General features: G+C 41.6%; 7 gene segments (V, D, J or C); all 7 read right to left on the minus strand.

Annotated features, from left to right (window-relative positions):
• Window positions 1-2,606: 2,606 nt before the first annotated feature.
• Window positions 2,607-3,176, minus strand: LOC132656362 (T cell receptor alpha variable 22-like). The segment is given in 2 exon segments: window positions 2,607-2,953; window positions 3,125-3,176. Coding segments are annotated over 2 exon segments (399 nt in total).
• Window positions 3,177-12,831: 9,655 nt separating this feature from the next.
• On the minus strand, window positions 12,832-13,603 carry LOC132656363 (T-cell receptor alpha chain V region PHDS58-like). The segment is given in 2 exon segments: window positions 12,832-13,268; window positions 13,364-13,603. Coding segments are annotated over 2 exon segments (483 nt in total).
• Window positions 13,604-17,906: 4,303 nt separating this feature from the next.
• LOC132656619 (T-cell receptor alpha chain V region CTL-F3-like) lies at window positions 17,907-18,409 on the minus strand. The segment is given in 2 exon segments: window positions 17,907-18,244; window positions 18,358-18,409. Coding segments are annotated over 2 exon segments (390 nt in total).
• Window positions 18,410-20,564: 2,155 nt separating this feature from the next.
• On the minus strand, window positions 20,565-21,783 carry LOC132656617 (T cell receptor alpha variable 13-1-like). The segment is given in 1 exon segment: window positions 20,565-21,783. A coding segment is annotated over 1 exon segment (414 nt).
• Window positions 21,784-27,774: 5,991 nt separating this feature from the next.
• Window positions 27,775-30,657, minus strand: LOC132656364 (T-cell receptor alpha chain V region 2B4-like). The segment is given in 3 exon segments: window positions 27,775-27,866; window positions 30,124-30,408; window positions 30,609-30,657. Coding segments are annotated over 3 exon segments (426 nt in total).
• Window positions 30,658-36,360: 5,703 nt separating this feature from the next.
• Window positions 36,361-36,998, minus strand: LOC132656365 (T cell receptor alpha variable 10-like). The segment is given in 2 exon segments: window positions 36,361-36,740; window positions 36,947-36,998. Coding segments are annotated over 2 exon segments (432 nt in total).
• Window positions 36,999-42,115: 5,117 nt separating this feature from the next.
• Window positions 42,116-42,884, minus strand: LOC132656366 (T cell receptor alpha variable 9-2-like). The segment is given in 2 exon segments: window positions 42,116-42,633; window positions 42,805-42,884. Coding segments are annotated over 2 exon segments (576 nt in total).
• Window positions 42,885-72,089: the final 29,205 nt, after the last annotated feature.

Consider the following 72,089-nt stretch of genomic DNA (forward strand, 5'->3'; position numbering starts at 1 on the left):
GGCATGCATGCAGAAAGGGGGGGAGGGTGGGATTGGGAGGGGAGGAGGGATGGGCTTATGGGGGGATACAAAAGGAGTAAATGTAATTAATAAAAGTTAAATAAAAAATTAAAAAAAAATAGAACATGAATTAAAACAAAACCCCAGTTTTCTTTTTAAAGATGGCTGTCAAGATGATTCTTTAGGTAAAGGCATTTGCCACTAAGCCTGACAACATGAGTTTCAGCTGCAGGTTTGAAGGACAGAACTGATTCCACAAGTTGCTTTTCGACTGCCACAGAAAGTGTAGCTTGCATGCATGTAAAAACACACAAATAGCCAATAAATTCACTAAAAGTTATTAAAACTCTTTTCAAAAAAAAAAAAAAGAAGAAGAAGTAGGCCTGGCTTTGGAAGAAATTGAAAAAGCTGGAGAAGGGCAAGCAAAATGTGAAAATCAACTAAGAACAAAAGTAAAGAAACTGGAAGATGAACTGGCAATGGTTCAGCAGTCTGTAGGTGGACAGGATACTCATTATATGGGACAAAATTCACCAGCTTGAAAACCAATTGGAACAAAAAATCATAAAGAATTAGAGAATGTGGATGGCATTTGGATAAAGAGAAGAAAGTTAATAAAAAAAATTGGCTCTTTGAATGAGGAGGCAGAACACTAAAACAGCAAATTAAGAAGAGAATGAACAGCTTTGTCAGGATATTACTGATAGCCAGAAACAAATAGATTCACAAAAGTAACCACTTTGATTACGATGAGGAAACAGTGGCAACTGATCACATCTGTCTTAAAAGAACTGTGAACTTGTTCAATATCTGGATGAAATTCAGACTTTAACATAAGCTAATAAAAACACTGAAGTTTAGAATCAAAAAATGAGGGAAAAAATCTCCAGAAGAGTCTTACAGGAAATGGAGCAGAAGCCTGATGACTGTAACAAGATGAAGTGTATTGTCCATCACACAGATACTATTGTGGACCAGACCTAAAGAGAATGAGCATTGTCACCCTCAAGTGTGACAGCTCACAGACCTTGTGAGGGCATGGGGTGAAGATGATCCAGCCATGATGCCTGTCAGTGCAAATGGAAAAGAATGCAAGGTGCTTTCCTCAATCGATACAACTTTTATCCTTTTGCATTTTGAGTTAACTTTAATTGTGATTTTGATTTTAAGGATTTATATCAAACAATATTGTTGATACTGCTTTTTTGTTTATTGTCTGTTTTAGCTAGAAAACTTCTAAAATTGCTTGCTAACTGTAGTCCTCAAGCTCATTTGTTTTTTTAAACAAGTGCATTCAAGTCCAGATTAATCAGGATTGGGGTTAGAAGAAAGATCTATCAGTATTGGTTACAAAGCCTTTTCGGAGTAACCTCTGTCTGTATCTAATTGCCATGTTCCATTCTCACCTAATTCCATAGCCCCACCCTACTGAGAAGCTAGAATTAGGATGGTTGCCATTTGTGAACCCTCTGAGATGAATTAATTCTTCCTGTAAATGCTCTCACTTGAGTGACACCACTTCTAGACATGCTGAAGTAAATCTTCCTGGCAATTGGGAAATATTATCTGGGAAGCTGGGCAATCTATGCTGTAAGCAAGCGTAGGTGCAAAGGGGATGAATCACAAGATGGTCAGTTAATTTTGTGAAGCTTAGAAAGAAAATGTTTTAGCCTGTCCAGTGGCTGCTGTAACCACTCAGCTGCTGTATCAAAATGTCAATGGACAGACATTACATGGATGAATGACGTGGCTACTTTCTAGTTCTATGCAGAAACAAGTGACAGGCCACAGTTTTGCAGCTGCGGAATATAATCTGTCCACTCTTGGAGAAAAAGAGTTGTTTGGTTCACATTTAAATATAAATAATATAAATGTAAACATATATAAAATGAGTTAGTCCCCTATTGTATGGTAGTTAGGAAGTTTTCAGTTTTGTGGGATTTTTTTTTCTTTTTGAAAACAGTGTTTTAATGAGAAATTTTGTCTGTATACCTTGCAGATATATAAATATATCAGAAGAAACAACTGCTGTAATATTGTTTGACAGACTACAAAACTATCTATTCAGTCATTTATCTTTTGGCTTTTATAATTTTTGATGTGAAATATTGGTTTCACATTTCATAATTAAATGTATAACACTTTTAAAAATATCAAGATATTGTTGAAATGATGTTTGGATTTAATAATGAGATTTGTTTGTCTTGAGTTTCTTCAACTTAATTTATTAGGTTTTCCAAATTTATCCTTTCTTTAACTTCATATTTAGCCAATTAGCTAAAAGTGTGGTCAGGTGCTCTCTGAACAAAGGATGAAAACAGTTGCTCTCAGTTTCCGATTTTGAGAAATGGCCCAAACAATTCTGGATTGTGTAAGAGGGGTTTTATTTTATGGCATTAGCATAAGCATTTGATAAATTAAATGTGTATTTTAATATTGTGATCTGATGTTTCTTAGCATTTAACATTCTAGAAGTCAGTGTCAGGTCAGTCTGAATTTAAGTGTGAACTTCTTGAGGTATTTTTATGTCTCCTCACACTTCCTTTGTAATTGGTGGAGATCTGATAAAGCCACAGCTGTGCAAAGCCTCCTGCAGTCTCCTTGTGTCAGGGGCTGGAGCTGCACACCCCGCTGCAGTTTGGGGCCAGGCTGCAAGCTTGCTGGGAGCACTGTGCCTCAGCAGCACAGAGGTAGGTGCCTGAGTCCTCCAGTTGGGTGTCCCTGATGTGCAGGGCGCTGTAGCTCTCCTTAGAATGAAATGTTGACTTTAACCTCCCATTCTCCTTTGTTCCTGCAGCCACGTAAAGCAGACTGATGAGGCTGCCCTGGGGATTCTGTCTGAACCACTGCATGCCCCTCATGGTGGTGGAAAAGTTGCATCTCAGAGCAGAACTGGTTCCCTCCTGGAGACTCAGGACTGAAGGACTCTGCTCCACCTCAGCTCCTCTCACACCTGCTTGGAAATAGAAAAACAAATGAGAATCAGACAAAGGTTTTCACCCACACCTGTCAGATATCCCAGGAGACTCCCATGAGGATGAATGCACAGGAGCTGTGTGTTGGCTTTCTCCCACTCCACCATTTCTGGAGAATGCCTAAAGCAACTTAGCTGAGCCCAACTCACAGCAAATCTGCACCCACAGAATCCCCAGCACAGCTCCCAGGTTCCTCTCCATGGCCCCTGTCCAGTTGCTGGGATTCTTCTCTCCAGATCTGATGGGGTCGAGTCTTATGCACAGACACACTATGCTTACAGAGGATAGGTTCTCAGAATCATTGAGCTTCCTCCTTCATCTGAACAGGAAACCCCGCCCACCTCTGTGTCATGATATTGCACTCCAACCACCTCCATGTCCTGATTGCGAACTGTACTTGCTTTAGGACTGTGCAGGAAATACCAGTCACAGTAGGGTCCAGGACACTGTATTTTCTTTGTAGCCCATCACGTAAGGGAGTCTGGGGAAATGTGTGAAGAAGTGGGGGTGGGGTGCATGAATGCAGAATGAGGGTGGAAAACTAGTGACTCCCATAGGTTAGGCAGAGCCTTGCAGAACCTTTGCACGGCTTTTTGTTGTTCTTTAAATAGATCTATAGACAATTGGGATCCACTGACCAGGTTCTAGATATTTGTGCTTTTCCATAAGAACAACTGGGAGCTAAAGATCCACATGAACTCCACACCATCACTCCTGCTCTTTGCGTTGCGGATGTTATGTCCTGATGTCCTCTCAGCTCTTCAACCTCTAGACAACTTAAGAAAAGCCGATTTCCAGGACACCTGCAGGGCCGCCTAGTGTACTGACACCACAGACAACAAGAGTGACTTCAGGCCATCTCCACAAACCTCATTAAACCAGCCTTATTCACTCCATCAGTTCTAGTGATCAGTTCCTACAAATTACAAAGAAATGCAGATGGTCAGAAAACATTAGTGCCTAGATAGAGTTCTTAGAAGAAAAATAAAATGGCTGAAAAAAACTCAAAATTGTTATTAATCATCACAAGAAAATTAGACAAGTTACAGATTTTTTTCTCACCTGTGTCTAAAACTCAATAAAACAACTGACCACAAATGCTGTGCGTGTGTGTGTGTGTGTGTGTGTGTGTGTGTGTGTAACCTGCATTCACTATAGGGAGGAATGAAGAATGGCATCGCAAACTTTTCAGGTAGATGGGTGGAACTGGAAAAGACTGCTTTGAATGAGTTGACTGAGAGACAGAAAGACAGATGGCACATGTTCTGCTGCTGGACTCCTAATTCCAACGGAAAGTGTAGAGCCTCCTAAATAAAAATCATCAGATGGACATGAATAACCTGGAGTAACCACACCTTTCTGTAGGTGTGTTACACCTTTCTAGAGGACAGAAAGGTACAAAAGGGAACATGAGGTTGGGGAGAAGCACTAAAGAAGGAAATAGCAAAGGAAGCATAATTTAATATAAAAAATAGGAAAAATGAAGGGAGGGTAGTTGGGATGGGAAAAGAGCTCAACACAGAAGGAAGGAGAGGGGGGAGGGTGAAATAAAGTGACCATGGCTAAAAAAGTTATAAGGAATCATATTAGTATCTATTTACCTAAAATAGTGTAGAATACATAAGAATAAAAATATGTATATACATATACACACATAGTTTAAATTAAACTATTTGGGCTGACAATGCTTCCCCAAGAGCTGCACACAGCTAACAAAATCCTCAATACCAGTCATGGAAATCCCTCATTTAAGCTGTTAGTGGGGAAATTTAAAAAAGACTCCTAAAATATTATAGACTCTTATCTTTAAATATTGTTCTTCACCACAAGTTCTCAGTGAGTACCTATTGCTGATGACACAATGCATTTTGACCAAATGATACAGAGGAAGCCAGCTTGACCTGAATTGAAGTCTTCTCCTTGATGAAAGGAGACAAGCAGACAATTATCCTTCCCTGCTATGATGCCTATAAACTACAGTGGCCAATATTGTACTAAAATTTAAGGTTGCAATAGTGGTACTCATATTTTGGTGGCAACCAATAGCTCTCAAATTGGACACAAGAAATAACTCAACAAGAGGAAAATCTTGCCTGGTTCTGGAAACCTAGCCAAAGTATGCAGGACTAGTGAGTTTATAGATCTTTGAGGTGAACCTATAACTACTGTCTTACACAGCACAATCCCTAATTACATTCTAAATATCAATCATTGTTCCCAGGGATAAGTATATTTTTCTGTCCTCATCAAACACTTTCTTCTTTTCAAAAGACAGAGAACCATTCAGAAAACTACAACTAATCAAAATGCAGAGAACAAGTGATCATGCAGTGTTCTGCCTGAACTGATCCATGCGCCTACAGCTCAGGGAGCACTGGGGAAGAGGGCACAGAAAATGTCTAAGCTCCAGAGGAACAGGAAGGTTTCTGTGAGATTGCATCTCTTAAACATGGCACAGAATACATACCTAAGAATTCTCAAGGTCATGGTTGCTTAAACAAGACCTGAACATTTATGCACCAGTAGAATACTATCCTGGAAAAAGGAAATCTGATAGAGCTTCAAATCTAGACAGAGAAGTACAGGCACCTGAGAAATACCAACAAGAGAAGCAGTCTTACCAAAGGAACAGCACTCCAATCTGATATTGAACACCATGGGGCAAGTCCTGAAATCATGCACATACAAGGTACACCATATGGTCTGAGCAGGTTGTATCTATGTAACAACAATTAAAGCAAAAGCAGGCAGAGGCAATGAATTTTGGTGAGAAATGTTTGCTATGTAGAAGAGGATGAGATAAGAAAATGAAAATGGGTAAATTAAGTAATTATATTTTAATTAAAACTATTTTTAAGAAAGAGCAGTAAATGGTACAAGACACAAGTTTCCAATCTGTAGAAGACATAAATACACATATATACAATATAATCAAAGAATAATACCTTGTGAGCTGGATGGTCTCGGGAAAGTAAAAGACTGACACATGGGGACTTTGGATAAAACTTCATAAAGAAGGTAGAGATGGGTCTGGAGGTAGAAGGAGAGAATAAATATCTCTCGCCTGCAAATCTCATGTGTCACCTGAGTTTACATAGGGTATGGGGAGACATATAGGGACACCATTTATATTATTTTATTTAAAAGTTGCATATTTTCTTTTATCCCCTTTTCATTATGAAAAGTGAAAAGATGGGGAACACTTCATTGCCTGTTCAAACTTATTAGTCTTAATCATTGGATAAATTCATGAACATATGAATTATTTGAAAATTAATGGAACATAATATTCAGGGTAAAAATCCCATATGCCTGAACATCCTGATTCATTCTGGGGATTCCATCACTCATCATCCTAAACTCCTCCTTCAGCTGCCATATTGGAGCTGATCCTGCATAGTGTTTTGTTGAAGAATCATAATCATATATTAAATATGTGGAGCAACAGGAAATATACAGCATTTCATGTCTTGTTTTCTGTTTGAAACAAAATGTCATGTATTGTGAACACCTTTTTGTAATTTTCTTTACAATCTCAAAATATTAACTGGGGGTGGTGAAATGTGCCTGGGATCCCAGCAACTAGGAGGTCGAGGATAGAGCATAGGAAGCTCAGCATTATTCTCTGCTAAGTGGTGTCTTTGTCTGAAGTCAGCCTGAACCCCATGAAACTCCACAACAAACAGTCCAACAAACAAAGAAAGCTGTCTTAGCAGCAGCAGCAGCCTCTACTGATGTCCTGCACTGTATTATGAACACATCTCAGGTTATACATCCCGTCCTCAGATAATTTAAGGTTTAGAGAAACATCTTATTTATGTATAACAACATATGCGCATTTGTAGTTTCAATTGTGGTCCTCACAGTAAGAATTGAAATACAGCTCTGTATTCTGAATGTTGTTATGTTCTGTATGTTGTTAAGGAGGGCAATGAAAGGCTTTACCAAAACAACAGATGCCAACAGAAGTAAGAAAAACTTCAAGATTACCGAACGTTAATATATTAAAATCAGGACAAGGCTGGGATATAGAGGTAATAAAATGTAACTGATAAAAAAAAATAAAATAAAAAAAGAAAAAAATATTTTACTAAAAACAAAACAAAAAATGTATAATTGTAAAATTTAAAAGTTAGAAAATTATATATATATATGTATAAATTACATATATATGTATACAGACATATGCACATAATCTTCTGGAAGAACAAAACTTTAATCCTTGGTACATAATTGGAAAAATCTAAAGGAAAGGCAAGAATGCTGAAGACAGCATAGTGTAGGGTGTGTCCTGCTGCCCTTGTGTAAGGATTGAAGCCTCCTCTCTCACCCAGGAACCATCACACCTACATAGCCTTCTCTAAAGCATGGCTATTCTGCCCCCAGTGGAGAGAGGAGTGTGTGAGGAGAGTGGCAAGCTTGTCAGGTGACTCAGCTCAGGTGACACAGAAACAGAGAGAGGGTACAAGTGAAGGGTGACTTAACATTTAGACGGAAAGGGGAATGGGAAATGGGCAGAAGGAAAACAGCAAGAATAAATGAACAGAAAAGAATGAAGCTAAAACAGAGTACTGAGATTGTGAAGTACAACATAGACAGTTCTGGATAACACCCTTTCAGCTTCAGTTACTGTCACTGGTCCCTTTGCTTCCATTCCTTCATAATGAGCTGGTTTTATGAATGGTTTATTATTTTTTCCAGTTCTTCTGGAAACATGAAAGTGATGGCAGGGAAAGGCGATAATCTAACTTACATGTGATCCTCACTGTACTCACTTTTGACAGGAACACACACTCACACTTACACACATACATGCACACTAATACACACATAAGCACACTTGTACATACACTCGTACATACACGTATTAGAATCACATACAAAAGGCAACTGTTCTGCTGAACCATCATTTTAAATTTTGCAACACACTACTTTAGAAAATATAAAAATAAACAACCCATGAGATAGTAGTGCCCTACACTGTAATCCCTGCACCTGGGAGGCAGGGACAGGCAAATCTCTAACTTTGAGGCTAGCCTAGTCTAGCAGAACAGCCAGAGATACACAGAGAAACCCTGTATCAAAACACAAACAAGCAAGAAAACAAACAAAAAAGGAAGGAAGGGAGGGGAGAGAAGAGAAGGAAAGGAAAGAAAGAAAGAAAGAAAGAAAGAAAGAAAGAAAGAAAGAAAGAGAAAGAAAGGAAGGAAGGAAGAAAGAGAGAGAGAAAGGAAGGAAGGAAGAAAGAAAGAAAAAGTAACCACCATACTATTGAACATATATAATAGAATTCTTTTTTGGTGTGTGTGTGTGTGTGTGTGTGTGTGTGTGTGTGTGTGTGTGTGCATGTGCACAGCAGAAATCCATAGAATACTGGATTATGGAGATCTCAAAATCTTTATACAACTAGCATTAATCTTCTTAAAAGGATGTTAAGCACTGAACTGTGTCTATATAAAATACATATGCTGGGGCCCTAAAAGGGCTTTGGGGTGACAATACTAGAAGATCGGACATGAAAAGGTAACTAAGGCAAAATAAATCAACACAGAGAGGCAGATCATAAGACAGATGATGAGCACAGACCCTCTTATCCTCTGAAAAGGACCATGAGAGGATTCACTAATGGCCACAAAGAGAGTGCTCTGGAAAAGCAGATCCTGCTCTCATCTCCATCTTGGACTTCTACCTCTAAAGCTAAAAACAAACAAACAAACAAACAAAACATTTGTGTTGCTTCAACCACAATATGTACTGTGTTGTGAAATCACAAAATGAACATGAGAATCCATTTTTAAATGTTATGAAGCACAGCCAAAAAATTTGAAGGCATAACTGTACAGACAAAAAATACTCAACATTGTATTATTCTCTCTTTATACTTTGTTTTAGAGCACCTGTCTCCCAAGTTAAGTTTCCTGGTTCTTGCTCAATCCTCATGAAACTTGTACCTAGAGATCTGATGATCCTAACAGTTTTGTTAAAGTGCTGGGAAGAATGGAGTCTGCTTTTCATGTATTTGGCACCCAATACGAATGACAAATGAGTGAAGTCTCCCTGTACTTTCTTAGCAAAGCCTTAGAATTTTTTCAGATTCAGGGCATGTACCACTGCATCTTAAGTTTGCTTGGAACACTGACAGAGAAGGGGAGAATTGCATGGCATGGGCCTTCAGAGTTGCAGAAAATATTTTAAAAACTCTTGTGGCATGTGTACACCAACCACTAAAAAACAGTGTACCCGTCATGTATGTGTACACTTGAGTTAAATAATTTCAGCTCATGGTTTCCGCCTTCCACCTTCCCGATGGTGAGTGCTCTCTGTCACAAACAACTCCACATTTGGCTAAGGCTGAGGATCTGGCTTGCTTCCATGTATGTGGACCTATCTGCATTGCCCACATGGCACGCTGGGGTTGGCTACCCAGAGGCTATTTAAGCTGTGGGCTGGCTTTCCCCAGGGTCCGATGATTGTTCAAGGTTCCTGAATAAACTGCATTGAAAAAAAAAAAAAGAAAAAAAAAAGCAAAAGAACAGCAACATTTCTGCAGATGTGATTTAGGGAAAGGTCAGGCTCCAGCCCAAGGGAGCAATCAAACTTGGCAGTGTGGTTTTAGAGAAAAGAGGTTGTGGCATCCTCCTCTGTAAATAAAGAAAGGCCAGGCATGTAGCATTAGAGTCTCCGTACGGAGGTCATGTGTGGTCATCCAGTGAAGCTTGAAAGTGAAGCCTGTATTGTCTTTGAGTCCCCAAGATGCTGAGGACACCTCCACAGAAGAGCTGCACATGGGTGCAAAGCCTGCTCAAGGGAGCAAAGTGTATTGCAAGTCACCAAAACTGGATAGGTGGAGTCATCTAAGCCCTTTGACATCAGAGATGGAGTCATAGGATTTGGAGTTTGCCATCTTGGATTTTTGGTCTTGCTTTGGTCCAGTGTTTATTTGTTATGCCCCACTCCTACCTTTTGGAATGGTAATATATATTTTTCATTAAATTTTTTTTATATATTAAAAAAATAATAATTTCAGCTCAGAAGTGCAATGCTGCATATGTGCTACTGAAATTGCCCTCAGTTGACAGAGTAAGCTAAGCTTGTCAGGAATGCACCCTCCTGGGGTTGCCAGCTGCCATTTTATGCAAAGGCCATGACAGAAAAAACTGGCGTTCCATTGCCAACAATATGCCCAATCCCTAAGTCTCACCAGTTTTCATGGGGAATTTCACATAACAGGTTTCACTAGCAAGAGCAGGGGCATGTTTCATGGTATCACCAAACAGGAAAAAAGCCTTTAATGAAAGCTCTTTGGTTGTTGATTTGACTAAAGTATTTTAGACACACACCTTTCCAAAATAAACATTGTAAAAAAAAATCTATATTCACCTGTATCTTGACCCACTAAGAACCAAATATTTAATTTCTAAAAATTCATTGTCTACTCGTTGTGAGACACAGTAGAACTGAGTGTGCTAGTTTGTATATCAGGTACTGTCTGGTAATAACAGTACTGCATTGTGGTTCCCATAAGAACATGAGTATATCTCAATGTCATGTGTAGTAAAGAGAATGAGAAACAGCAGTGTGTAACTCCACAGACTTGAAGTTCTCACCAGGCCTAGTGTGAGTGACAACAATGGCTAACCCACTGCCTGATGAAGGTGAGTTGACTGGAAAGAAGTCCATGAAAATTCCTATGCTGACCTTGGTATTGTGTCTTAGGAGTGTTTACAAATAAGCCTGCCTTCTCGTCTCATTATAAAGAAAATTAAAACTAAGAGATTAACACAGTAATACGTAAGATAGACCACTTGGTGTTAGAATCTCCAGGTAACATCTATCTGTGTCCATGTTATAATATTTATGTATGCGTGTGTATGTGAGTGTGTGCATGGGGACAAGTAGAAGCACATGTGTACATATGTATTTGCATGTGTATGTGTTCATGAAGAGACATGAGATAACTGTGGGTGTTGTTTCTCAGGTTCTGGGGATCTTTAGTGTGTGTGTGTGTGTGTGTGCGTGTGTGCAAGTGTGTGTTTGGGTATACATATGTGCACATGTATGTGGAGGTCAGAGGACCATCTTGGTTGTCATTTTTCAGAAGCTATCTGTCTTGTTTATTGGATACAAGGTCTCTCATTGACCCTGGGCACTTCCAGGTAGCCTAGGCTGCTTGGGAACCAGGCTTCAGGAACACATTTACCCTCACCTCCCCAGCACAGCTGCCATGCCCTCATGTGAGTGCTGGAAATTGTACTCAGGGCTCATGGTTCTGTGACACCTACAGAGCTATATTTTCTGGTCAAGCAGCAGCTAGAAAATTCTCTCTTTCTTTTCCTCTTCATCCTGAGTATTGTCATCCTCCTTTGCTGTATGCACAAAAGTATAAAATCTTCTTTTACAGTTCTGCAAAACAGAAGGTGATGAACTAAAATTCCATACTGGAGCTGGTGATTTTCATTGTCCACTGGGATTCTTGACTGTATTTCAGCAGGATGTGATTATGATATGATAAAATAGTAATTGATAGTAAACATTGATGTTCCTGCATTAAAATCATTTGTGCCAGAGAGAAATCAACGAGCAGTAATAAAAGATGCAGAAGGAATCACATCACAAATTCTCAAGCATATCTGAAGAATTTGAAGATGGAAAAGAAAAACATAGCACTTGTATGGCTTTGAAGAATTCTTTGAAAAAAAAAATAAACAGTGAGTTCCAATTCCTTATTCTCCTGTTTTATTTTTAATGGTTGCTAAAACTGACATATTTGTGACAGATTTCTAGGCTTTCCTGATTGTGGTGAATTCCTATAGCAACTAAATAAGCTTCAAGTTCTTTCCAAAATGAAGTATTTAATATTATGACCACTTCTGATCAGTACATTTAGCACCAAAAGAAAATTTATAGGAAAATCAGCATGAAAGACTGAGTAGACAAGGAAAACTTCAGGACAAACCTTGAAGCATGCACGTTTCACATTTTGTGTAGATGACACATAAAATGACAAATGGAAGTCCAGCTTTTGGTATTTCCCCATGGGAAGAATCATAGCTGCTGTCCAAGCAATGTCCACTCAGGAGATGATTTCCACAGATGATAACATAGTCTCCTTCATTCTACAAAATTATAATTGAGCATTAGATAATTTTGAAAATACTCAAAGAGCTTCTAAGACAAGTCAGGAGTCAATATTTTAGCTGGAAATGGATTGTGCAAAGGAGCTGGGCCTGCATAACTTGCCTTGTCTTGTCTTGTCTTATCTTCCTTCTTTTCTTGCTACCAATTTGAAAGATGTGGGGCACATGGACCATGCCACCAGGAGAACTGGCATGGAACTGGTAAGGGGGAGCAAGTTCAAATCCAAGAAATCTCAAAATTGAGATTAAAAATCTCATCTTGAGACTAGCAGGAATGGAATCAGATCCTTCCCTGTTACCATGCCCACCTCTGATCACGTAGCATGGAGACACCCCCACGGTGGTCAGGTAGTCACATATCTGGCACCTAGATGAAAACAGAGCACTGCCAACACCTTAGCCAAAACCAATTAAATGCATTCACCCCCAAAACTTCTCAGTGCCCGAGGTCCACTCTTGTTCACTGTGGAATAAAGATGCATACACATAAGTTGTTACACACACACACACACACACACACACACACATACATATGCATGAACACACGGGGACTTGAGCTGTTTTATCAATAAAGGCGAGCATAAGCTGTTTCACTAAATATCATCTAAGAGTAACTGATTTATCCTAGGAGAAAGTCTTCCCCTCTAGGCACTCCCAGCTGGAATGGAATCCTGCAGAGCCCACACTTTCCAGATTTAACACTCTCCTTCCTGGCTCGGCTACCAGTGGTGTCCAGGCATCCCAGAAAGAAGCAGAGCCACAGAAAGAGATGCTTCAAAGACCATGAAGGGAGATAGTGAGAATGAGTACCCACTGCCATGGGTGTTTGTGTTCAGCTCCCCCTGCAGCCCCAGACACTGTGTGCTCAGAGCACAGAAGTACACAGCTGAATCGCTCCAGTGCACACGGGCTTTCCTCAGGATGAAAGAAGAGTCGCTCTTGCTAAACTCAGCCTCAAAGCCATTCATGCCATGGACCACTGGGTCTCCTGAGTAGTAGCTGAGAAGCAGTTGCAGCCCCTGCCGTGGGTACTGGACATACCAGAACAGGCTAGGTGGCACAGAAGAGGAATAGTTGCATCTTATCTGCAGAGAGGCATCTTCAGAGACAGTGACTTGAGCATCAGGCTGAGTCACTGACTGAGCACTGGTGTCTCCTGGAAGGGAATAGTATGTCAGTAATTACAGGGCAGACTTCATTGAGGACAGTCAGAATCCTAGGATGCAGAGACCACAAGGCAGCTGTACTCACTCAGAATAAAGTGTACTGCCAGCAATGGGAGGATGGCCAGGCGCATGGCTGAGCCTTGTGAAGACTGCAGCTCTGATTTGGAACAGGATTGCAGGAATGTGGCTGAAGAAAGCAAGAGCTTGAAAATAGGTGTGGAGAAGGGTCAACTGGAGAAGTTCCTGATCAGATAAAAACAGTGAAGCTGCTAACACAAGCCTGGAAGCTTTAGAGTGTCTGAGCCTTGTCTCTTGCCTTTGCTATAAACTCAGGCAGCAGCAAAGAAAGGATGAGATGCCAGTAGGTGGTGAAGACCTTCAAAGGAAGAAAGAACACTAGAAGGTACTTCAGCGCCCTCTGGAGGAGAAACGAGGAACCAAATGTCCCAAGGGTCCACAGTTGGCCACCTGTTGTGTTCTTATTTCACAGACAAGCAAAACCATCAAAATGCAATTGCTTCTTTTTCTAATCTATTATGAGATATTAGTTATAGAACTCCCTGGAAATAGATGGCTTGTTAATATTCCTTGTGAAACCAGGTCATGAAATGATCCCCAGACTTCAGATGCAATTGTCTCAGGCTGGGTGTGAATGGCCACCACAACCATGGTGATGATGCCTGATGGTACAGACATCGCCATTGATGGATGTTCTGCAGCAATGAGGCAACAGGAAAACACATGATGTTAGACTACCTCTGCTCTCTATGAGAAGTTTTGACTCCAGATGGGAAAGCTTTACTAAAGAAACTAAAACCTGGAGACTTCCATGGCTGGTGACATTATTGTCCTCCAGTAAAAAAAACCTGAGATGAAAAACTTTTTCTGGGCCAATGGAATGCAATGACTAAATCAGAATGCACATTTTCTTTGACTCTAGGAAGAAATCAGTTCTTCTCTTGGGTCTTCTCTCATCTGTTCCTTCCCCAGGGATTGTCTTTCCTGGAGATGGTTTATGTTCACTGTCAAGTTTTTAGTTTATGAATGAGCCTGTGGAGGGTGAGTGTATGTGTGTGCATGTTCCTGTTTCTCTCAATTTCCCCCATAATTTAAAGGACAGCAGTATAAAGGAGAATAAACTCAAATCCACAAGTGTTAGAAGAATGAAGATCATCTCAGAACCCAGATTTACCAGTACTTCCAGAAGAAGGGAGGAGGTAGAGTCATACTGAAGTTTGATTGAAGCAAGCACATCCAAAACCAAGACCAGCAATTCACGTTCTTATTTAAGAACATTAGTGGCGGATGACAAGATGACAGCGCCAGGAGAACATTGTGTCTGAGGAATAGGACAACATTTCCCGTACAGCGACCAATGAGCTGAACTCTGGGCCCTAAAATAACAGCAATCGTGTTTCCCAGGTGAGAGGAAACTCTCAAGGCAGGGGAATCACTCAGATCCACTCTCAGGTCCCCCAGCCAGAACCTGGAAGAGATCCCGGGTCACGCAGGCACTAGGTCACCAGACCAGAGCCACAAGCCTGCCTGTCCTGATCACCTTCCCAGGCTGAACAGTGAACACAAAAACACCAGAGCCTGGAAGTCCCTGTCGCAGGAGAACTCCACAGGGAAGGAAGGAAATGATACTGACTTGGATCACCCAGTCTTTCCCTGGAAAAAGTCTTGTAGACCTGCAAGTACTAGCCACCATCGCTGAATTGGGCTCCACCCTCAGACACAGACAGTCACTGTGCACCAGCTATCTGGCACAGACCGAGCTGTGTGCCCCAAGGCAAAAAAAAGACTGGGAGTCCCTGTCTCGAGAGAACTCCACAGGGAAGGAAGGAAATGGTACTGACTTGGGTCACCCAGTCTTTCCCTGGAAAAAGTCTCCCAGACTGGCGGGTACTTCTCCTTCACTCTCCCCTTACCCTCTCTCCTCTCCACTCTCTCTCCCCAATCCCTTCTTTTCTCCACCCTCTTCTCTCTCTCATGTGATCTGTCAAAATGTGGTCATTGAGAATCTGAACAGGTACCATTTAGTAAGGCATTTTTATGCCAAAAACATAACACAAAAGACAGAATCTTCTTCAAACATTTAAGAGTGCAAGTGTGGTAGTAGCAAACAATGAGAGCAGAAAAGAAGGTTGGAATCAGTTGGAGAAGAGAGATACAGATTCCCTCCAAATATGTTCTGAAAATAAACCAATATGGCCTTGAGTTAGGAAACCAAGAAGCAAATAATCAAAACGTAAACCAGCATTAACTAAGGTGGTAAAATCTCAATGGTAACACCTATGTGTTCAATGAAGAGTCATGGGTCTCATGAATAAGTCCAACTCAGTCATTCATCCTAGCCAGATCCAAAATATATTTATGACACCTTTATCATCACCAGGCCAATAGAAACTGTAACTGATAAGTATGTGGTAAAAAACAGTCTTCAAAATGTTTTACTTTTTGGATACAATGAAAAACTGAAGACTATGTCATGTGATCATACCACTGGGCTCTGCTTAGACCATGAGTCTACTTGGGCAAGGAACTCTGTTGCATAACTGGGAAAGAGACCTCTCTATCTAGACCAGTTGTCCATCACTGTAGAAACCTATATATGCTTCAAAATAAAATTTCTTTAATGAGAGGGAAGAACTACACTTATCTCCGTGCGCAATTATATAGATTCAGAATACAGTTTGAAGCTACACTGATTTAGGAAAGTGGCCATCATAGGTTCTCCTCTAGTGTTTATGGCCTCTCCGTCCCGGGGTAGTTGACTGGATTTACAGTATTGGGGCAGAAACACTTCCTATGGAGCAGCCCTTAAGTCCAGTAGACATACGTTAGTTTCTCCCAAGATGAAAATGCTGCTATTCCACCCTTGTGGATATCTTCATGTTGGTCACTGTTTTGGTTCAAAGGTCTGCATTTTGGTAGAATTATTTATTGCTTTTCTTCTTTGGAATCTTACATAACACATTTAGATATTATGAGAATTTATCCTTAGTGAGGAGTCTTCAGGTCAGTTCTAGCTAAATTCCTCCAAGTCCTATGTCTGAAGTGTGTGGTGTCCTAAGCAAAATGTCTTATCTTCAAGTTCTATGAGGCAATCAAGGACAATAGTGATGAACTATTTCATTTGGAAGAAACCCTTGAAGCCCCTGACCAACACCTTGAAGGTGGATTTTTCATGCCTGGCACTGGGATTTTTTAGATTTAGTATTTGTTCTAAGTTTGACAAACTCTCATCTGAGATGTTCTATTTTCTGCCATTAGAAGTAGTTTTAGTTTTAGGGGATTAGAAATTGAATTTGGCATTCTATTGTGCTCCCTAATCAGTAAGATAGCATGTACTTCTTTGCTGTTCTTTCTGTAGAGAAACATGTATCTTTTATGAGAGACATTATGGTTTACATTTTAGATATTCCTTTCTTTACAGAAAGATAAATACGAGCACTAGAGTATTTTAATTTAAACTGGTATTTTGTTGACATAATTGAAATGAATAAAATCTTTGGCTTTCTTTTCCAGTTTTAGAATAGTTATCAGAGAACCTGATTCCAATGAGTGAGTACACCACATCACGGGAATCTAATGTACCTGCAAAGGCAGACAAGAGTAGACATAAGGGGAAGAGATTTCTCGACACAGTTTTTTATAACCCTACTGCCTCCTATATAATGTGTATGACAGAGAAGTACCTGTCTCTCAGAGACTCTTCTTAAGAGCTCCAACAGCTGTGTTTCATGAGCAGCTTCACTAAGTAAAGGTTGTCACGGAGTGTGATGGCTTGAATGAGAATGACCCCCAGAGGCTCAACATCTGAATGTCTGGTCCCCAGTTGATGGACTGTTTAGGAAGTTTCAGGAGGTGTGGCCTTGCCAGAAGAGGAATATCACTAGTGCTACTCTTTGTAATCTCAAAGTCAAAGCCAGGCTAAGTCAGTCTCCCTTTCTCCTCCTTTCTCTCTCTTTCTCTCTCTCTCCCTCCCTCACTTCCTCTCTTCTTTTCCCTCTCTCCACCACCTTCCTTCCCTCCCTCATGCTTGTGATCAGATGTAAAAGCTCAGCTACTGCTCCAGGACCATGCCTGCCTGCCTGCCTGATATTGTACTGGCCAACATGATAGTCACCTTCTAAAACTGTGACATAGTTCCCAAGTAAATGCTTTTAAATTGTCTTGGTCATGGTGTCTCTTCTCAGCAAATAGGCTAGTAACTGAGATGAGGAGTTGAGCTGAACTCTGTAACTTGGACAAAAGAGAGGAAGGATGTAAATAACTTGTGGAGTGAGACTGAAGCAGATTTTTAAAGACTACAGTCTAGGTTTCTCATTTACATCATAAATTTGTGGGATAATAACAGAAGATTGCTGGAGAATACTTCAGGACTTTTCTTGAGATGTTTGCTTTTAAGACTTCCAGTTAGGGAGAGAACTTTATTTCAAGGGATCATATCCTGGGTTGTCTTTAGCACTGTCTTCCATCATGTCAGTCAGAATATCCACAGATTCCTAGGTTTCTAGATATTTGACCTGAGACTTGTTGCTGTTTTTCAGGAAGCTGGTGAGCAGCACTTGGAGAAAGCACACAGCCTCCCTCACAGGGCTGCTCCCCTAGGCCTCCTGCACCTATGGTTTGTGTGCAGCTTCCCCTGCAGTCTCCCTCACTGTGTCCCTCACAGCACAGTAGTACAGGGCAGAGTCTGACAGCTGCACTGAGGACGTCTGCAGGTGGAAGGAGCTGCTGCTCTTATGGAGAGTGGCGTGGAACCCTCGGTGCTCTGTCCTCTTGTTGCCTGTGGAGCTCTTCAGAAGCAGCTGAGGGGCTTTGTTGAGATATTGCACATACCAGAAGAGGAAAGGATCTGTGTAAGGAGTCTGATAGGTGCAGTTCAGCATCACAGGCATCCCCTCTGTGACAGTGACCAAGCCTTCTGTCTGTGTCACTGAGTCTCCATTGCTCCTTCCTAAAAAGGAAACAAACAAGGAGGAATTGCTGTTCTACATGAGGAGAAGGATAAAGACTGCCATAGTTGTAAGACAAAGACATCATTAACACTCAGGGTAAAATGTAACTTACTGAGCATGAAGAGGAGCACAAGAACTGAGCAGGTGACAGGAAGCATGTTCATAGAAGAAATGACACTTGGTCCTTGAGTGCACCAATCTCACAGGTCAAGTCTTCAGCAGGACCTCATCCAACCCCTCACTCATGGGCAAGGACCTCTGTCAGCACAGTGAGTCTGTCATGTTAAGCCACCTGAAGGAGATGCTAACTGCATCTGTAAAGGCAGCGCCCTCTGCTGATTTCCCTTGAAACCTCACCCTAAGGAGGCAGGCCTCAAGTCCCCAATGAAAGCCTGAAATCACCAATGGTCTTGATCTGTATGTATCCTATGTTATTTAGTGTGATGAGTGCACATAAAAATACACACACACAAATATACCTCTGCAAATATTTATCTACTTTTTCTTACTATAGTTCTTAGAGAATGTTATTCAATGAATTTTGATTATACTCATCTACGTTTCCACTCCTGATATATCCATCCACTCTTCCCTGCCTACCCAATTCTGTGCTCCTCCCCGCATTTAAAATAAAACACACCGAGTTTTAGGTTACGGGTTGTGCTGCCCATATACTGTTAGCATCATGTCCTCCAGTAGAGGGTGGTCTATGCACCATGAGCTTCACCTTTAAAGAAAGTGGCATCTCTCTCCCAGTAGCACAAAGTGCCATCAGCTCCTTGGCTCCTTCCCTCTCTGTGATGGAGTTTTCTGGCCTGATCCTTTGCTAGTCTTCTGTCTGCTGCCAGCCTCTGTGAGTTCATATGGGCAGCTGTCTTGCTGTGCCCAGAAAACACTGTTTCCTTGTGTTTGTCCACCACCTACGGCTCTTCTAGTCTTTCCACCTCCTCTTCCTCAATGACTGCTGAGCCCTGGGAGGAGGTCGTGGGATAGAGAGCCCCATCTTGGTGGCTGACATGTGGTCCCCCATCTTGGTGGCTGACATGTGGTCCCCCATCTTGGTGGCTGACATGTGGTCCCCCATCTTGGTGGCTGACACATCGTCTCTTCTCTTCGTCAGCACAGTGGGTTCTTGCTCTTTGACATTCACCATGCGCTGCAACAAGGGGAGGATAATGAAAATATATTTCAATTGTTAAATAGTTTAATTGCTTTTACATATTAAACTTTTATTTTCAATTCACTGTGACAACTACATTTTTGTTGAGTTAACATTGCAATTAATAACAGCACACACCTTATTAAAATAATATATTAATTTTGACATTATTGTTAATAAAGTTTAACATTTAACATTCACCTCTTTTAAATAAATTATTGGTTTTAATATTTTAATTTAATTTTTGATAAGCTGAATGGTATACCTCATTAGTTTATTAATTAAAATTGATTTATTATTCTGAATAATTAATTAAACCAACAACATTTATACTGAGGTAAGAATAGACAAATTATCAACTTAATTTTTTCTTTTCATAAAATTTAAATATTCTTTTTAAAATTTTATTTATTTTCAAATTAATTACAGTTTATTCACATTGTATCCCAGATGTAGCCCCCTCCCAATCTCACTCTTCCTCCCTCTTCTCCTCTCCCACCCCTCCTCCAGGCCACTGATAGTGGAGGTCCTCCTCCCCTTCCATCTGACACTAGCCATCAGGGCTGTCTACACTGTCTTCCTCTGTGGCCTGGTAAGGATGCCCCCACTCCTAAGGGACTTCATGAAACTGAAAAGCTTCCCTGAAACAAAAGACACTTTCATCATAACACAATGACAGCTACAGACTGGGAAAGGGTCTTCACCAACCGTATATCTGACAGAGGGCTAATATCCCAAATATATAAAGAAGTCAAGAAGTTAAACAGCAACAAACAAGTAATCCAATTAAAAAATGGGGTAGAGAGCTAAAAGGAGATTCTCAATAAAGAAATTGTGAATGGCAAAGAAACACTTAAAGAAATGCTCAAAATCCTTAGTCATCAGGGAAACACAAATCAAAACGACCTTGAGATTTTACCTTACACCCATCAGAATGGCTAAGATCAAAAACTCTACTGACAACACATTCTGAACAGGTTGTGGAGAAAGGGGAAACCTCCTCCATTTCTGGTGGGAATATAAACTTGTACAACCACTTTGGAAACCAATCTGGCACTTTCTCAGACAATTAGGAATAGTGCTACTTCAAGATCCAGCTATACCACTCCTGGGTATATATCCAAAAGATGCTCAAGTATACAACAAAGTCATTTGCTCAACCATGTTCATAGCAGCTTTATTGGTAATAGCCAGAAGCTGGAAACAACCCAGTTGTCCCTCAGTTGAGGAATGGATACAGAAATTGTGGTATACTTACACAATGGAATACTACTCAGCAATTAAAAACAAGGAAATCATGAAATTTGCATGCAAATGGTGGGATCTAGAAACAATCATCCTGAGTGAGATATCCCATAAGCAGAAAGACATATATGGTATATACTCACTGACATATAGTATAGGGTAATCATGCTAAAATCTGTACACCTAAAGAAACTAAGCAAGAAGGAGGACTCTGGATAAGATGATCAATCCTCACTCAGAAAGACTAAGGGCATGGACATTGGAAAAAGGAGAAAACAGGGCACAGAAAAAGAGCCTACCACAGAGGGCCTCCGAAAGACTCTACCCAGCAAAGTATCAAAGCAGATGCTGAGACTCATAGTCAAACTTTGGGCAGAGTGCAGGGAATCTTATATAAAAGGGGGAGATAGAAAGACCTGGAAGGGACAGAAGCTCCACAGGGAGAACAACAGAACCAAAAATCTGGGCCCAGGTGCCTTTTCTGAGACTGATACTCCAATCAAGAACCATTCATGGAGATAACCTAGAACCCCTGCGCAGATGTAGCCCATGGCAGCTCAGTCTCCAAGTGATTTCCCTAATACGGGGAGCAGGGACTGTCTTTGACATGAACTCAGTGGCTGGCTCTTTGATAAAATATTTTTTTTTAAGGATGGAGAAAACTGTCCTAAATTGTCTGAGGGAGTTGAAGCTAACTTTCTTATTTTGTGTTTTTAATGTCTACATTATACTTGGCACTTGCAAACTAGCAACTGGCAAATGCTGCCCTGGAAGGCCCGTGACACAGGATGTGGACACAGCCCCATGGTTTGAGGACAGGCAGCAGGTGCCAGTGGGGCAGTGTGTACTTGCTGCACAGAAGTACATAGCTGAGTCTCCAGGCTGAGTGTCTGTGATGTGCAGGGAGAAGTGTTTGGCCTTCTTATCCAGTAAAACTGTGAGTCTTTGGTTCTGCTTTCTGTCCACATTTGAACGAATGTCCATGAAGAACTGAGGACCTTTCCCAGGTTCTTGCTTATACCAAGAGAAATAGTCCGAGGCACTGTCTGTGTAAGTGCAGTTGATGACAGCGCTGGCTCCCTCCTGGACTCTCAGGATGGAAAGGTGCTGCTCCACCTGCTCTCCTTGGCTCATCCCTATGCAGAAAGATGGAGAGAAAGGAGAAAGGTTGTCAGGTCATCACATATCAGAAATCTCTTTTACTACAGTTACAGTAACTAGAGAAAACCTGAATAAAATATCGATTCCCCCTGATGTCTCAGAAATGCCCACTGGTTATTCTGTGACCCTAAAATATTAACTCACCATCCATCTGCAGCCACAGAAACATGAATAAAGTAGAAACACATGTCTTCATTGTTCTTCCCAATGAAATTGAAATCCAGTGTCAATCGTGACAACCAGCAGGTCAGCTACAGCTGCCAGGGTGTTGTTCTTTCTCAGTAACAATTCTAGTTCTGGAGTCTTCCCCTCAGCCACTGAGGAAAGGGCTTAGCTTCTGCACAGTCAGCACACAAGGAAATGAATTCTCTGCATCCTCCCCAGCAGTTGAGAATTACTGCCACCTTGTGTTTGAATCTCTAAACAGCAAAGAGTCTGGTTAAGTGTTCTCTGACCCTATGTGTCTCAGAGGCATAAAACACAATATGTCATATCACGTAGGTTCTAAAACTAAGAGAGAAAGAATAGTATTTGTACATACTAGTGAAGCTGTTTCTTTTCTTTACATGTAGTATAGGCTATGTATGATGCTTCATATACGAATGTATGTACATAAAATGTTCATATATAAATCTATGTATGTGGTGTATATATGGGTGTGTTTGTGAGTGTGTGTGTCTGTGTGTGTGTCACATTTGTTCTGTCTAGAACTGTTTTGACCTTTCCACTCTCACACTGCAGAATTCTTGGATCATTCATCAAGCATTCTCCCATTTCTTAGAGAAAAATGGTTATGTATGTAGTTGTCCTTGTGAATTACAGCACTCAAGAAAATGCTTTTTCAAGTCTCTTATGGGCTTTCAGTAGCAAGAAGACAGTGTTCTTTCTATTTCCGTGATTTCTTGTTGATAATATAACTACGATGTTTCTATGCTTGTATCTTGCATTCCATAGAAACCAGCCTGGAATCACAAATGCACATAGCTACTCTTAGAAAAGGTCTCATGAGTCATTTGGTCATGAGTGTGGCAACATCCATGTGGCTTATTCTCACAGCATCCAGTGTTGTCGACTGAATCACTGATAGAAAAGTAGTGTGGATCCCCTGGAGAATCTGCCAAGTACTGCAACAACCCAGCTTTCCTCCTTCCTCTGGCTCTTCCTGGCACCCCTTTGATTCTAGCCCATGTTCTTTCCTTTGTGTCTACTGCAAATATCTAAAAACACCATGTATCTGGAAATCTAGTATATGTGGGCTCATGAAGCACGTAGGCCAGAGTTACTGTCCTCTATTTCAGTTCCCTGGTACCATCCCCAGCCCTGTAACAGACCACTTGCAGGGGCCAATTCTTTCACTCTTCCTCTGTTCTCTGGGATTCAGCTGAACCTCTCTGCATTTCCTCTCCTCCCTCACCCATATTACTTTGTGTCAAATGCCAACAGAGACACTCCCCCTGGAACCCTGGAGGCCACACCTGTCTGGGAAATAGGTAGCCCATCCTCACTCACCCTCATGCCCTACAGTGAAATTTCCCCAGTTTCATCCCTACTCATGAGGCCAACCACTTGAATGGGACTGTCCTTCTCCGTTTCCGTATTTCAGGTACTGAATCAAGCCTTGCAGAAGACCCAGCTTGCCTCATTCTTATGAACCCTCTTAGCACTCTCTCTAATTAATCTCCTTTCCTTCATGCCATCCTCATATATATAAAAATAAACCTTTGGTAAGCATCAGAGGTAAGCTTCACCAACAGAGTACAAGACATGGAATCTCATTGAAGACAAGGTGGAAGAAATGGACAAATATCTCTGTCAAAGAAAATGTTAAATAAAAAAAAATAATCCTGGGAGAAAATATCCATGAAAGCTAGGGCATCATAATGAGATTGAATCTACAAATGATATAAATAAAGGAGAAGAAACCTGTCATTCCTGTTGGCAGAGGCCTGGACTGGAGCTGGGTACTGGAGCTCAGCTCTGGGACAGAGACAATGGGTTCCATTTCCCTCAAGGGAAGTTATAGCACCTTAGGATGAGGCATTAGTGTGCTAAGCCAGGGTGTGGAAAAGATATTTTGTTGAGTATTTTTGCATCAATGTTCATAAGGGAGATTCATTTGAAAATTTCTTTCTTTGTTGGGTCTTTGTGTGGTTAGGTATCAGGGTGACTGTGGCCTCATAGAATGAGTTTGGCAATGTTCCTTCTGCTACCATTTTGTGGAATAGTTTGAGGTGTATTAGTTTTAGTTCTTCTTTGAACATCCAGTAGAATTCTGTGCTAAAACCACAGAGAAATGACAAAACCAAGAGCTGGTTTTTGAGAAAATCAACAAGATAAACAAACTTTTTGCCAAACTAACTAAAAGACAGAGGGAGAGTATCCAAATTAATAAAATTAGGAATGTAAAGGATTGGATAAGACAACAGAAAATTCAAAGGTGACATCCAAAGAATTTTTAGATCATACTTTGAAAACCTGTGCTCCACTACATTGGAAAATCTAAATGAAATGTATGATTTTCTTGATAGATACCATGTACCACAGTTAAATAAAGTTCAGGTTAGGAATTTAAATAAACTATAACCTTTAAGGAAATAGAAGTTGTCATCAAAAGCCTCTCAACTGTAATTATTAAAGAGATTATTGCTACTATAGAGAATACCTGTTACTTTTCAGTCAGCCAAGAGAAATGGTGCCTGGAAGGTAAGATTCCCCAGAGTATGGAAACAGAAGACTTTCACTTAAAGAAAAGGTTCTTGGGGAAACAGTCTCTTTGGCACTTTCTGGAAAGAGGTCATGATGAAAAGTGTTTTCCTTAGTTTACCCCTCTCACTGTGTTCCTCTCACTGCATGATAAAGGGGGCAGGCTACAGGGAAAGTTGGCAGCAGAAGTCAGTGTCATCTGCAAGGTGCTTGTTTTCAAGATATGAAGAATATACCAGCCCTGCATCAGCAAGACCTTCACTGAGGCTCAGAGGAAAGTGAAGGATGCCAGATGCTGTGTGGCAGAATCAGAGTCCCTGAAAGCCTTGAGAGGTCAATGAGTGACATGATGAGGGCGAAACCTGAGGTACAATAGGAACACTGGATGTTTGAGATTCCAGCAAGAGTAAATATCAGCTGAAAAAAGCTGCAGGATTTGAAAACTATAGTGCATGTGGGTGTTAGAAGCAAGGATAACTATATACTAGAAATAATTCCTCACAGGAATACTTACATTCAAATCATAACACTTCAGTAACCTGCTCAGTATAACACCTGATGAAACAGCACTTCCTGGAATTGGAAGAATACAAGATTCATCTTAGTGTTGGAAAGAACTATCTAGGCCTTGAGACTGCATATGAAGCCTTTACGGCTTTCAGTAGTACTGGGCAGTCCTTCATCATGATCTGCAGGGACCCAAGACTCCTTTTTCTGATGTCAGAGCTTGGGGAATCTTTTGTGTTTGTTAATCTGAATCCTTCATTTCAAGGGAAGAAATGCAAGATTACTACACTTCAAGGCATGTATGTAAGATTGCCCGGAACTGAACCTGGGTTTTTGTTTTGTTTTGTTTTGTTTTTAATCTAAGCAGATGGTATTTTTGCTTCAATCAAAGATGGTTTTAAAAGTCAGAAGTTTTGAAAGGGTTCATCTTTTTTATTGATAATGGGTGTTTCTTCATGAGAAAAGTACTGATTTCATCCATAAGTAGGGTTTGCAGGAAGCAGCTCTGAGAGTTTGCATTACAGTAACATGCATGTGGGCACTCCATCTGAGCACATAAGTAAGCAGTCAGGAAAGGAACAGGAAACTGCTTTGAGGAGAGGTCTGTGACTATCTGGTGGATGTGATCAGTTTCTTTTCTCTGCCAGCTAAAGTACAAGGCAGGGAAAATTTTGACTGCAAAACAAAGAAGGGAAAACACAGTATACAGAATCGACTGATGAATAAAAGCTAAACAAAGAAACAAACACACAACTGTGTGCATGAGCTTGCACACGTGCACACACACGGGGGGGGACAGCAACATAAAGAGGAAGAGAAAGAGAGAACGAAAGAGAGAGAGATAGAGGACAGAGAACACAGAGAGGACATTAAGGAACCCAAAATTCTCGTGTCTTCTCCAAGACTGGTGTTTGTAAGGGTCTTTAAGAGCTTTTCCTCTGTACCCATTCCACCGTTGATGGACATCTGGGTTGTTTCCAGGTTCTGGCTATTACAAATAGAGCTGCTATAAACATGGTTGAGCAAGTGTCCTTTTTGTGTACTTGAACAAACTTTGGGTATATACCTAGCAGTGGTATAGCTGGGTCTGGAGGAAGCACTATTCCTATTTGTCTTAGAAAGCGCCAGATAGCTTTCCAGAGTGGTTGTACCAGTTTACATTCCCACCAGCAGTGGAGCAGGGTTCCCCTTTCTCCACAACCTCTCCAGCATGTGTTATCGCTTGAGTTTTTGATCTTGGCCATTCTGATGGGTGTAAGGTGGTATCTCAGGGTCGTTTTGATTTGCATTTCCCTGATGGCTAATGAGGATGAGCATTTCTTTAAGTGTTTTTCTGCCATTCGATATTCCTCTGTCGAAAATTCTCCGTTTAGCTCTGTTCCCCATTTTTTAATTGGATTACTTGGATTGCTGCTTTTCAGCTTCTTTAGTTCTTTGTATATACTGGATATTAGTCCTCTGTCAGATAAAGGGTTAGTGAAGATTCTTTCGGAATACTACTCAGCAATCAAAAAGGAGGAAATCATGAAATTTGCAGGCAAATGGTGGGATCTAGAAAAGATCATTCTGAGTGAAATATCCCAGAAGGAGAAAGACAAACATGGGATATACTCACTTATATAGACCTATAAGATATGGTAAACATAATGAAATCTATACACCTAAAAAAGATAATCAATTGAGGGGACATGGGGTAAGATGATCAATCCTCATTTAGAAAGACAGATGGGATGTGCATTGAACGTATGACAGGAGTCTACTGAGCGCATCTGAAAAACTCTAACTAGCAGTGTTTTCAAAGCAAAGACTCATGACCAAACCTTTGGCAGAGTACAGGGAATCATAAGAAAGAAGGGGAGTTAGTCTGATGGGGAAAGGATAGGAGCTCCACAAGGACAAAATATATCTGGGCACAGGGTCTTTTCTGAGACTGACATTCAACCAAGGACCATGTATGGATATAACCTAGAACCTCCACTCAGATGTAGTCTGTGGTAGCTCAGTAACCAATTGGTTTCCCAAAGTGAGGGGAACAGGGACTATTTCTAACAGGAACTCGATGACTGGCTCTTTGGTCTCCCCACCCCCGAAGGGAGGAGCAGTCCTGTTAGGCCACAGAGGAGGGCTTTGCAGCCAGTCCTGAAGATACCTGATAAAACAGGATCAGATGAATGGGGAGGAGGTCCCCCCCATCAGTGGACTTGGAAAGGGGCACGGTGGAGATGAGGGAGGGAGGGAGGGAGGGACTGGGAGGGAATGAGGGATCGGGACATGGCTGGGATACAGAGTTAATAAAATGTAACTGATAAAAAAAAAGTTAAATAAAAAATTTAAAAAAAAAAGAGCTTTTCCTCCCCTCATTTAGGGTTGCTCAGTTTGAATAAACACAAGATGGATGATTGACGCACAGCTTTGACATAAGCATGTACTGATCAGGCCTAGAACTTGTTCAGGTCCAACAGCAGCAGGAGGCCAACTAATGGACAAAAGCCTCACCAGGCCTCTGTATTATACTGCCAAGCTTTATCTCAGTTCAAGAGGCTGAAGAAAAAGCCAACCATTTTGGATTCCAACATTGTTGCTAAGTATATGGCACCTCTGATTACCTGTTTCCACAACAGTGAATCTATTTAACACTATTCCCTCTGAAAGAGTGGTGATTCTTAGTTGTCCACTAGTTCTCTCTCACTAGATTTATTAATCTTCTCAGGGAAGGGCTTCTATCTATGCACACCCTGTGCCTCTGCAGTGCAGCTATGGAAGTTTTGTGGCTGCAGTTATTGTCGACATGTCCAGTCTCTTAGATGCTTGGGGCATGGAAGAATCTTCTCCTTGTAGGTTGTTCACTGTTGAACAGAAACATGGGCTAGAACTCAGAAATCAGCACATATATTTTCCAAGTTCATTTTCAAATTATCAAGAAGACCTGGCCTCATCAATGATGCAGCTTCTGAACTTAGATGTCCCTGTTTCCATTACTGATAGATTGAAATCACCAGCTGGTTGTAGGCTTACAGCCCCCATAACTCCCAGAGTTTATCCATGCTCCCCTTTATCACAGGGGATGTGGTTCTGATCCTCATTTGGAACTAGGTTCCAAAGAAAGAAGAGTTCCTGCTATGGAGTATGTATCTATTCTGTTTTCTAGAGCCCTTGGTTTTTAACCTAACCAGGCAGAGGAAAGATCAATCTACAAACAGACACACACAGAGAGACACAGATACACACACACACACACACACACACACAACACACAAACAGTGGTAATTTCTTAAAACCATGGTTTAAGGGACAGAAGCACCACCATCCTGTCGTTTGTCATCTGGTGCTTGCCACCTCCACCTCATCCTGTCACTGGAACACACTGTGAGATGCCTGAATGTCAGCTAATTAAGAAGAAATTTCAAAGACATCCATTCTCTGACTTATCCTAGAACAGATTAAAAGGTAACAGTTTAATTCAATAGCATATGAATGCAAAAAGAATTATATATATATATAGTTTTTTATTTGTTTTTACAGTGTAACATGACCAAAAGCCCCAGTGCCAGACACTCATATTCACCAAAGTGTAACCTGGAACAGGATCTGAGTTTGTGATCTTCTATCAGTGTAGGTAAGAGATGTGGGCTCTTGTATGTGTATGCAAAGTCAAAGCAATTTTTATTAAGAGAATTATAAAAAAAGAGGGAAATTAAGGAAAAGTAGAGAAACCTCAAAGAGAATACCATTTCAGAGAGGAAAAAGCTGTCTGTCTTCTTGTCTAAGGTTCTCATAAGGCTATGGAAGAGACTGGGCATGTGCAGATGTAATGATGTTGGGATTACTTAATCATCTGGGTGATCATTCTTCATGCATGTTTCAACTTGGGATATGGTCATATAATATTTAGGTACTACCTCTGACATGCACATTCTTGGATACCGACTTTGACTGCCTGACAGCAAGTCACTAGCTGCTGTTGACACTTCTGCATTTCATGTGTCTTTAGTGCTGTTAAATATATTAAGCTTTTTCGTCTCTTTGGTAATAAAAATAGCTGCGTGGGACAAGAGAATACTGTGAGACTTCAGAAAGGAAACTGAATTGGATCTGTACAAAATTCAACAAGGGGAAAACTGATGTTGGCAGGAGCAGAGATGGTGTTTACACCAGGAGCCCTGAGGAAATTCATAGAGGTGTGACCTGTTCTGAGACTCCATCTATGAACCAGCATTGATGATCTGATCCAAAGAAGACTCAAAGTGTATCTCCCAGCTGCAAGGAACCAATGAGACTGAGGTCAAACAAGAGCTAACAATTAGAATAGTGTTGTTCTCAAGCTTGGTCAAAAACGCTTTTTTTTCCCCCAGTGGGTTAATGCAGAGATGCATAACTGTCCATGGTAATGAATGTGAGTATTGAGAACTCAAAACTAAATGGGGTATCTATATGAACCCCTCCACAGCCAGGAAAATACCACAGAAGGAGTTGGAAAACTGAAGCATTCCAACGATAGGGAGAACGCTCCAAGTGCTGAGAAAAGGAGATTGTGAGTGATCAGCTACAACTGAAACATCTCTACCAACTCCTTGTCACAACAAAGCCTAGGGAACATCTTGGAAGAAAAGTGGAAAAATGTAGAAGAGAGGAAGGAGAACTTCAAAATGTCCTCTGGACATGACGTGACTGTTGCACAACATGAATCCACAGGACCTGGTGGTTTCCTGCACCAGAAATGCACAAAACCAAAACAGCTAGAAATTCAAGTATGGAGAGCAACAGGACTCCTGAGGCCCCTCTTTTCTTACTGAGGAGATATTGGCAATTGATAGATGGTGGGTGAGGAGAGTCATCTTTCTTTAGGAAGGTGGACACTTGTAGGTTCCCATGCAACAGTGGATGATCCCACACCCATAAGCATATGCCACCACTAATTAGATTCAGTGGGTTATAAAAAAAAAAAAGAAGGAATAGGGGACATGAAGCTTAGGGCACTATGTGTTCCAGATGAGGTGTTTTCATAAAGTAAATACTTTCAAAATCAAGCATGCTCGAGCTCAGATCTTCCTGTACATATCATGTTTGTGTGCAGGCTGCAGGTGCCTGGGGAGCACTGTGTGCTCGCTGCACAGAGGTAGACAGCAGAGTCACTGGGCTGGGAGTCTCTGATGTGCAGGGCAACATGCAGGCTGGCTTTATTGAGGTGAGCTGTGAATCTGCCTTCTTCCTTGTCACCATTGGAGAAGATGGACACCAGCAACTCGAGGCCTTTCCCGGAAAGCTGTCTGTACCACCTGAAGTTGTTGGAAGCACTATCACTGAAAGTGCAGTTGAGAGAGGCCATGGCTCCCCCTGGGACACTGAGGGATTCTGGGTTCTGCTGCACCTTCTGCTGGCTGCTCACCCCTGTGCAGAAAGACAAAGTCAGGCAAACAGGAATGGAGGCATGGGGATGCTAACACTGTAGAATGCTGACACTTGTCCATGGGACTCCCACCCTTTAAATAAAGACTTAAAACATTGGTGTTTCTACCATTATCCTAGAGTAATAACTGAAACAACTTCACACACCACAATTTATATACAAAGGAAATGTCCAAACTCACAGTTAAACTGAAGCCACAGGAACACCAGCAAAAAGCTCAAGGATTTCATCACTCTCTCTTCCCTTCTTCACTGAGGATTCAGATTTTAAACCCCCCCCCCAAATTGGTCTCACATTTCTAATGTTTCTTCTTCAGGAAACATCAAGATACAGTTCCACCAAGTAGAGAAAAAAAGCACTTTTCACCACCTTTTGTTTTCATCATCAAACCCCTCCCCTCCTTCATTACCTCTTTTCTCCTCCCCTTTTCTCCACAAATTTCTCACTCAAAACCACTTGAGAGTTTTCCCCAGTCTTTGAGAAGAGGCTGCCATCTTGTGGATACTGACAGTGACCAAAGAATTGCTAAAAATAAACCTTTCTTAAGTGAGTTTCTAAAAGTAAAAATCTGCCATCTTAGTTAAACACAAAGTTAGGAGACATTTGCTCCAAGTCAGTGTGCAGGAACATGCATGTTTTCACATATTTCAAGTTAAGTTTGAAATACATCCTGTTACCTCAAGCACCCACTTTCTTGTGTTTAATGGTCTGCACTTTTTCTGTCCCCAACTCTGAGTGAGGTTCTTGTAGATCAGGAGTCTTTACACTGCACAGCTGCTTTCTGGGCCAGACTGCACACCTGTATAAAACACTTCACCTTTGACTTTTGGAATAATGTCATCTAATTAAAGGAATTCTGGAAAAACTATAAATGGGTAAAAGTATCACTTACTAAAAACACTTCCTTCTTAAAATCTAAGGAACACATTTTTTGAAGCAGGGTCTGTTATGGTAGTTTGAATTAGAATGCCTCTCTTAGGCTCATATATTTCTGTTTGTTCACTAGTTGGTGGAATGTTTGGGAAGAATTAAGAAGTGTGGCCTTCTTGGAGGAGGTATGTTACTGCTGATGGGTTTAGAGGTTTCAAAACCCTAAGCCACTTCCAGTTAGCCCTTTCTCTCTGTCCTCCATTTGTGGACCAGGTTGAAAGCTCTCAACTACTGATCCAGCACTATGCCTGCCTGCAATTCTACCTGCTGTGATGATTATAGACTTACCCTGTGAACTGTAAGCCCCCATTAAACTCTTTCTTCTATAAGTTATCTTGATCATTGTGTCTCATCATAGTGGTAGAAAATTAAGACAGGGTGTGGTGGTGGTATAAAGGAAAATGCCCACCATAGGCTCATGGGGAGTGGCACTACTAGGAAGTGTGGCCTTTTAGAGAAAGTGTGTCACTCAAGGTGGGCTTTGAGGTTTCAAGTGCTCAAGCCAGGCCCAGGTACTCTTTTTATCTGCTGCCTGCAGAACTCTCAGCTCTTTCTCCACCAATATGTCTGCAAGCATGCTGTCATGTTTCCTGACAGGCTGACAATGGACTAAATTTTTGAACTGTAATGTAGACACAATAAAATGCTTTCCTTTATTAGAGCTGCCACAGTCATAGCACTTCTTCACAGCAACACAAACCCTAACTAAGACTTAAAGTCTCTCTTTGTAGTACTGGGTGGCCCAGAACCCACTGCATAAATCAAGCTGTCCTACGAATGCTTTTCATTTTCTATAATAATTGTATTTATTTATTTTAATTATCTTTATTTTAAATTAAAATACGACTTTTAATAAAGTCCAGATTTCCTTACAATACAGAATTGTATTCTGCATTAATGACAAACCTGTGTCCAACTAATGAGCCAGAACTATCTGATGTGTATAGCAGCAGCCAAGAAACCCATGCTAAAATCCTTTTCCCCATGAACTCCTTGCTCTTTTAAAACATAAGAAAGAGAGTTCTTAATAAAATGAGTGACAAAAGAGGCATAGCAACAGCATAAAAAAAAAAACACCCATCATGCCTTAGAAAATGTCTGAAAATTCAATATAAAGCCTTAAAGACAAAGTGCAGCCAGCACTGAACAGTAAGGGCATATCTCAGAATATTTGAGGGAAGAAAGAAAGAAAGAAGGAAGGAAGGAAGGAAGGAAGGAAGGAAGGAAGGAAGGAAGGAAGGAAGGAAGGAAGGGGAAAAAAAAGAAAATTGACACATCTATTCCCAACAGTCTATAGTCTCCATGATTTCCCTTAATGAGAGTGCACAAGAGATGGACAATCTAGTTCTGATTTACCTTAGAAAGTCTCAGTATTTCCTTTATAAGTGAATTTACCAAGTACACAGTCACAAATGGGCAGTATTTTTCTCTTTTATATCTTTAGATATCTCATCCCACCATCGTCAGGCTGACACAGTTTCATAGGAAAAATTACTGAACTTGCTAACTCTCCTGTGTTGGGCATTCTCTGGATCAGCTTTATAGACTGTTCTTTCCTCAACAATGCCATTCTAGAGAAGCTCAGGGCAGGTGGCATTGCCACTGTCCTCTGGGTTGGTACTGAGCTTCATGGACTTGCACCTTTTTACCTTCCATCAAGTTTGAGATTTGTGGTCAAGGTTTGTTCAACTATTCCTCCTTCTCAGTCTTCCTCCTAGGATAATTGTATTGATGTATTTACATAAGAAAATGTTCTGTGGGTCTCAGATTCTATCCATTTTCTCTCTCTCTCTCTCTCTCTCTGTCTCTCTCTGTCTCTCTCTCTCTCTCTGTGTGTGTGTGTCTGTGTGATTCCTCCTTTTCAGATTGGGTCATATCAATTGACCTTCAATTTTAAGAATCCTTTATTTTGTGTGATAAAAATGTTGTTTACTCATTCTAGTGCATTTTTAAAGTATTTCCCTCCACAAAGTGACTCCTCTGCCTTGGTAGAATCCTTGGTTACAGGAAATACACTCAGTTTCTTTGGGTTGCTCCTTCAGAGAGACACCTGAAAGGCCTAGGCAATCAAGCACTGTTCTTTGATAAGAAATTTCACTTTGATAATACCAAACCACTGCATAGGCCCTATATAGTTTAAGGACTGTCAGAGCCAGCGAAGGGGGAGGGAATATAAGGAGAGACACAGAAAATGCTAAAGAACTTTAAAGACTATTTGAGGAGTGCTGTAGAAACCTAATACAGTAGAAGCTTCATAAAATGTATACATATATGAAGTTGATCTAAATTAAATTGCCAAATAATGGGGGAGACAGAGTCCCAACTGGACATCACTTGTCCACAATGAAGCTTCCATTACTGTGATTGGGTTATATCTAATTGAGTTGTTGACCAAAGAGGTCCCATGAGATTCCCCAAACAACCCAAGCTGTTGTCAGGACTATACGCTGCTCTCCACAAACTAATGGCAAGGCCCCATTGCTGAAGACATCATTTACACAATTCATTTATCATGTAAACTCGAGCTGGTGCCTATACAGAGCTTTTGCCTCTATGTTCTAGCATCTTTGATATAGAAAAATATTCTGCACACTACCAAAAGACAAATGTAAGCACCAACTCAGCTACAAGCCCTTTGATCTTCAATGGTGCCTTGTGTGCAAGATGTACTAAGGAAATGGTGGCAAAGGTTGTGGCAGTAACCGATCAATATCGGGACTAAGGCCCACTCCATGATATGGAGCTCCTACCTGACACTGCTTGAGTGACCAAGAAACTAATAGTAGATATCGTAGGGACCTAGGGCAAAAGAAAATACTATTATTCTTTAAAAATGTAACAATTAAATTATTTTTAATGACATTCTCCCAAACTCATAGATCAGTGTCTTGCTTAGCCATCAGCAGATGGGAACAAATACAGAGACTAACAGACAGATGTTATACAGAAAGTGAGAGACCTTGGAACCTTCAGCCATAAATGAGATATCTTCATCAAATCTCTTCACTCATCTTCTTAGAGTTTAAGGAAGCCTGCTTAAGAGAAAGCAGGAAGAATATAAGTGCCAGAAGGGATGGAGGACACCAAGAAAACAAAGCCCTCTAAATCAACATGATCAAAGCTCATATGAATTCAGAGAGACTGAGGCAGAATGCATAGTCTTGCACACATCGGTTTCAGGTCCTTTGGATATATACATATAAATATGGCTTCCAGGTTAGAGAGTATATGGGATTCCTGGATGTATGAACAAGTGGGTCTGTTCTTTTGTGCCTTTTTTTAGGCTTTTTCCTTTGAATTGTTTGTTTTGTCCAGCTCCAAAATGTTAGTTCTGTTTTGTTTTGTTTATTATCTTTTAGAACTCTGATTTTTTTTTTTGAGATATGTTTTCTCTGTGTACTCTTGGCAGTCCTAGACTCATTTTGTACACCAGGCCGGCCTTGAACTCACTGAGATCTGCTTGCCTCTGCCTCCCTGAGTTCTGGACTACAGGTATATGCCACTAGTGGTACCTAGCTCTTGGTTGTTTTCTAATGAGAGAGAGAAATATGTTAGATCCAGATGAGAGCAGAGACACGAGAAAATGGAAGGAGTAGAGGTCATGGCTACTGTATTCAATATATATTTTGTGAGAAAAAAATCTATTTTCAATAAAAGGAAACATAAAGAAACCTGGAGCAGAAATAAGAAAATACAACTTTCAATTACTTTTATTGTTAGTTCTTGTGCAGTCAGATTTTATCTGCTTTTTGGCTACTATTGATGGGTCAGCTGCCCTAGTAACAGGATTTTCTTAACATGAGAGCATCTGGCTGAAGGCAACATGATTTTCATGAGACTTTAGTGAGTATGCAAACATGAGAGAGAGAGAGAGAGAGAGAGAGAGAGAGAGAGAGAGAGAGAGAGAGAAGTGCCTACTCACTGTTCCAATTTGTTTTCTTATGCATGACAGGATAAGGTTGTGAAACAAACAAACAAAAAGCCAGAAAGTTCACCAGTCTATCATCCCTCAAGTCAAAAGCTCCAGAGTGTGTCTGGCCCTTCTTTGTTCCTCTGAAGACTTCTTGTGTTTATTGGAAATAGTTGTTATCGATTTGGAGAGTGTTTTCAAAATTTCAGTCAATATATTGATTATGCTTTTACTCTACAACAATTCCTCCTAGATTCTATCCATCTTCCTACCTATCCAAATTTATGTCTTCTCACTCTCACTCTCTTTCTCTATCTCTCTCTCTCTCTGGCTCACTTGCTCATTTGGGCTCACTCTTGCTCTCATGGTCTCTCTCTCATAAGCCATAAATAAACCCAAAACAACAAAAATAAAAACAAACAAAAAAAAAAACAAGACAAAACCTGCCAAAACAAAGAGCTCCTCACAGACATGTTTTTTAAAAAACAAAATAAAAATAAACAACAGCAACAAAAACCATGGAGTTCATTCTATGTTGACCAACTTCTCCTTATTATGGGAAAATGGTGTGTGGTTGGTCTACTCAGTGAGAAATCTACTGCAAAAAAAAAAAGTTTTTTCTTTCCCAGCAGGTATCCATTTCAAATAGCTTCATTATTATGAGTAGGACCAACTATCCTACCCCTATTCTTTCTATCAGTTCTGGGACCCTGTCTGGTTTGAACCTATGCAGGTCTAGTGTATGGTACCATTTCTAAATGTGTAACTTTGGTGCAACCCTTTTATCTGGGGCACAAGATGTGGCACTGCCTGCACTCTGTGCAGAGATGCATGGCTCAGGCTCCCAAATTATTTTTCTTGACATTCTTGGCTTCCTAGCTGTTCTTTGACCTCTGTGCTTAACTGAAAGGCTAAGGTTTTTCCATCTCCCCACCTCATGGTAACTCCCAGGATATTCTGCTTTCCTATGCTGTTGTCTTTCTCTCAAAAATCTATTAAAAAATCCTCAAGCTTGCTTTTCAGTCTATTTTAAAGTTGTCTTTCTAATGATACTAATAACCCCAAAAGCGAAATTCAGTTCCCCAATACAGTGTTAGAAAGACTTCTCTATCACCTCTGCCTCCCTGAAGCCTCCAAGGAGCAGGTTTTGGTGCTGGCTGTAAGTACCTGGGGAGCATGGTGCACCCACCACACAGATGTAGGAGGCCGTGTCTTCCAGCAGGGAGGCTGTGATATGCAGGGTGCTGTGCTTAGCATCTGCATCCAGAATTGCTGAGTACCTTCCATTTGACCTTTTGTTCTCTGCGTAAGTCATCATTGCCAGAGACACAGGACCTCTGCCTGTGTCTTGTTTGTACCACCTTAAGTTGTTAAAGGGGCTCACACTGTAGTTGCACTGAAGGACACAGCTCTCTCCCTCAAGTACGACCAAGGACTCAGGACTCTGCTCCACTTGGGTCTTGCCAGCCACCCCTGTTCAGAAAACAGTGTGAAGTTCCAGACATCGATCATCCACACTTAGCACTTGTAGTTAGCATCTTTCCTTAACATAGACAAGCATCTCAGGTTAGCTAGAAATAGGTCGATTTTCTTTCCTCCTTTCACCCCAAGGTATTTAATCTTTCCCCCAAATCCTACGAAATGTTCTTTGCCCCTGGCTAACACCTCCACTCACTTACGCTGAAAATACAGCCACAAAAGCACCCAGCAGGCACGCAGGTGCTTCTCCATTTTTACTGCAGAAGTGTGCTCCAAAGCTGCTGCCTCATTTCCTCAGCTCTTTCCTGTACTTTAAATGAGAACTCTCAAGAAGTATTACCAGCCAATCAGAGACCCGATGCTCACATCAGCTCCTGGAGACAGGACCAATGCCAACACTGCCATCTCGCGGTCAGCGCTATAGTTGCTCAAAACCTTAGAGTAAGCATTTTTGTGGTTGCTTTTTACTGGTGATGTGATGCAGAATGTAAATTCTTATGGATGTATAGAAACCACAGTAGAGTGTCCATGCGACTGTATTTCAGGACCTTAGTTCAACTCTGGCTCTACATAAGACAGTTAATATCTACTTTCCTTCTCTGAAAGTAGATGCCTAAGGACTTCTGAAAGTTTGAATAGAAATGATTCACAGTAGGAGCTAATGATCATGACTAGCCTGAACTAGGCCCTCACCTAAAATGTAAATTCCTTTATAATGTGACATTTCCTCCGTTCTATTTGCAACTATGTCACCCGTTTCAAAAAAAATGTGTTTTGTCAAAAACGGGTACATTAAAATTCTGTTTAAAAATATTTCTATTTGTGCTCTTTGATCACCTCCCCCTCAGGGGGAAGCATCCTTACCAGGCCACAGAAGATGACAATGCAGCCACTGTGATCTGATGTGATCTGATAGAGTAAGATCAGAAGGAAGGAGAGGAGGACCTCCCCTATCAATGGACTTGGGGAGGGGCATGCGTGAAGAAAGGGGAAGGAGGGGCTTATGGGAGGACACAGTGAATAAAGTGTAATTAAGAAAATAAATTAAATTTTAAAAAGAGTAGTACTTACATTGTTCACTTAAAGGTTGTTTAAACAAAGAGGCTGAGTACATTGTAGGATATCAGGCTAAGTCAGATAGACTTCAATTTGTATTATTTACCTGCTGTGAGGTACAGCCAAGTTCAAGTCCCTTAAAATACGAGATGTTTTCATAAAAATGTAAAAAAAAATATTTGTATTAATTCTTTGACAATTTCATGTTTGTATACAAAGTATTTCTGAACGAATGTTAAATCCTCTAGTAATGATAGGCTTTTAAATCATTCATTATTATTTCAAAAATACTTTTCAAGACCTATATTACTCAAGTTGGTCACAAAAGCTAAGGATCAGCAATTCTGTGCTCAGGAATTACACACCAACAGAGAAATAGTTGAGCATCTGGCACAAATCCTGACAGGTGGAATATGCTGAAGGGTGTGAAAATTCCTTTCTTAAAGTTTCTTATTTCTCAGTGAAATTTGGAACTCCACTGATAGGGGAGGTCCTCCTCTCCTTCCTTCTGATCTTACTCTATCAGAACATATCAGGAGTGGCTGCATTGTCATCTTCTGTGGCCTGGTAAAAATGCTACCCCCTCAGGGGGAGGTGGTCAAAGAGCACAAATACAAAATGTAAAAATTGTTTAGATATTTAAGATTAACTGTATATTAGAACTAATAATTCATAGAGATGAAGAAAGCAAAAAGAATGCCTGAAAATCAAAACTAGAATACATCTTTCATACAGGACAAGACAGGTTTTGAGAAGAGAATTATGAGAAGTAAAGACAATGTGATCACTAGTTTTTCTGGCAGCATAGCCAGGCCACAGTACCCAGACAATTAATCTAACACTCGGCTAAATCTCACTGTGAAATAGGTGGGTCTCATGTGATCCTTTGGAGGATTTAAGAAAAATGCTAGTGATTCACACCTTTAATCTCAACACTTGGGAGGCAGAGGAGGCCAGATCTCTGTGAGTTTGAGGCCAGCCTGGTCTACAAAGAGAGTTCCATGACAGCCAAGGCTATAGAAAGAAAACCTGTCTCAAATTAAAATTATGGAAAAAGAAAAGAAAAGAGAGAGAGAGAGAGAGAGAGAGAGAGAGAGCAGTTTCCCTCAACAGAAGACATTCTCTTGGCTTGTGAAGGTGACCTGTCTTCCGCACAATGAGTGTCTCCTTCATCTCTTCATGCTGCAGCACCTGAGTCCCTGCTTTTCCTTCTTCTCCTTGAGAATTAGGTGAAGCATGTTTGCTAGGGTTACTTTCCCCTAGCAAAGACTCTTATAATGGGGACACAGAGCCATCTTCTGTAGCCAGGCAAGGCCTCAAGTGGAGGGACTTAGAGACCAGCCTAGTCACAAAGCCTTAGACCTACAGTTTGTCCTTTCTGCAGAGTGTTCTGGGAGTAGAGCCTGGCAGAATCTTCATGAAAGGGACCAGAGAGACTGCATCCAGCAACTGCTGGGAGCAGATACAGAATCCCACAGCCAAACATTAGGCTGAGCCTCTTGAGTCTTGTGGAGGAGGGAGAGTGGGAGAGGAAGGATTGGAGGAACCAGAGGGGTCAGCCCACAGAATCAACTGACTCATGGGCTGACCCAGGGGACTCATGGGTGCTTGCCGGGATCAGGAAGCCAGGAGGGGTCTGCTCTCTCTCCTCTGTGTATATGTTATGGCTGAGTAGCTTGGTGTTCTTGTAGGATTCCTAAAAATAGGAGATGAGGCTGCCGCTGACTCTTTTGCCTACTTGTGGGACCATTTTCCTACTGGGTAGCGTTATCCAGCCTTGATGTGATTATAAATTTCTGGTTTGTTTGTTTTTGTTTTGTTTGGTTTGGTTTGGTTTGGTTAGAAGAATTTTTTTTATTTTTATTTGTTATTAGTTACATTTTATTAACTCTGTATTCCAGCTGTATCCTGCTCCCTCATTCCCTCCCAAGCCCTTCCTCCCTCCCTCATCTCCTCCCTGTCTCTTTCCAAGTCCATTGATTCTGAACCTGTTTTATCAGGTATCTTCAGGACTGGCTGCAAAGTCCTCCTCTGAGACCTAGCAGGACTGCTCCTCACTTGGAGGATGGGGAGGTCAAAGAGCCTGCTATACCACTCCTAGGCATATATTCAAAATTTGCTCAAGTACACAACAAGGACATTTGCTCAACCATGTTTGTAGCAGCTTTATTTGTAATAGCCAGAACCTGGAAACAACCCAGATGTCCATCAATGGAGGAATGGATACAGAAATTGTTGTATTTTTACACAATGGAATACTATTCAGCAATCAAAAAGGAGGAAATCATGAAATTTGCAGGCAAATGGTGGGATCTAGAAAAGATCATTCTGAGTGAGGTATCCCAGAAGAAGAAAGACACAGATGGTATATACTCAGTCATAGTCCTATAAGATATGACAAACATAATGAAATCTATACACCTAAAGAAGATAAACAAGAAAGAGGACCCAGGGTAAGATGATCAATCCTCACTTAGAAAGACAAATGGGAGTTGCATTGGATGTAGGAGAAAACAAGTAACAGGACAGGAGCCTACTGCAGAGGGCCCCTGAAAGACACGGCCTAGCAGTGTATCAAAGCAGATACTAAGAGGCATAATCAAACCTTCAGCAGAGTGCAGGGAATCATATGAAAGAAGGGGGAAGTTTCTATGGCATGGAAAGGATAGGACCTTCACAAGGACCAAATATATCTGGGCACAGGGGTCTATTCTGAGACTGACACTCCACCAAGGACCATGTATGGATATAACCTAGAACCTCTGCTCAGATGAAGTCTGTGGTAGCTCAGTAACCAATTGGTTTCCGATAGTAATGGGAACAGGGACTATTTCTGACAGGAAATTTCGGGTCTTATTGTAAGTTGTATTATCGTGTTTGGTTGTTGTCTCTGGGAGGCTTGTTATTTTCTGAGGAGAAACAGAGGGCTGATGGTTCAGGGAGAGTGGGTGTGGGGGTAGGGACAGAGACTGGTGGGAGGAGGGGAAATTGCAGTTGAGATTTATATGTGAGAGAAAAAGAAAGAATTCCACAGTGCTTTGCTAGGGAATCATTGCCATTTTCTGCTACACTAACTAGAGTATCGTCAGTGTAGCATATCAATAGATTGTGCTACAAGACAGAAGACACATTTCCTAAGGGAATCAGCTTCCTGGAAGTCCCTAGCAAGAACCCTAACATGGCCATCTAAGCCAAAAGACATGTTCTAAGTCCCACACTTGCTTGATGCAGGATTAAATTGATGAGTTTTTGCTGTTTCTCTATGATTCTTGAAACAGTACAATTAATTATTCAAGGAAACATTTCTAAAAGATCACGAAAAAGCTTTAGCAAATAAGAGTAGAAGGAAAATAAAATTTTAGGAGAGGTTATAAATCAGATTCAGCATCAGGAATTGCTTGTGGAAAAACCAAACTTTGTAGGAAATAAAGGGCCAAGAGTTTTAGGGTTTTCTAAAGAAAATATTTAATCAGGTTCTGTTAGGATAAATGCTCTGAATATTCCCACTGCAGTAAAACTATTTCAAAACCATTACCAAACACAGATGTTTATGATAAGGCAAAAGGAAGATAGGCAAACATAGAAGGTCAGAGAGTTTTGTTACTATAAGTTTTACAGACAGGCTAGCTCAAGCAGCTTATCACTAAGGAAAGATTGTAAATCCTTAGCAAGAGAAACATGAGGAATTCCCCACAGTGCTTAACTCTAGTGGGGGTTGTAAATCTTTAGCCAACTTGGTTCGGAGGGCAATGATAGCCCCTGGCCTTCCACTCACTAATTAGTAGCAGTAAACTGCATAAACACCACTAGTTCTATGTTTGCTCTGCTTAAGAGGCTGTTAGGCCAAGATTTTTTGTAGACACTGCTTCCACCAGGTTACTCTTTCAGTTGAAATGTAAACTTTGTATCGTTGGTAAAAAGTCTGAATGCTCCAGAAAATATATCAACTTTAAGGTTCTTCTTTGTAAGATTACTATAAAAGTGTTGGCTTGACTTCAGTAAAGGGCAGAAGATCCAAACCAACTACCTGGTGTGGTCTGTGTCATTTTGCCTATCTGTGCCTTCCTGATATCTGAATTCTCTGATTCTCCCAAGAATGCGGGGCACAAGACAGGGCCAGTCTGTGGCAATTTTCTGCCACCTTTCTTCCAGACTCTGTTAGGTCACATTATGTAAACATCACTTTCTCCGGCACATTTGATTACCTGAAGACAGATAAGGTTTAAAATGTGGCTCACTGGTAGACCACTTCTCTGGCATGCGCGGGGCTCTGGGTTTAATCCCCAGTGCTGAGAGAACATGGCTTAAATGAGTTACAGCCATGACCCCGGAGCCGTCTTCATTCTACTGACTTGTGAAGTTAATGCGGCCTGGCATGCGGACATTTCTGTGATTTTCACCAGCAGAGACATGGAAGGCCTCACAGGGACGGCTGTGCTGAAGTCAGTGATTTCAGAGGCAGGTGCACAGCAGCCAGGCCACCTGTTTCCTCTCGGTTTGTGCTCAGCTCCCCCGGCAGTGTCTGCCAGTGTGTCATCCAGAGCACAGTAGTACACAGCCGAGTCTGACTCTTGCACCGAGGCTTTCTGCAAGTGGAACGAGGTGGTTCCTTTATCATATGTGGCTTCAAACCCTCTGCTGCTTCCCTTCTCGCCAGCTGTGATGACTTTCAGGAGGAGCTGGGGGCCTTCTCCAGGATATAGGACATACCAGAAAAGAACAGGGAACGTTATGCTTGTGGTTGAATACGTGCAATTTATTGTCAGGAACTTGCCTTCTGAGATGGTCACTTGGCCTCCTGTTTGAGTCACAGAGTCTCCGTGGGTCCTTCCTAGAGTGCAAGGAAGGGAGAGAAAAGGAGAGAGAGAGAGAGAGAGAGAGAGAGAGAGAGAGAGAGAGAGAGAGAGAGAGAGAGAGAGAGAGCTCTCAGCGTCCCCTTGAGAATAATGTTCTTAAGTAAATTCCAGCTAAAGACTTTGCTGTTTAAAGTCACTTTACTTACCTAGTATGAGAATCAGCACAGCCACGAAGCCTGGAGAAAAGTCCATCTTTACTGTCATCTAGAAAACGGTCTTGATGTTTAGCATGATGAGGTGTTAACTCAGAGAAACTATGAGTTGATTTAGTTATAAATGACACAGAAATGAGCCTGTGTTAGGAGACTGCGCCCCCTGCTGTACAGAAACTGAACTGAGGATGGATGTTAACCTGATCCTCTCCCTGACTTTGTTAATGATGCAGATATCAGTCTTTCCACCCTTTACATTTAAGCAAAGCTATTACGCCCTACATCAGCCATAGGAGAGCATCTCAAGGTTCTTTTACTTAAGATCGAGGCTGGACCCTTGAACATAGGCCTTTATATGTCCATGCATCTATTGTGAGTCAGCCGGCAACCCACAGAAATCCCATGAAAATGCTTCTGGTTAAAACCACAGAAAACAGTAAGAAGTCAACTCAAGATGGAGAATTCTCTCCATCAGAACGCTTTCCAACCTCTAAGGCAGAGATTGACATGTGCAAGATGGCAATTTGTATTTGAGAAAGGAAATACCAATGAGGAAGAGCTGGTTTGGGGAGCAGAGTCATTACTTGAACAGCCATAAAAACAATAATATTTTAAGACTGTCATCTTTCCATAGAAGTTTTCCTCACTCCATAATCTATATACAAGTTCTACTGATATTTCAGAGTCACTGAAAAGTGGAAAGTATGAATTCTAGATAGAACAAACTCCATAACATAAACAACTGAATCCTTATCCAATGATCTGATCTTGATGCCTTATTGACTCACCTCTTCCGTGTCCTCAGCATAGAGCTGACAACCATGAGGCATGTGCTGAAGCTGTACTCCAGTGGCAGTCCAGTAGGAAGGATGCTTTCCACACTGATTAGAGCATGGGCCAGGCTGGCACCCACTCTCCACTGATAAAGAAGCTCATCAGCACAGAATCAACCTGTGTGTACATCCTCAGATGCAGACACAAGGAAAAAAGCCAAGGCCTGATACTGTCTCAGTTCATGTATCCCTTCTTCTTCTCTTCTCTTCTCTTCTCTTCTCTTCTCTTCTCTTCTCTTCACAAGTCGTATCTTCAGAACTTTTCACAGAACTATCCTAAACAGAAACTCTGTAAACATCAGATATGAAATTTATTCTTATACATAGACAATAGCTGAAATTGAATGACAATGGGTTGTTTGAAAAGTACAAAGTTTTATTTTCATAGAAGGAAGAGTTCTAGAGATGGCTGGTTACATAATATGAATGTCTTAATGATACTTACCATTTCAGTGATTTTTGAATTTATGACTAGAGAATTTCATACATTGTACATAATGTGTTTTGATCACAAACACATACCATCCTCCCTTCTACTTCTGCCAGGCCCCCACCTTAAAATGTCTGAGGAGATAAGCTTTCTATGTGAACACCTACCACACCTTAGCACACTTACAAGAATTGTAAAAGCTGCTTTCTTTGAAGGCTTCGAAGCCCCACCTTGGCATTCTACCTGCAAGGAAAAGATGAAATTACAATACAGGGTAATTTAGTAGCCAAACTCCACCATTTTGCCTTTGGACAGATATAAAAAAGTAAGGTGAGAGTGGAAGGAGGGAATCACAGTGAATGAGAATTTGGGATTGAAGAAACATTTTTATGGCAGCAGACCTGGGGCTGTACAGATTAATCCACATGGCAGCATTGGATGCTTATTCAGAAGGATGTTGTGCAGGGCAAGGGTGGAGAAAATGAACATATATTCTCCCGATTTCTAAGAAAATGAACTTCTAAGAACTGACTATGATTATAAAGGTGTATAAGATGATGACATAAGCATTTTATACATAATATATTTTTAAGATTTATTTATTTTTATATGCACTGGCATGTTGAAGGTCTTGCCAACTGTATTTTAAGTCAATACAGGATGGTAAAGATATCAAGTCATCTTGAAGTTGACCTAGAAAGTAGTTGATGGGGCTGGTTACATTTCTCATCTTGGAAAAGTATGTGTTGCAGGCCATGTGACCTGAGAGAAAGGAGAGTTAAAACCCTACAAGTTGTCCTCTAACTTCTCATTGGAACCATGGCATGTGTGTGTCCATGTATGTGTTCATGTGTACACACAAAGAGGCATAAACTCATACAGAAATAATTATGTAAAATAAATTAGAAAGGACTTGAAAATTCTAATAATGACAAAAAATGAGTTTTGCATTCTAGAGATCGCTGGAGAAAGCAGGTATGCTCCAGCCTTCAGGTAACAAGATATGCAAACTTGTAGTTGACACTGCCCTGATTACATAAGATTTTCTTTTCTGACACAAAGTCCATGCAGAGTCATAGGTCAGTGGCTCAGGAGTAGTATACAAGCCAAGCTTGTAAAAGGCTTTGGTTCCATCTCCAGCACAAAACCCAAAATTAAAACAAAACATCCAATGGACAATTGGAAGCTCATACAGTAGCTGACCAGCCCTAACCACCATTCTTGATGTAGGAGCCTCCTCATTCATTTCCACCTAATAAAGCAACTTGACTGCCAGGCCTTCCAGTCACAGGAAAAGAAAGGTGAACCTGGCCTTTAACAGTCAACAAAAGGGGTGTTTCCATAGTTACTTTAAATCCTCCACACTTCAACTCAACACCAGTCCCTCCATTGTGTCCACTAGGTAACATGTGTTTTCACTAAGGCGAGCTTTCTTTCTTAGTGGACAAGGAATCTGTTCTTACCAATGAAGTAGAGATACATATATAGAGAACATAAATCGATACGTGGCTTATAAAATACCTTGACTGAGGTGATTGCCTTGAGAGATGACTCAGCATGTCAAAGTATGTGTTGCAAGACTACAGAACTGAGTTCCTCCAAGAGATCCACATGTTAGAACAAAACCTCCCCAAACTGTTCTGTGACCTTCATGTCTGTGTGCATGTGCACCTATGAAACTACTGAAACCTTTCAATCTGATGCTGAAAAGTATTGTCAGGCAGTTCTGATGAAATTACAATACTGCAGACTTTTGAGCCTTTCTGGTGAACAATGAAATGCTGAGTCATTTCATCTATGCCCTGAAATGTGACAGTGTGGCTGTTCTCAGTGACGCCTTGGTGTACATCAACACCATGGAGAACATCAAGAGGTCTGTGTACTGCACATTGCAGTCCTCAAGGTGAGGCAAATTCTCCTCTCATGGAGTAGCTATCAAGAGTAGGACCTGCGATAAGAGTCACTATTGAGCACAAGGAGCACACTCTTTCATGACCATATTGATAAATGATTGGCCAGGTGTTTGCCTCTGCTCTCACACCCCAACTCAGCCCATTAATTTTGTTCTGTGTTCTCTCATCAATGTGATTGTAACTGGTTCCAGATCCCTGAGCTGCATTTCTCCATGACCCAGACAGTGCACAAGCACTCCTAGGTTAATTGAAATGCTAGTGGTCACTGCTGTCAATGTATTCATGTACATTTTGTCTCCAGGTCTTATAGACAGTGACACCCACAAGGAGCTTCCTTATGTGTCCTTCTGGCAAAATAGTTTAGTTCAAAGTCCATTCTTGAATTTGGCTTTTGACTGAAGTCATTGTTTGCACCCCAAGGAATAAGAATCACACATCACCTGTGTCTAGAGCTCTTCTTATCCTTAAATGCATGTCAGAAGTTGATCTGAGTATTGCATGTTCTCTGCTGTACTAGAGAGAACACTACTTTCTCCGATATTACTGGACATTGTTTTGTAAAAATATCATATCATAGTCAACAGGATCTGAGCGATATCTATGCTATTCATGATGAGCTGCTGATGTATCACATTGTTTTATAGATAGGCATAATATACCCATGCTACCAGCTCACCTGAACAAGATCAGGAAACTAGCTCCGTTTTCCTTCTCTGATGGCACCTTTCACCCAAGCATCATGCAAGATAGAGCCTGGCATGCAGGAGCAGCATATCCTCAGTTGTATGCCTGAGGGAAACAGCACTGCACAGGCTCAGGAACCGAACAGGAACCTCAGTTTCCTTAGGAATAGAGCTAGCAACTGCATGCTGGCTCTCTATGTGAGTGTGTTTTAGATGACTTCAGTGATGGATCTGATCATCCCTACAGCAGAGGCATCTGCCTGAAATTTCTTAACCTATTCAATGCTAGGCAGTCATTCTGCCAAGTGAGCTATAAATAACATATATTCATACCCACTCCTGGTGACTTTTCTCTTTCTTGAGACAATATCTCACTATGTAAGTCACAGAAATCCTGTAACCAAAAGGGCTTTGGTATCTGTGGTAGACAGAGAGCAACACACTCAGCCTGAAGACCTTTTCTCTTGGTGCTTCCACTGTATAAGTTTCTTTACCAACAGTGCATCACACTGATGCCAACACCCTGATGGCTAAGTTCTGTATTGGCTAAGGCATCTGGAGGCAAGTTTCAAAGGCCAGGCACATGGCTTCTGTGACTGTGCCCTCTAACAAACATCCCACATTGTAACCAGCACTGTAGGCTCTTCCTGGAAGTTCTCACAGACACTTGTACACATAAGGTAAGAGACCATTCCTCTGCCACATTCATCCTGTGATGAGATTTCGCTACTGTTTAATTTCTCATATTGCTAAAAAGGAGGTTTTGAGGAAAGAATGAGACTTTGCTAGGCATGGTTGGAAAGTTAAAACTCAGTTCTTCACATGGCAAAAGCTAACATGATTCTAATCTTGGCTAGAGTTATCTGTAGCTTTGAAAGAGGTGGTGGTCAATGGCAATGTCCCAGGAGAGTCTCCTAAAAAGGACCCCTCAGCTAATGGTGAGCATAAAGTGAACATCAGCAGGGTTCCCCGTGACATCAGCAGTCCATTTCTCTACATTCTATTGTATCCTGGAGAGCTCTTGGCAACGCCGTGATGTCACTAGTGTTGTGACAACACCAACTGCTCTTAGGGCAGTTGCCTATAGGTCTCATCAACAGCCATGTGGGCGAGACTGAGAAGTTTCTTTGGGAAAGAGAATGTGGACAGTCGAAAAATCAAAGAGCGGCAGAAGGCAGATGGCCTTCCATCTCATTTTAAAATATCAAGAAAGAAGTTGTCCTGGGGAAGGCACAGTGAGTCCTGGTCAGAGGAGATGGGCTTGAGGTGGGAGCTTCAAAAGGAAGGCAGTGGAACAAGAACCTCTAGGAAACAAATGGATGTTCCTGCTTAACATAGGTCATGAAAGTTAAGGATTCCAGAACATTATTTTGTCTGTCCCCAAAGCCAGGAGCTGGCAAGGCCAAAGCTGTTTCACTGGAAGTTCTTAGCTTTACACTTATTGGGAATTTGTGGTTTAAAATGAGGACAAAAGGAGACCATCAGGGGTCAAGGGGTTTAATTAACATTTCCTAGTTTATGGCAGGGCATCACTGCACTTCACTCTCACAGGTTTAGTTTAGGTGCTGTGGATATCTGACAGTAGTTACAGGGACAGAAATGTGCATGTACTTATAACGCCTCTGAAAACCTCTCCCTGACAGTGGTGCCCTTAGGATACTGAATCAGTAGCTGTGGGTGGAAGGCATTTCTCAACTAAGGGCAAAATGTCAGAGGCAGTAGACCAGATAGAGAATGAATCTTTACTGCCAGCTCTGTGGTGTTTTGGTGTGTCTCTGGGCAGAACTATTCAGTCTCTTGATCATCTTCTGCTGCTGCTGGACTGCCTAAACCACAATCGCGGTCATAGAGTGGCAAGGCAGGAGCACTGTATGTCTCTAAAGCACCTGAGTGCTTGTGAACTCTGCCATTATTCTCTTGGGTTCTGTAACCACAGGCTTGAGGCCTCAGAAACCAATCTGCATCTTGTAGGTTTGTGAAGAAGCCTGAAGCGTCCATCTCTGTAGTCATCTGAAGCACATGTAGAGAAGCAGCAGAAATACCTAGCTGCTTACATACCCACTTCTTAACAGAGTAATGGCAGTTCTGAGAGAGCAGGCATCTCAGCCTTAGGCCACTGCCACACCCACACCAGTGTCCCATAGTAGCATGTGCTACAGGGCAGGAGACAGGCTGTCTTCAGAAATTCACTCCCTGGAAGGTCCCTGGCAGATTCATCCCACTTGGAAACAGACATATTCTGAGATTTCTGTGCTTTTTGGGCGCGGTCTTGGGAATGGAATTTTGAATTCTTTGATCTTTCTCTGTGACTCCTGAAACAGCACAACTAATTTTATAAAGAAATTTATTATTAGTAGATTAGTAAAGGCTTTAATAAAAATAATATGTAAAAGGAATATGTTTAAGAAAAGTAATGAATTAGATTTAGTATTAATAGACATTAAGAATAGTGAAAAAATAATAGGCTCCTTCTTAAGAAAAGAATAGCATGGGAGGTGCAGCTGGCAGGAGTTTCCCCTCCCTTCAGTGCCTTGTTTCTAAGGAAGATTATGAATCTTTAGCAGGACATATGGGAGGATGGTTAACAAAGGCGTAATTAGATTTTGATATAGAGAAAGATTTTGGCAGGCATCTGACTTAGCTCCTGACTTTCCTCTTCACTGGTTAGCAATAATGACACTGCATTTGAGGTTTCTTTTTCTTTGTTTCTTTTGATCAAAAGGTCTTTAGGCCAAGATTTCTTGTGGGCACTGCTTTATGTTTGACTACATTTTGAGTTAAAATGTAAACTTTGTATTCTTGGTAAAAGTCTAAATGTTCTGGAAAGTATGCCAACTTTAACGTGCCTTTTGTGAAATCATTATAAAAATACTAGCTTGATTTCAGTAAAGTGCAGCAGAACCAAAAACATTAAAGTGTCTCTGTCTGTCAATTCATCACCGAAACCTTGTCTTCCTGTCCAAAGCCTTGTTCTCCCTTGGACACCGGCAGCCCAACTGGGCCAGTCCGTGGCAGGCCACAATCTGTAAAATCTTGTCACTGGGTTCTAGGCATGCTCTATTTGTCTCCATCCACTGTGCCTTCTCACTATGCAAGTTCACTTTTGTTCTCCCTACAGGGGCCAGTGGGGAGACACCATGTCCCACAAAGCTCCCCTCCAAGAAGCAGCTGAAGAAGGAAATGGACAGGTTGACCACTCAGCTGAAGCTGATGACCAGGGAGAGAAATGAGCTGCAAGATCGCCTCCTGCTCCTCACAGAAGGATCCTTGGACAATCGGTATCCATTTTTTTTCCACCCCCATGGTATCAGTCTTGGCTCTGCAAAGTCATCTAATCCTTTTAAGGACACCTCCAGGGTGTCATGTTCCTAAATGCTGCTCAGAGGAGAGGCAGGAAATTAAGCTTTGGCAGCAGTGATATCTGGAAAAAACACATATGCTTCTTCCAAATGAAACCCGAGCCTGTTCTCTGAATCACACAAAACAGGGATTGAGGCAGTAGAGAGTGAGTTCCCAGCATGCATTTGGAAAGGGGCCTACTGTGAGACAATAGCTACTGTGGGTTTAGCATGAGATATTTACTTGCCTGGCAGGAGATTTAATTGCAGGAAGCTCCTGGTAGCTGCTGCAGGGACCTGCTCCCTCTTGGTTTATCTCAGTGGAGGACAGGAAGGACTGGAGCTCAACAATGTTTATCTCTCTCCTTGTGCCTTGTAATCTTTAGACAGTACATGGGATGCAATTTTTTTTCAGCTTCCCATTGTTCATTCCATCCCCGACTGTCTTTATCTATTTCTGTCACCTCTCTCTCACTCTGTCTCTGTCTCCTCTCTCTATATATATCTGTCTCTCTGATATATCCCCCTCTCTTTCTCTCTCACTCTCTCATTCTCTCTCTTTCTGTCTCTCTGTCTATCTGTTTGTGTATATAAATATTTGCATGTTTGTGTATCCCTTTAGAGTCTTGGAGCCAGTGGTGTGAGGTGGGCCTGTGAGTCTCAGTCTTAATATGATGCCAGTTCTGAGTTCTGGGTGTGCCAGTTTAAGCAGTACTTAGCCTATGTGGCCAGATTGGAGGCACAGTAGAATCCCTTGGGCAGTTTTTAAGGCTTCTCTACGCTGGGTCTCAATCCCAATATTATGTCCAATGATTCTTGTCATTGGAATCATTGTTCTGAAAACAGGAGGAATGAAATCACAGATCTTTGGTGGACCAACACTTGTGGAATGACACCCCTTAAATGTAATGGAGTAGACAGCCCCTCCATGTTACTGAGTGAATTATGCAGCCAGGGCACCTTTCAGCTGGAGACCTATAACTTCTGTGGGCCTGGGGCCAGGATAACAAGTAGTATAAGCAGCAGAATGAACCAGTCTAGAGGGTCCACAATGTGGTATCTTCTGTGCATGGATATTTTAGGTCCCAGCCAGGGTTCACAAGTTCCTTGAGTCCTATATTCATGGGCTTCTTTTACTTTGGGGGCCAGGCCCTACCACAGGTCAAATCCTTTCTATGAAAGACTCAAGATTCAGCACAAGCAGGTGATATTGGAGCTGCAGACCTTGGAGCAGGAGCATGCTGAAGTCTCACAGAACCTCAAGGATCTTGACAAGGAGACTGGCTTCTATCGGTAAGTGCCTGTCATGGACCCCAACAGTTGTGAAATGGTGTTTCTGTTTATTCTGGACTGGGAGTCCCCAGTACTGGTTCTATCACTTCTGCCTCTGAGCCATCTGCTACATGTTTCTTTTGGACTCAGATTTGCTAAGTATGAAAGAGACTGTTAGCCTTCCCAGGATTTTCATTCGAACATCAGGAGACTCTAGATAGAAATCAATTCATAGCATCACAGGCATCCCTGGGTATCTGGGAATCAGGCAGGGTTTTACAGAGCTGGGTGTTATGGAACAGATAGATAGAATGTGCTCCCCTTAGTTCTTCTTTCCTACCTTGAGGGCATTTATTCATATTTTTTATGTTTCTGCATTACTTGCAACAATAAAGGACACATGGAGACTCCTAGTTCTTTCTGAGGGACAAAGGACCCTATTAGTGTTGGGGACTTTTGTAGTTGTTATTCTTTTGTGAATTAGCTGTTCTCTCTATGGTCTGCCTAGTGCAGCAGGCATGGTTGTATTGGGCTCTTTCCTAGATCCTCATGGAAACCTTAGTCCTTGTGGTGTTGATAGGCCCTGAAGGTAGGGATGGCAAATGCATGCTGGCAGGTGGGGGGCATGAGGAGGCTGGCAGAGGCTTATTCTTCAGAGGATGTTTCCAGCAACCTCCACAGCCGGCTCCTGATGGAACAGATTCAGCTGAAAAAGAAGATGGACATGATGAAGAAGAACAATGAGATGGCGCAAGAGGATTGGGTCTTGTTAAAACACCAGTTGGCAGAAATGCAGGAGATGTGTAAGGACCAAGAGGAGAACACCAGTGATCACCAGACACCGCAACTGGACAAGGTCTGGAACCATTTGCCCACTGGACTGTTTGTCTGCTCATCTACACACCTGAGCTCTCACCCATCACCCTCCTTACTAATTTATACTTGCCACCATCTGCCCACCTCATGCCATCTGACTTCTTTTTTCTACCACTGCCTAAGTATTCTGGGAAATTAGCCTCTTGTGAGAAACTCTATTATTGGCAAGCATACCCTTCTCTTCTCCTTGAAGGTGAATTCCAAAACAGAGTTGGGGAATAAGATAACCCACAATCACATGGTCCTTGGATAGCTGAGCTGTAATATAAACAGATTATTGGTGCCTTCTAGGTCCTGTGACTATTTTGCATGGCAGGGTCATGTGACTTCAAGGTAGGAAGCAGCTTACAAAAAAAGAGTCTAGTGCTATTGTCATCAATGCCAATGTCATGTGGCCTGCCCCATTCTTTGTCACTGCAATGGGTCTTTTCCTTTTGACCAGCTCTTAATTCACACTGATACATGCCTGATTTCTATTTTCTTAGCCCTGTTTCCTTTGGGTTTTGCGGGAGTGTGTATAGTCTGGAGCTGACTGGACAACAAAGGACAAGGGAAGGATTTTGTCAGACAATTTGTGGAGGTCAGAGTCTTGAGACTTCAGAGGGAAAAAGTCACTAACCACCTCAACATAGTCTAGCCAAGCAGAGCAAGCTTTTCAAAGCTAACTTAGCTCCCAAATGGATGATAGCAGAGCTGTGAAAGTGCTTGTGTGCTATGTCTCCATGTTCTTCTAGCAGGAAGCCTATGAGATTTGTGGTTCATCATGCATGTGTGCATTGTCCACAAGAGGCCATTGGGTTTCTTTCATGTCAGTTTCTACCTTGGAACAGGTTTTCTTGCATCCCTTGAAGCTGGATGTTCTGGCTAGGGTGACTGTCCAGCCAGCTCTTGGGTCCTCTGTCTGTGCTTGCTCTTGTAAGACACTGTGTGCAAGCCAGTGTGCAGCCCTCCACTGAGAACACCATCTTGTCATGAACAGGAGGAGGAAAGACTGGAGAAACTCCTGCAGTTTCTGAGGAAGCAGACTCAGCTGGCCATCCAGCAAAGGGACTTAGCCATAAAGATGCAACATCAATTTGAGGACCTCCGGATGAGGTAGGAGCCCAGGCTGGGAGGAGAAGTTGAAGTCATCTGGGGACCCTGTTCCTGGATTCCTGTCTTTTATAGGCTTTTGCTCTCCAGCACGGCTAAGAGCCCCTCCTGGGAAAGAACACCTCAAAGAGTTGTGCTGACCCAGTCTACAGGAACTTCTGTGAAGGAAACAATGTGATTGGCACCTTATGTGTCCAGAGCATTGTGACCCCCCTCCTGAGTTCTTTACAATATTCTTAGCAGGCTGTGTTTAAAGTCACAAGATCTGCCAACATCTGCCTCCCAAGTGATGGGAACTCAAGATGTGCACACCACACCAGGCTGAAATAATACTTTTGTTTAAGAGCAACCTGTGTAGTGATCAGATTCTCCCCGTTAGCCCTAATCTCTGCAGTGTTTACTATTTTCTGTGAGAAGGGTTCTCTGGAAAGAATAGGTTAAGGAGTTTCCAGAAGCCAGACAGGTGTCTCTGAAGCAAGGAATATCAGACATTCAAGGAGTGGTCTGTAACTCACTCCCATAATGAGCCAGGATGTGGTCTGCCAGCTCTAGTTCTTAGGAAAACACAGCTTTCAGTCTGGTACCTCAGCCTGTGCAGGACTATTGTTGGCAGGCACACAACTCATGAAAGGCTGCTCCAGCATGCCAGGCTCCATCATGCATGGTACTTGGGTACAAGGAGCCTCCTGAGCAGGAGAAATGAGCTAGCCTCATGACATTGTTCAGTGGCCCAGGTTGCAAGGGTGTATTTCTAGCTACTATGTGATCCATCAGTGAGTCATCATGAATAACTTATATTTTGATCATTTTTGGGTAGGTTCTTTTATATAATGATGTTCCTGGGCTGTAGGAGAAAGGGCTAGTCTGTGTAGTAGAACAGAGAACATACAGTTCCTAGATCTAATTCTGACATGCGTTTAATAGCGGAAACATTTTGTAGGCACAGATACTGTGTGACCCTCATGTCTTGAATTACAAACAGTGACTTCAGTGAAGAGATCAGTGTTGACTGTGGAGCACAGCTGAGGTTGTGGGAGGGAGCAGCTTGAAGGCTGAGATGGGGTGTTGCAACCAGGCCTGTGTCTTAACTGCCTTCCTCTCCCAGGTCTGAAAAGCTGCACCTTCAAATGGAAGTGGCCACAGCCCATGAGAAGAGCCTCCTGCAGAAGGAGCTACTGCATCAGGAGCCACCTGCTGAACCCCAGCCCCAGGAAACACTGAATTCCCGGGATGGATTGTATTATGCAGAATTGGTTTCCTGTGTATGAACAGGCCCTAATTTTATCTAGCCAGTGAGCCAGCTAGGCTGCTTTGGCCTCTCATTCCCTTTTCTTTTCTGACAACACCCCTTGAGAGAACTTTTGTCTCCCATGCCACTAAATGTTCAAGATAAGCCACAGGCTGTGGCGCTGTCTTGCTAAATCTTCACTGAGAGAAGACTGATAAGCATAATTTTCTGTGTAAATTTTAGTTTTTTTGTTTTGCTTTCTTGGTTTTGGTTGTTGTTATTTTGGCTGTTTTGGTCTTTGAATTTTTTATTTTGACTTATATATTCTTGTTATTGTTTTATAAACTTTGGTTAGATTACTCACAATTTTATTGACTACCCTGTTAATAACTGTTTTTAAAATGTATTTTCTTATGATTAAAAATGCAGATTCCTGTATTGAAAATTCTCTGTTTAGCTCTGTACCGCATTTTTAAGTGGATTACTTCATTTGTTGCTGTTTAACTGCTTGAGTTCTTTATATGTACTGGATATTAGCCCTCTGTCAGATATAGGGTTGATGAATGGTGGAGAAACACTTAAAGAAATGTTCAACGTCTTTAGTCATCAGGAAAATGCAAATTGAAACAACCATGATATTTCACCTTACACCCTTCAGAATGGCTAAGATCAAAAAGTCAAGTAACAACACATACTGGAGAGGATGTGGAGAAAGGGGAACCCTCCTCCACTGCTGGTGGGAATGTGAACTTGTACAACTACTTTGGTAATCAATCTGGCACTTTCTCAGACAATTAGGAATAGCACTTCCTCAAGATCCAGCTATACTACTCCTAGGCATATATCCAAAAGATGCTCAAGTATACAACAAGGACATTTGCTCAGCCATGTTTGTAGCAGCCTTATTTGTAATAGCCACAAGCTAGAAACAGCCCAGATGCCCCTAAACTGAGGAATGGATACAGAAACTGTAGTATATATATGTATAAATGAATTATTATTCAGTGATAAAAAACAAGGAAATCATGAAATTTGCAGATAAATGGTGGGAACTGGAAAAGATCATCCTGAGAGGTGTCCCAGAAGCAGAAAGACACACAGGGTATATACTCATTCATAAGTGGATATTAAACATATAGTATAGGATAAACATACTAAAACCTGTACAACTAAGGAAGCTAATCAAGAAGGAAGGACTCTGGCTAAGATGCTCAATCCCCACTCAGAAAGGTACCGGGAATGAATATCAGAGGAGAGAGAAAACAGGGAACAGGACAGTAGCCTCTGAAAGTCTCTACCCTGCAGGGTATCAAAGCAGATGGTCAGACTTATGGCCAAACTTTGGGCAGAGTGCAGGGAGTCTTATGAAAGAAGTGGGAGACTGTAAGACCTGGAGAGGACAGGAGCTCCACAAGGGGAGCAACAGATTCAAAAGTCTGTGCACAGGGGTCTTTTCTGAGAGTGATACTCCAGCCAAGGACCACTCATGGAGATGCCTGGAACCCCTGCACAGAGGTAGCACATGGCAGTTCAGTGTCCAAGTGGGTTCATAGTAATGGGACAGGGACTGTCTCACACAGAAAGTGATTGGCCTGCTCTTTGATCACCTCACCCTGAGGGAGGAGCAGCCTTACCAGGAAGAGGAAGACAATGCAGCCACTCCTGATGAGACCTGATAGATAGGATCAGAGGGAAAGGGAGGAGAACCTCCCTTATCAGTGTACTGGGGGAGGGTCATGGGTGAGGAAGAGGTAGGGAGGGTAGGATTGGGAGGGGACGTGGGAGGGATCTACATGGAGATACTAAGTGAATAAACTGTAATTAATAAAAACAAAAATATTAAAAAATAATTCATTCATCAAAACATTAAAAAGGCAGATTCCATCTCTTCACACATTTTAAAATTTTATTTGTTTAATCACTTTATACTCCAATCCCACTCCTCTCCCTCCTTTCCTTCCCTTCTCCTCTTGGTTTCGCAGGAAAGAGGAGGCCCTCCTCAGGGTTCCAGGATGGTTACCTGTATTCTACCTCTCTGAGCCTCCTTTATTCTGGGAGGCAGCTGCTCCCTCCCTGCAATGACTTTTCCCCAGCACTGCCCTCCTCTTCACCAACAGACAAGAGCAAGGGGACCTGAAATCTCAGTGTGGAGTCCATTGCATCCCAGCCTCCTTAGCTTCCCATCACTCAGTCCTCAGAGTCACCCTCTGACATACATAACATTATTAGTCTTTCTACTGAGCAAACAGGAAAGCTTGCGTTATGGAGGAGCCAACTCATGTGGCAAAGAAGAAAGGGGGTTAATATTCACACCCATGGTAGAGAGCAGCCTGGCATACTCAAATCACTGGGTTCAGCATTCAGCATTGAAAACAATATCCTAACAACCTGAAACACACAGAGATGCGCGCGCGCGCACACACACACACACACACACACACACACACACACACACACACATCTGTGCAAGGCACAAATTTCCAAACCAGGTCTACCTCTTTTCTACCTCAGTGTACCTTCCAGGAATGTTTTTAAAGGAATGTGCAAGTAGACTCTTTGAGGTACTCCTGAGTTGAAGGACTCATTTGAATTTCAGAGGAATGTGATTCCTCTTCTATTCTTACCTTTTTTTAGTCTCAGAAACATGTGGGAAAGCATAACGCCATTTGTAACCCAGATGGACCAGGCCCTAAAAACACATAAAATGGACTTAGGTTACTGTAAACTACAAGTGACATCTCTCATGAGGAAGGATTTAATAAACTTAGAGGCAATGCTCCAGATTCCGGTGAGAAGCATACAGGACAAATAATCATCATTTCTGGGTGATACGGGCCATACAATTCTCTACAAATTGCAAATGCTCATCAGACTTTAAACTACACCCTTTCCCACCATTCCTGGGGGGTGAGGGAGACTAGTAAACATCTCCTTTCTTTGTAGGTTAAGACTCTGTGTTAACTTCCCTGGATTCTCCAGTACTCATCTCTGTTCACAAGGACCTTTGCTCTCTAAAATTCCTTTTTTAGCACAGAGCAGTTATAGCCCTAGACTATGCATGAGACACTAGAGGGACATGTTGACTTCCAGATTCCTGGGCTTTGGCACAGACACTCAGGCCAGGCCTTCTGGATACTAAACCTGCATGTGCACCTTAGAGACCCTTATCAGTAAGACTCCAGTGAGCCAGAACCCCATGAAGTCCCCTCCAAGAAAAGCCAAATACTTTTGTGACTGTGCTTGCATTTAAGCTGGGGGAGTCTCCTCTGAGTGATACTTAAGACTTTCATAACCCCAGGCCCAAGCAATTGTCTCCATGCTCTTGGCTGTGCTCAGGGTCCAGGGAGGGGTCTGCCTGCTCTGAGAAACCTAGGCTGGGTTGTAATACAAGCCAAGCTTTCAGCCCCCCCTAATTCTGTCCCTTCTGGGTGATAGGTCCTGAGAACACAAAGGGCAAACTCAGGTCATATTTGTACAGATAGCTCTGTCAACCTTTCCACCAAAGTGAAGTCAAGACGCTAAAAGGGGGCAAGCTCGAGCCAGCTGTACTTCTCATGCTATTTTTTCCTAAGAAGAAGCCCATTATTTTTTTTACTATTCTTATAATGCTTTTAATACTAAATCTAATTCATTACTTCTCTTAAAACTACTTTTCTTCTGCCCTATTCTTGTTAAAGCTTTTGGTAATCTATCAAAAATATATTTCCTTGAATAGTTAATTGTGCTGTTTCAGGAATCATAGAGAAAAATAAAAAAACTCATTAATCCAGCCCCATAACCGTGACCAAAAAAGTGTAGAGACCCTAGACTGCGTCTTTTTGACTTAGGTGGTCGGGAAGACCTGCTATTGACCTCCAGGGAACGAATTTCCAAAGAAAGCATATCTCCTGCCCTGTAGCATAATCTATTGATATACTACACTGGCGACACTGGAGTGGGTGTAGCAGGAAGACACACTTGTGAACCGCTAACAGTATTCCAAGCAGAAGGGCATGAGTGATATATGGTAGTGGAATGTGCCACAGCCAGCAGGAAAGGAAGGGGAAAAGGTATTTTGTCTCCCCTGTACTGTCATAGCAGTGTCCATGCTTCTTCACTGCAGTATCTGTCCTTTCACAAACCACAAATGCTGGTGGTTATATTGTCATATATGTGGCCATGTCTTCCTTTTCCCACTGCGACCAATAAACCTTCCAGAATATCCAGAGCACTCTGTGGTCTCCTCCCTAGAAGTGTGCTGCTAATCTTCCTTTTCTCATTGATCCTCTGTGTGAATCTGCAAGGAGCTCTGCCTTTTCTTCCTCATTTGGTCATGAATGTTTATGTCATTAGAAAATACAGTATTTTGACTTGCCTAGTTTTAGAATCTGTTTCCAAAACTTTTAATAAATGCATCTGTTTATATATATGTGGGTGTGCATGGTTGTGCCATAGCTTGTGTGGGGGCCAGAAGACAACTTGCAGAAGTTGGTTGGCTCTTTCAACCATGTCATTCCAGTGGTCAAACTCATGTTGTCAAGCTTGGCAACAAGTGCCTTTACTCAGTGAGTCACTTCTTCATCTCTTGGTTTTCAAGTTTCTATGCCTATGCTTTTTCTTCAATGGTTAGATTTCTGGGATTTTGGTTTGGTTTGGTTTCTTTTGGTTTGATATACTTTGGGTTGTTTGGTTTACTGTTTTCTGTGTGCTTGTGTGACGATGTGAATCTGTGTGTGTGTGTGTGTGTGTGTGTGTGTGTGTGTGTGTATGTGTGTCTAAACCTCCCCTTTTGGATGGTGTGGGTATTGAACCTAGGGCCTCATATGTGTGAGGGAAACATTTTAATTCATTTAAAATGTTTACTCCCTTCCTCCATCTCTTCTTTCCTACTTTTCCTTTATCACTTTTTTGAAACAAGTTCTCATGAAGTTCAAGCTTGCTTCTTTTTTTGTTTATTATTATTAGTTACATTTTATTAGCTCTGTATCCCACTCCCTTATTCCCTCCCAATCCCACCCTACCTCCCTCAGCTTCTCCCTGCCCCTTTCCAAGTCCACGGATTGGGGAGGACCTCCTCCCCTTTCATCTGGCCCTGTTTTATTAGTTATCTTCAGGGCTGGCTGCAAAGTCCTCCTCTGTGGCCTAACAGAACTGCTCCTTCCTTGGGGAATGGGGAGTCAAAGAGCCTGCCATTGAGTTTCTGTCAGAGATAGTCCCTGTTCCCCTTACTATGGGAAACCAATTGGTTATGGAGCTACCATGAACTTCGTCCGAGTAAAGGTTCTAGGTTATATCCATACATGGTCCTTGGTTGAAGAAACAGCCTACAGATTGGGAAAAAATCTTCACCAACCCTTTATCTGACAGAGGGCTAATATCCAGTATATATAAAGAACTAAAGAAGTTGAAAAGTAACAAATCAAGCTTGCTTCTTACTCCTGCTCTCCCAGCTTCCACCTTTTTTAAATGTATTTATTTATTTATTTATTTATTTATTTATTTATTTATTGCAGTTTATGCACTTTGTATCCTGACACTAGCTTCCTCACTCATTCCATCCATATCTCACACTCCTTCCCTCTTCTTCACCCTTGCCCCTCCCCCAGTCCACAGATAGGGGAGTACCTCCTCCCTTTCCATCTGATCCTAGTCTATCAGTTCTTATCAGGAGTGGATGCATTGTCTTCCTCTGTGGCCTGGTAAGGTCTCACCCCTCGTAGGTGAATGTGATCAAAGAGCAAGTCACTGAATTCATGTCAGAGAGTCCCTGTTCCCATTATTAGGGAACCCACTTGGACGCAGTGCTGTCTTGGCTACCTCTGTGCAGGGGTTCTAGGTTATCTTCACAAATGGTCTTTGGTTGGAGTATCAGTCTCAGAAAAGTTCCCTGTGCCCAGATTTTTTTCCTGCTGTTTGGTTTTGTTTTGTTTTTTGGGTTTTTTTTTTTGTTTTTTTTTTTTTTTTCTCTCCTTGTGGAGCTCCTTTTCTCTTCAGGGCTTTCTATCTCCCCCTTCTTTCATAAGATTCCTTGCACTCTGCCCAAAGTTTGGCTATGAGCGTCAGCTTCTGCTTTGATTCTTTCAGAGTCCCTTTGTGCTCCTGTACTGTTTTTTCCCTCTTCCGATGTCCATCGCATTTGCCTTTCTGAATGAGGCAGGGTCCTTCCAGGGTCTTCCTTTTTTGATTAGCTTCTTTAAGTGTACATATTTTAGTATGATTATCCTATATTGTATGTCTAATATCCACTTATATGTAAGTATATACTGTGTGTGTGTTTCTGCTCCTGATATACCTCACTCAGGATAACCTTTTCTAGTTACTACCGTTTGCGTGCAAATTTCATTATTTCCTTGTTTGGAATTGCTGAGGAGTATTCCTTTGTGTAAATGTACCAAAATTTCTGTATCCATTCCTCAATTGAATTACAAAATGGCTGGTGGATCATTGGAATCAATGAGAAGACTCAGAAATAAACCCAAACACTTATGGGCACCTGATTTTGACAAAGATGCCAAAACCATACAATGAAAAAAGATAGCATCTTCAACAAATGGTGTTTGTCTAACTGGATATCTACATGTAGAAAAATGAAAATAGATCCATACTTATCACCCTGCACAAAACTAAAGTCCAAGTGGATCAAAGACTTCAATATAAAAACAAACACACTAAACCTATTAGGAGAAATAGTAGGAAAGAGCCTTGAACTCATTGGCACAGGAGACAACTTTCTGAACAGAACACCAACAGCACAGGCTATAAGCTCAACAATCATTGAATGGGGCCTCATGAAACTGAAAACTTCTGTAAAGCAAAGGATGCTGTCATCAGAACAAAACAACAACCTAAAGATTGGAAAATGATCTTCACCAACCCTATATCTAGCAGAGGGCTAATATCCACAATAAATAAAGAACTCAAGAAGTTAAACAGTAACAAATCAAGCAATCCAGTTAAAAATTGGAGTACAGAGCTAAACAGAGAATTCTCTATAAAGGAATTTCAGATGGCAGAAAAACACTTAAATAAATCCTCAACATCCTTAGCTATCAGGGAAATGTAGATCAAAATGACCCTATTTATGGTTGTGAGCCTAGCTTTTAACTCCTGAACCATCTCTCCAGTCCTAAAACTGTTTAGCCCAGGCTGACCTTGAACTCATGATCCTTCTGCCTCTGCCTCCTTCAGTAAATTCTACTGGTGTACTCCATCACAACCAGCATCAAACCAAGTAATAAAATTAAAAAATGTGGTATAGAGCTAAACAGAAATTTCTCTGTAGAGGAATATAGAATGGCAAATAAACAGTTAAAGAAATGTTTAGGAGTGGTATAACTGGATCTTGAGGTAGCACTATTCCTAATTGTCTGAGAAAGCACCAGATTGATTTCCAAAGTAGTTGTACAAGCTATAACACATCTAGGCATATATCCAAAAGATGCTCAAGTATACAACAAGGACATTTGCTCAACCATGTTTGTAGAAGCTTTATCTGTAATAGCCAGAAGCTGGAAAAAAATCCAGATGTCCCTCCATGGAGGAAAGGATACAGAAATTGTGGTACATTTACACAATGGAATACTATTCAGCAATTTAAAAACAAAGAAATCATAAAATTTTCAGGCAAATGGTGGAAACTAGAAAAGATTTTGCTGAGTGAGGTATCCCAGAAGCAGAAAGACATGCAGGGTATATACTCACTCATAAGTGGATTTTAGACATATAAGATAAACATACTAAAATCTGTACATCTAAAGAAGCTAATCATGAAGGAGGACTCTGGGTAAGATGCTCAGTCCTCATTCAGAAAGGCAAAGAGGATGGATATCAGAAGAGGGAGAAAACAGGGAACAGGACAAGAGCCTACCACAGAGGGCCTCTGTAAGATTCTTCCCTGCAGGGTATCAAAGCAGATGTTGAGACTCATAGCCAAACTTTGGGCAGAGTGCCGGAATCTTATGAAAGAAATGGGTGATAGAAAGAACTGGAGGGAACAGGAGCTCCACAAGGAGAGCAACAGAACTGAGAAATCTGGACACGGGGGTCCTTTCTGAGACTGATACTCCAACCAAGGACCGTGCATGGAGATAACCTAGAACCCCTGCACAGATGTAGCCCATGGCAGTTCAGTGTCTAAGTGGGTTCCCTAGTAATGGAAACAGGGACTGTCTCTGACATGAACTGATTGGTTTGCTCTTTATCACATCCCTCTCGGGGGTGGGGGAATGATGCAGCCTTACCAGTCTACAGAGGAAGGCAATGCAGCCACTCCTGATGAGACCTAATAGACCACGCTCAGATGGAATGAGAGGAGGACCTCCCCTATCAGTGGACTGCAGGAGGGGCATGTGTGGAGAAGAGAAAGAGAGGGTGGGTTTGGGAGGGGAAGAAGGAGGGAGCTACGGGGCAGGGAGGGACAAAGTGAATAAACTGTAATTAATAAAATAAAAAATTAAAAGAGAAAATATGATTAAAAAAAACTTGTGACAACACATGCTGGTGATGATGTGAAGCAAAAAGAACACTCCTCCATCGCTGGTAAGAGTGCAAAACTGTACAACCACTTTGGAAATAAATTTGGCAGTTTCTCAGAAAATTGAGAATAGTTCTATCTCAGGACCCAACTATACATCTCCTGGGAATATACCCAAAAGATGTTCCACCATACCCCAGGACACTTGCTCAACTATGTTCATAGTAGCTTTATTTGTAATAGCAATTGGAAACACCTAGATGTCCCTCAACTGAAGAATGGGTAAAGGAATTGTGGTACATTTACACAAAGAAATATGACTCAGCTACTAAAAACAAGGAAATCATGTAATTTGAAGGCAAATGGATGGAACTAGAAAAAGTCTTTCTGAGTGAAATAACCCAAAACCAGGAAGACATACATGGTATGTATGTGAGTACATGGTATGTACTCATTTATAAGTGAATAATAGCCATAAAGTACAGGATTACCATGCTACAATCCACAGACCCAAAGAAGCCAAGGAGGGCTCAGGAGAAGATGCGGAATCTCACTCAGAACAGGGAGTAAGTAGATGGAGGGAGGGAAGTGGGTAAGGTATGGGGTAGGGAAAGCAATGGGAGTGGGATTAGGTGTGCAGAGAGCAGGAGTGGGGGTGGGTTGAAGGGAGGACCAGGAGAAAGACAGAAGTCAGTGGGGTAGGGGCACCTCTGAGATAGGGGAGGTTCCTGGGAATCTATGTTAAAAAAAAATAAAACAAACAAAAAACACCTCTAGTGCCAGGCATACCTCCTTTTAAATTGTTGATCAGGGTAGACAATGAACCCCCCCAGACAATATAACCTATTGCCGTTATCCAGGTGGAAGGCTTCAGCTTGTGTAAAGTTGACATAAACTAGCCAGCACAAGGCTTAGTTAGTCAATACAAAGGAATTAGTGCCCAGGACTGCAAGCCTAGCCCACTATACATGTGTGATGAAGCCAGAAACCTTGATGATAAACGACTGGGGACACTTCCCTAAACCAGTATAATTTCTAGTTGTATTCTAAATATGGAACATCATACCCATGCAAAGTGTGACTCCCACCCCTTTCAGTGGTTGGGATGAGAAGGGGCCCACAGGCTCATATGTTTCAATGTTTAATCCCCAGATGATGTTGGAAAGTATTAGACCTTGGATGAGGCCTTGTTGTGGGTGGAGTGTCACTGGGACCGGGCTTTGTGCTTTCAAAAGTCCATGCCATTCTCTCTCTCTCTCTCTCTCTCTCTCTCTCTCTCTCTCTCTCTCTCTCTCTCTCACGCACGCACGCACGCACGCACGCACGCACGCACACACACACACACACTTTGAGACTAACTTTCTCATCTGTCTTCTAAAATCTGTATGTTACAGTTTCCTTTGCAAATAGACAATATGGCAAATGCTTTGTTGCAAGACACAGGATGTGGAAGGGGCTCCAGCCCCCATAGCAAGTTTAAGGACAGGCTGCAGGTGCCTGGGAACCAGTGTGTGCTTGCTACACAGAAGTACATGGCTGAGTCTCCAGGCTGAGTGTCTGTGATGTGCAGGGAGAAGCATTTGGCTTTCTTATCCAATAAAATGGTGAGCCTTTGGTTCTGCTTTCTGTCCACGAATGTCTATCACAAGGTGAGGACCCTTTCCAGCTTTTTTCTTGTACCAAGGGAAGTATAAGGAAGCACTGTCTGTGTAAGTGCAGTTGATGACAGCGCTGCCTCCCTCGTGAACACTCAGGGAAGAAGGGTGCTGCTCCACCTGCTCTCCGAGGCTCTCCCCTACACAGAAAGAAAAACAGAAAGGAGGAGGACAGTCAGCAGCACTCTGCTGAATTCTTTGTCTAGGATACCGAGAGGGAACTGTGTGATGTGGATTTCCCACAGAAGCCTAAGAAATGTCCACCACTATTTTCTCGTGGTCCCAGATCTTCAACTCACAGTTCATCCACAGCCACAAGAAAGGGACTACAGTAGGAATGGATGGCTTCATTGCTCTTCCTGCCTGGATCAATGCAGACTTGCAATCTCTTGCCAAACAAGCTATTTGTATCTCCAGGTTGTCCCCTTTTCTTCTTATGTAATCCAATCAGCCAATAAGAAAACAAATGTTTCTCTCTCACCTATTCCTTCAGAATGCAATGACAAGAGCTTGCTGCATGCTTTTCATCAGCTGCGGCCTCCTGCAACCTTGTGGACACATCATATTTTGAGTAAATTTGCAGAGATTGGGAGGGATTGAATATCTGAGTCATTACTAGCAAACTAGAGAGAGATACATTCTCTTGTAGCCATTGAACAACAAGCTGAGTTAAAACATTTGAAATCAAAATGTCACTATGATTCATGCTTATGGACAAAGGAAAGAAAAATTTTAACTTTCAGTCAATATCAAGTTTTCTGGACAACAGAATGTTAAATTTGGAGGGGGTGAGTATAGCAGAAAGGACAGGTGGGGGGAGGGACAGCTAACATGGAGGATGTTTGAAAATTGTATTTTTGTGAGTGTGTGTGAGAGAGACAGAGAGGAGAGAGAGAGACTAAGTAAATTATTCTACACAAAGCCTAATACTTCCCCCAGGAACAATAGATTGCAAAATAAAAAGTCTGGTACCAAGTATGGGACACATCCCCTAAAGCTGTTGGTCTGGGTGGTCATAGAGACCCTAAAACAATTACCTGTTGCCATTGCTCTTGGTTACCCTCCAGAACTTGATAACAGGATCACGTTGTTGAAGACACGACACATTTTGGTCACAGGACTTAGAGACATCAAGCCAGTACAACTCAGGAGACTTCCTCCCTGCTGGCTACATTTTATAGTGCTAGGATATGCGACTCAAGCTGCTAGGGGAGAAAAGTCAACAACAGTCTTAACCAGCTGTGAGCACTGAGAGCTGCAATAATGACCAGCATGGCAAGACACAGATCTGCCTTGGGTGCAGGAGTGGAATGAATGTTATGGGATGGCCAACCACGTTCTGATTAGATTGCAGGCTCTCCACAGCAGAAACATGCATGGCTGCTACTGTAAACCTGGCCAAGAACCTATGCCTATGGAGCTAATAGGCCCGAGGGGAAGCTACTGCTATCATTTTGCTAAATGGAAGAAGTATCAAACTTCCCTCTACGTTCACCATAGCCATAGATCAGTGTGGCAGCCAATCCTAATTAGAGAAACGTTTGTGTGTGCTGTAGATGGTGGATAATACATATGCTCACAACTGGTCGCAGTGCTAAGATTAAATGTCTGCGGAGTGCACAGCTATAAATATCATATCTATATAACAGCACTTCCCACAGAAGGCTCAGAAGACATCAGAAAAGGTTGTGTAGGATGGTTCTAAGAGCCATAGGTCAGGGATGAAATAGTGACATAAGGATATGACAGAACTGTTGCACTCAGGATGCTGTGATTGCCCGAACAAGAAGACCTGAATGTGACTAAGCCAGTCAGCATTGCAGCATGGAAGAGGGGCTCATGAGTCCCCACACCCTGCTGAGGAGCTATTAGCAGTTGTTAGCTGCTAGGGGAGAGAGTCAGGTTTTCTTCGTAGTGTGATATGGTGTAGCTTCATCATGTTTAAGTAAACGGAAATTAACACAGAGACCCACAACCAGCCAAGATAGTGAGATAAGACACTGCAAAGTGACCAGTCAAAAATTGGACATCTGTGTTACATCCTTCCTCCCGAGGCTCAGGAGTTATTGCAGAAGAGAAAGTGGAAAATGCAAGAGTGGAGGTGGTGGGTGACTACAAAGCGTTTTCCAAACACAGCGGGAAGTTGCACATGTGAACCCAGAGTGGCTGGTACAGCATGCTCGAGACCTGTGCACGTTCATGGCAGACACAAACTCCAGCATGGAGATTGATCGGGACAGGCATTACTGCTTATATATAACAGGGTCTTCTATCTCCTTTTCCTTTTTTGTATCTTTTTTTTAGTTTTCTTCTCATCTGTTTATTTTTGTTTCTTGCACTCTCTGGGAAAATATTGGATATATGGGAAATTGAACTACTTTCATGATCTGTGAAATTTGACAGCTTTTACTTAAAGACATTAAAACTTCCGAACTTCATATACGCAGGAGGTGAAAATGGAAGTTGATAAAGGATCTGATTGTGAGAGAAAGTGCAATCATGTTCTCAGTATTGCGGCTGGCCTTGTGTTTGTTACTTCTCATTTGTTTACTGTAACTACAGTTTATCAGCCAAACTGATGAACTCTGAAATCTATAAGCTATACGGCTGATAGGTATCTTTCAACAAGCCACTGAGATTGAGTTAAAAAATAGTAACTCAAGAAAAGAAGACACACCCGAAGAAGTGAAAAAGATATGGAATATTTTTAGAGTCATCTTGTGGGAAGGATAAAAGAAGAACATGGAATGTAGAAAAATATATTATTTATACAGTAATATAAACACATATATACCTTATATAGCAAGGGGGTTCTTCTAAGAACAAAAGTATGTATTTTCTTAAGTGTTCAATGAAAATATGACATCTTGCAATGCAACAGAAGACAGACTGAAAAGAAAAAGAATATCATCATAGGCATCAAGAACACGAGAGTTTTAGAATTGAAAACATCTTAATTTAAGTAATACATGTAATACTTACATTAATTAAACATTAAATATATATGAATACATACTAATGTAAGTAAACAAAACACATGTAAATTACTTTTAATAAAAATTTTAAATCTTTCTGTCTGCTATTTGAGACAAAAAACAAAGTGAAACCTGAATACATTGAATGGGATTTGCGTTGGTCAGTGTTTCCTGTACTTGCCACAAAACAGAAAATGAGATTGTCACAGAAATGCCTCCATTGGACAGGACAACAGGCATATCTGTGGAGAATTGTTTTGGTTGTTGCTTGATGTACAATGTGTTTGACGCCACCTTTAGGCAGGTCCCCCTGGCTTACGTAAGAACGGAGAGATGGCTTAGAGGCTGAGAGAACTGGTTGTTCTTCCAAAGGTCCTGAGTTCAATTCCCAGCTGCCACATGGGGGCTCACAACCATCTATAATGAGATCTGGTGCCCTCTTCTGGTGTGCAGGCACACGTGCAGGCAGAATATTGTATAAATAATAAATAAAACTTAGAAAGGAAGAAGGAAGGAAGGAAGGAAGGAAGTAGAAGCAAACCAGTAAACAGCATTCCTCTATCTTCACTTACTGACTCCATGATGGATTGGCGGCTGTAAGATGAAATAAACCTTTTCTACCCAAGTTTCTTTTGATCAGTGTTTTTCACAATGGAAAGAAAACAAGGACAAAAATTGATACCAGAGACTAGATGATGAAAGTGACCATGCTGCTTTTGTGGAGGATTATAAAAGGATTTTGGAGTCTTTGACTGGAAAAGCCTTTAGTACTCAGAACTTAATGGGCTTCTATGGGAGGCTGGAAGAAAAGGATACTGAAAAAGCAGCCATTTGAAGTCTGACATCTACAGTATCAGAGGGAAATCAAGATGCAGTCAGGACCATTCGTGTTACATATTTGAATTAAGTATCTGTGAAAGTGAAGCCTTCTTTGCTTTACAGGGACAACAGCTGCTAGTTAGATAGAGCTGAAAAATCAACTGTGCTAAGTAAGCAAACAGTGTTCCTGAGGCAAACTATTCTGGGAAGTGTTTTCTCAAGGTCATGACACAGATGCTTTGGTCCAGAGGTATATATGACACTGTACATCAACCTGTAGCAGTACTTGTCAAGTGTGTGTGTGTGTGTGTGTGTGTGTGTGTAAGTGTATTCCACATGGAACTGAAAATTGTCCATTTTGTTTAGTTTTTCAAATTTTGTGGCAAGTGTCTGTGTGTGTGTGTGTGTGTGTGTGTGTGTGTGTGTGTGTGTGTATGGGTGTGTGTGTAAATGTTTCCCACATGAAACTGTTTTTGAAAGTGTGACGGGGTCATGAAGAAGTAGCTGAGGTTTGGTACTGTGTAGCCAGGTCAGAATCTGCCTGAAGAGAGGCTATTGTTGAAGGTCCAGCCTCAGTTCCAATGGCGATCACAGCATATTGAAGATGCCAGGGCCATGAAGTGACCACCAAGAACACTGGCAGCTGTGGGTGGGAGCCAGACTGAATCTATGAGACAACCTGCTTAGGCTGCTGATGGCAGAACTGAAGAGGTGTGCTTGCCCAAGGCCTGAGGAGCCCAGAAGATCATGAGTGAGTCCCAGACAGTGGACCCTGAGCTATTCATGCTGTTGGGTTTGGGGTTTGCAATTATGTAATTGCAACTTGCCCTAGTTCTTCCCTCTTAGATTAAGAACAGTTGAGAAACTGAGCTTTTAAAAAGACATTTGATGTTCTATCATTTTGTTTTGTGAGCCTTGGATTTAACAGCTGACACATCTCTTCAGCTCAGGTTGAAAAAAATTTTAAGACACTTTCAAAATGTGTAACTTTTAATGTTTTAATATGTTTTATATTCTTAGATTAGCATGAGAGCTTAGGGAAAAAAGGAAACAAATCATATACTTTGATAGTGAGATATTTGTGTGTCAAGTTCACAAGGGGTGAACTTTCCTGGTTATTTTTTGTCAAGTTGACACAAGCTAGTGTCATCTGGGAAGAGGGAATTGAAGCTGAGGATTCACCTCCATCAGGTTTTCCCGAGGGCATGTCTATGTGTATTTTTGTATACATTTTATAATGTGTACATTCAGTAATTGGACTTTGTTCATACAGTTGTATGACCATTATTACTTGCTATCACACCCATTTCCCTTACATCTGAGCTCACTAACTCTAGATAGATAGAAAAAAATGATGTGTTTGTAGAGTTGTCTATACTGAATATTGCATGGCATCTGAATCAGTCAGAGCTCTCCAGAAGAGGAGAAACTCTGTGCACAGTGGCTTTTTAGTTGGTTCCAGATCCAGCAAGCTGATAACAAAGAAAACCCATCACAGCATCTTTGCTTTTTTTAGGGGATATTTTATCTTATTATGTATCAGTATGCTATCAATTTTATTACTGCAAAATATCCCGGATGTCTTCCCATTCATCTAGTGATAGGCATTAGATTATTCTACTTTGGGGCTATCATGACTAATTCTGGCCGGAACATTTTGGTAGCTTTGTCTGTGGATATGATGTTCATTATCTTCAGAATAAAAATGGAAGTAGAGTTACTATTTTACTCTGCTAACATTTCTGGCACTGAGCTCAGTGAATCTTCAGGAAAATTTCCTCCACACAATATCTGAAAAGATCCAGGGGTCATAAATGAGTTAAAAATTTGTCAGGGTTTCATGGTAAAACAAGTGATTAAATCTACAGTGGAAACTTAAAGACTAGCAAGACCAACTGTACAAATTAGATTAAGAATAAAATTAAAATTAGAATTTAAGAATATAAATATCTCTGTCTGGCAATTCCTGACACAGAAGATCCCACATTCAAGGCTATCTGGTAGCACAGATGGCTCCTATCTGAAGCCACAACCTGCCACGCTCAAGCAAAACTGTCAGCCCAAACAGCTTCTATTTGCGACTACAGAGACTGAACTAAAGCCTGAAAAGCTACAAATGAGCCCCGTGTCCATACATCCTTCCCTCTTCAACCTCTACAGAAGCCTAAGCCTTACCCCATGCCATGGTGCACAATCTCCACCAGTGCAAAGAGTGTTTTGCCCTTCCTTCTCTCTATTCAAGGACAATCTTCCCATGCTGAGATTGGAGTTGTGCCCTTGCTTCTTTTCTCCATCATCATATTCCATTCATGATCTAACAAGAATGCAATAACTAGAAAGCCTATTGTTCACTGATGTCTCCCCACATGCCTGGATGATTTCATGTGAAAACTAGACTGCATTGGTACTCAGCCTAGAACCTCTTTTCCAGGTGTAGCCAGTCTTCAGTTCCTGTGATGAATGGCTACTCTTGCCTCTACTTGGCTCCTTGTGTACTAATATATGACAATGAGAATCGTCACTGTCCAGTACCACACAACTCTTCCTCAAGAAAGAACACAGCCAAAGATCATTTTATTTGTGGGCACAATAGTCTGGCCGACTGCCGCAAAGTAGAAGTTTCTGTGTGGTGGAGTTTATACCCCAAAGATCCCTAAAAAATCAGACTGAATCGAAGCAACAGCCGTACCACTTCCAAGCCCAGCCTTCTCTGTCCCAGTCTGCTTTCCTCAAGTATTCATGGACAAAAGAATTCCAAGTTCAGATTCTGCTTCTAGAAACTCAATCAAAGGCAATGCATTATTATTTTTAATCTCAAACAAATATTGAAATGCTTATCATGCCAAATCCCATAGCAAAATACCCTAAATCATCTACGTTTCTGTTACTGTGATAAAATACTGAGGCCAAAAGAAACTTATGGACGATCTTATTTAGGCTCACAGCTCCAGAAGAACAAGAGTCTATCTTGGAGGGAGGAAGACAGGACAGGAAGCTAGAGCAGGAAGCTGAAAGATCACATCTTCAGTCAACAGTTTGAAGCAGAGAGAGTGAAATAAAGTAGGGTGGGACTCTACTGCTTGAAGCTCAGCCCTAGTGACTAACTTCCTTAGCAAGGCCACACCTCTAGTATGTCCCACCTGAACAGTGCTACCACCCGGGAACCAAGTAGTAAAAACGAGGATCATTTTCACCCAAACCAACACAGACCTCTCAGTAACAATTTCAGTATCCAAATTGGAACCATATCCTTGACAGAAAGTCAGAAATTATACAATAAAAAGCTGAGCATAGTTGTAAATATTTTTATTCTAGCTCCAGTTTTTATTCTTCCTCAATGCCATTTCAATTTTTCTTTATATTTAAGATGATACACATAAACATAATGAAATATCGTATCTAGCCCCTCCAGGTTCCTACTTCCAATACATATATCCTTAATTAAGAATGATTATCCCTTGGGGCTGGCAAGATAGATGTCTCAATGGTTAAGAAAACTGGTTTCTCTTCCAGGATACTTGAGTTCAATTCCCAGCACCCACACAGCAGCTCACAGCTCTCTGTAACCTCGGTTCCAGGGGGCCTTACATCATCACACAAAGAAATTACAGGCAGACAAAGCACCAATGTGCATAAAATAAAATATAAAGAAAAAGAATGATTACTCCTCCCTTTATATCTATTTCCCACAGGAAAATATAATGCCTTGTGGG

Source organism: Meriones unguiculatus, chromosome 9 (genome assembly GCF_030254825.1).
Source record: "Meriones unguiculatus strain TT.TT164.6M chromosome 9, Bangor_MerUng_6.1, whole genome shotgun sequence".
Taxonomy (NCBI): Eukaryota; Metazoa; Chordata; class Mammalia; order Rodentia; family Muridae; genus Meriones; species Meriones unguiculatus.